General features: G+C 38.9%; 8 protein-coding genes across 11 annotated transcripts; 3 read left to right on the plus strand and 5 right to left on the minus strand.

Moving 5' to 3' along the window:
* The first annotated feature begins 24,030 nt into the window (after nucleotides 1-24,030).
* LOC122047482 (histone H4) lies at nucleotides 24,031-24,744 on the plus strand. Of its 2 annotated transcripts, none has more exons than XM_042608819.1 (2): nucleotides 24,031-24,080; nucleotides 24,184-24,744. In XM_042608819.1, exon 2 carries the CDS (start codon nucleotides 24,217-24,219, stop codon nucleotides 24,526-24,528), a length of 312 nt encoding a protein of 103 aa, XP_042464753.1. In that variant the 5' UTR covers nucleotides 24,031-24,080; nucleotides 24,184-24,216; the 3' UTR covers nucleotides 24,529-24,744. The 2 variants fall into 2 exon arrangements, with proteins under 2 accessions (XP_042464753.1, XP_042464761.1); XM_042608827.1 differs by having other exon boundaries at nucleotides 24,064-24,080; nucleotides 24,164-24,744.
* Nucleotides 24,609-25,647, minus strand: LOC122047464. Its single transcript, XM_042608794.1, has 2 exons — nucleotides 24,951-25,647; nucleotides 24,609-24,848 (listed from the first exon to the last, which is right to left on the minus strand). Exon 1 carries the CDS (start codon nucleotides 25,569-25,571, stop codon nucleotides 25,008-25,010), a length of 564 nt encoding a protein of 187 aa, XP_042464728.1. The 5' UTR covers nucleotides 25,572-25,647; the 3' UTR covers nucleotides 24,609-24,848; nucleotides 24,951-25,007.
* Nucleotides 25,648-25,764: 117 nt separating this feature from the next.
* LOC122047454 (receptor-like protein kinase HERK 1) lies at nucleotides 25,765-29,132 on the minus strand. 2 transcript variants are annotated; one of them, XM_042608782.1, is made up of 2 exons: nucleotides 28,512-29,132; nucleotides 25,765-28,385 (listed from the first exon to the last, which is right to left on the minus strand). In XM_042608782.1, exon 2 carries the CDS (start codon nucleotides 28,365-28,367, stop codon nucleotides 25,881-25,883), a length of 2,487 nt encoding a protein of 828 aa, XP_042464716.1. In that variant the 5' UTR covers nucleotides 28,368-28,385; nucleotides 28,512-29,132; the 3' UTR covers nucleotides 25,765-25,880. The 2 variants fall into 2 exon arrangements, with proteins under 2 accessions (XP_042464716.1, XP_042464708.1); XM_042608774.1 differs by having other exon boundaries at nucleotides 28,744-29,131.
* A 1,790-nt stretch (nucleotides 29,133-30,922) lies between these two features.
* Nucleotides 30,923-33,179, plus strand: LOC122047507 (probable pectate lyase 4). The gene is made up of 5 exons (XM_042608858.1): nucleotides 30,923-31,269; nucleotides 31,701-32,052; nucleotides 32,348-32,558; nucleotides 32,646-32,714; nucleotides 32,852-33,179. Exons 1-5 carry the CDS (start codon nucleotides 31,143-31,145, stop codon nucleotides 33,071-33,073), a joined length of 981 nt encoding a protein of 326 aa, XP_042464792.1. The 5' UTR covers nucleotides 30,923-31,142; the 3' UTR covers nucleotides 33,074-33,179.
* A 2,004-nt stretch (nucleotides 33,180-35,183) lies between these two features.
* On the minus strand, nucleotides 35,184-46,871 carry LOC122047493 (UDP-galactose/UDP-glucose transporter 5B-like). 2 transcript variants are annotated; one of them, XM_042608845.1, is made up of 12 exons: nucleotides 46,577-46,871; nucleotides 41,255-41,696; nucleotides 40,615-40,728; nucleotides 40,445-40,537; nucleotides 40,263-40,328; nucleotides 38,716-38,814; nucleotides 38,121-38,200; nucleotides 37,189-37,301; nucleotides 36,072-36,160; nucleotides 35,803-35,889; nucleotides 35,655-35,723; nucleotides 35,184-35,578 (listed from the first exon to the last, which is right to left on the minus strand). In XM_042608845.1, exons 2-12 carry the CDS (start codon nucleotides 41,360-41,362, stop codon nucleotides 35,486-35,488), a joined length of 1,011 nt encoding a protein of 336 aa, XP_042464779.1. In that variant the 5' UTR covers nucleotides 41,363-41,696; nucleotides 46,577-46,871; the 3' UTR covers nucleotides 35,184-35,485. The 2 variants fall into 2 exon arrangements, with proteins under 2 accessions (XP_042464779.1, XP_042464772.1); XM_042608838.1 differs by lacking the exon at nucleotides 46,577-46,871 and having other exon boundaries at nucleotides 41,255-41,750.
* Nucleotides 46,872-56,169: 9,298 nt separating this feature from the next.
* LOC122051719 lies at nucleotides 56,170-56,910 on the minus strand. Its single transcript, XM_042613323.1, has one exon. The coding sequence runs from the start codon at nucleotides 56,908-56,910 to the stop codon at nucleotides 56,170-56,172; it is 741 nt and encodes a 246-aa protein (XP_042469257.1).
* Nucleotides 56,911-60,504: 3,594 nt separating this feature from the next.
* Nucleotides 60,505-61,074, plus strand: LOC122053202 (dof zinc finger protein DOF5.3-like). The gene has a single exon (XM_042615528.1). It carries the CDS (start codon nucleotides 60,505-60,507, stop codon nucleotides 61,072-61,074), a length of 570 nt encoding a protein of 189 aa, XP_042471462.1.
* A 170-nt stretch (nucleotides 61,075-61,244) lies between these two features.
* On the minus strand, nucleotides 61,245-64,543 carry LOC122047516 (probable sugar phosphate/phosphate translocator At3g11320). Its single transcript, XM_042608869.1, has 4 exons — nucleotides 63,833-64,543; nucleotides 63,025-63,128; nucleotides 62,717-62,945; nucleotides 61,245-61,771 (listed from the first exon to the last, which is right to left on the minus strand). Exons 1-4 carry the CDS (start codon nucleotides 64,307-64,309, stop codon nucleotides 61,619-61,621), a joined length of 963 nt encoding a protein of 320 aa, XP_042464803.1. The 5' UTR covers nucleotides 64,310-64,543; the 3' UTR covers nucleotides 61,245-61,618.
* Between the last annotated feature and the right edge of the window lie 5,857 nt (nucleotides 64,544-70,400).

Here is a 70,400-nt window from a genome sequence, read left to right on the forward strand (position 1 = left end):
GCACCCAAATACTTAGAATAGAAATATGGGACTGTATTGATCAGAAACTCCATTCACAGAAACCTGCAGATCATATTGGCACACAAGAATCCACATTTGATCTTCTATGCAAATTCGTTAACTGATCAAGAACTTGCTTAATATTATGTGCTAACTACTGCTTGTGAACAACTTCAATTTCATAATCTGGAATTCAAGAAAATTTTGGATTAAATCATCAAGACTTTAAGCCAGATTTTCATTCAAGTATCAGGAACTCCTGCATAAGGAACTTATTATGAACTCATTACTTGTTTGCAGTTTTAAAACATGAACTGCTGAAACACTTCCAGTAGCAAGGTCTTATGTTTTCATTCCTTGCAGCTGCAATGTAGCTAATTACATTCCTTTAAAAATTTAATCAGCCTTCAATACTCCTCCAAAATTCAGCTCCAAGTTCAAAATTAGAGATTTCTAAGCAATTTCATTTTGAATCTTGAGAACTTAACTCAAGTAATCCTCAAAAATTTTCACAAAAGCTACTGCCACCATTGGTTTTAAATGAATTTCCATGCAGTAAAGAACCAATCCAAAGGCTCCAAATACCCCATTCAATTGATTCAAAATTCTAAACCAAAGAATTCAAACAACAAAACTCATCCAATAGAAACAAAATGATCTCAAAGCATATTTCATACTTCCCCCACACTTCAACTTTATCCATCTTGGCCAAATAATTAATCATATAACAAACAAAGTATCCACATCCAAAAGATTAAGAAATGAGAGAAGATAAAATGATATGATGATTAACAAAAAGTATAGTAAGGTATTGTGTGGAAGAATATTAAGCAAATTGATTTACCTTCACAAACATGATTCAATCCATTGAATTGTGATTTTGAAAGAATTAAAGCAAGTTCTAGAATGACACTAACACAAGTGCATCACACAAATAAGCTAAATCCTCACTAGGTATTCAAATCATATCTCAATTCATCAATCTAGAATCCATCACTAAGTAGTAACTTCATGCAATCCAAGAATCCAATCATGACAATGAAGTTCAAAACTTAACAATCAAATTTAACTAACTTTCAAAATTCTCTAAAATGATATCTAGAAATGCCAAGGGGTACATTTTATTTTCAAAAACCGAAAAGACTATTACAAAAATAGCAAGATAACACAAAATCCAACAAGATTGCTAAAGTAAACTAAGAGATTATTCATGTAACAAAGTAAAGATCTGATATCTACAATGACAAATAAAATGTGGAATGGAACAACTCCCTTGAATTTCTGGTGGGCGAATACCGTTCAGTAATAAGAGCCAACGTGGAAGTGGAATACACTTAATGGTAGTAAGCCTCTTCTTTATGTGATCAATATCGTCAAGTTCAACTCCCTCCATCATCACAGCCTCAAATGGATCCATGGCTACTGAATATATCTCCTGGTCTCAACTGAAACAATGATACAAACAAAATCACCAGACACAAGAAGCTCAAAATATCAAACACATGGATATCTAAAACAAATAAGTATCTAGGCACCAAACAAAATAGTAAAACAATCCTAAAACCACCAAACACCGCACAGTTCCCCGGTAACGACGCCAAAATTTGATGTTGAGTCTGTCACACCCGTAAATCAAATTAACAATTTATACCCAATGAACCCTTTAACTATACAATGTTGTTGTAATAACGAGTCCCGGGTTGAATCTCTTGAGGAATTAACAGTAGGATGATAATCTAGAATTGTCTGTTATTCATATTTTTGGGAATTTTGATATGTAAATGGGGGTATTGGATTTCGATTCTAAACCTAACAATTAAAATAGAAAAACAAGTAGGAAACTAAACTAAAGCTTGAATGAAATATAACTAAGTGTCAACAATTAATCTACAACACATTGTCACTCTACGCCATGGATTTCACCATCAACACAAGTAATCTATGGTATGAAATAACAAGACATAAATGAAATCTAATATAAAGCAGTGAATAAACTAAGGAATGAAATGAAACTGATCCACATTCGCAACCAACTACACAAACATCACACTCTTACCGTCACACAAGAGGTCGGAGATGAAAACTCCTGACTCCGGTCGTCGGAGAAGATGCACAAGTAGGCTCTGAACTCTGGAATCACACGAAGCGTGCAATCTTCACTGCAGAGACTTCCGGCAATGATGAATGCAATAATTGAATCGAATTTGGCAATACAAAACTGGAATCTGCCGATCTGAATTTCTGCTCAAAGGGGGGGATTTGATGGTCGGTGAAAGGGTGTCGAAATGAACTCAGCAACAAAGGGGAAACGCCTCCAATGTTCACTGCTGTGAGGCGGAGCCGTTGGAATGGGAAAACTCCTCTGAACAGGGCAAAAACAGAGCATTTAGATCAGCAGCAAATTCACCGTCGAAACCTCCCTCCGGCGAACTTCCAACTGGTCGAAAGATGGTCTAGAAGTTGCCTTGACACTCCCTCTCTAACGTCGGCACTTGAGGAGATGATCGGAGATGGAATTGGGAGCTGTGGGGAGAAAATCGTGGATGAACAATAACCTGAGCTACTGTTCATCTGCGAGAAACTGGGTTTAAATACCTAGTTTTGAACCGGACTTTGGGTCTGGTTTAATAGGGATTTAAGGGTTTTGGTGAGGAGGATTTGGCTTAGGTTGAGATCCTTGGAATGGGTTGAATCGAGTAGGATTTGAGCTTCTCCATTTGTTGTATGAAGCAAGCTTGTTGGCCTTAATCATATATCAATTGTAGTCAATATAAGTATCCTACAAAACAAGAATCAAATAGTGAGAAAATATCATGAATTAGAAGAGAAATGCACTTAACCTCAAAACAATCATCCACATATAAACATGATAATAATTGTATATTAACACATGCAATTAAATCCAATAAGCCGCTATCAATCCAAAAGAATATGCCAAATATATGAGTTATCATACATCCCTAATGATATTATCCATTTGAGACATAAGCCCTCATGGTTTTATTTTTAGGCTCTACCAAAACGGTTTTATACCAATGGAGACATCTTTTCCTTATAAATCTATGATCTTTCCCATGTATTTTCAATGTGGGACTTTGTTTACAACCTTTTTGGTCCATCAATCAGTTTCAGAGATATTTTGTTTATTTTTTGAAAAAAATGTCCATTCTGCGAAGAATCTATGGATTTGTTGTAGATTTGGTGACGAACCTATGGATTCGTCGTAGAATGGGCATTTTTTAAAAATAAAATAAAATTGTTCGAAATCAATTTATGGACGTAGAGAGCTTGGAATGACATGAAACTAGTTTTTATGTGTCTTCTAGTTCTACTGATTATATCCATATATTCAAACATCAATTTTACCTAATATATTGAAATCAATAATTTTTAAATATCAAAATAACTCTAACACGTCCAATCAATAACTTTTTTTTATGATTTTTATGAAGTTATTAGTCGTTTAAAGTCCATCTACTTGACTTTGCTATGAAAAAAATATATTGGGTCAGATTGATATTTGAAGGCAGGGATATAATCAAGAGAACTAGAGGAATACATAGAGACTGATTTCACATCATTCCAAACTATTTAGGTTGCTCAACCGATTTCAGACATATTTTTTTATTTTTAACAAATAACCGATCTACAACAAAATCCAAGGTTTCGTTGCAGATTTAGCGACAAATCCATGGATTCGTTGCATAATGTGCATTTAAAAAAAATGAAATAAAATTGTCTGAAATCGGTTGATGTATTTAGAGGGCTAATGATATGAAAGCAATTCCAATATATTTCTCTAGTTCTTCTGAATATATTCTTGTCTTCAAACATCAATTTGACCCAATATATTGAGATCAATGATTTTTTTAACATGAATTAGATTTTTTGGATATATTCGTATTCAAAAAATCATTAATCTCAATATATTGAGTCAAATTGATATTTGAAGGCATAGATATAATTAGGAGAACTAAAAAAACACATAGAAACTGGTATCATGGGATTCCGAGCTCCCTAGGTCCATTAACTGATTTTGGACATATTTTTTTTATTTTTAAAAAAATGCCCATTCTGTGACAAATCCATGGATTCGTCGTACAATCCGCGATGAATCCCGTGACAAATCCTGCTACGAATCCATAGATTTATAGCACAATATGAGACAAATTTGGCGACGAAGTTTTTTTCATTGCCAAAGAATCCTAAAATTTCTCAACCTGCTCAACTCCCCCCTTGCCTTAAGTTTTCCCTTCAGCGGCAGCGACGACAACGATGGCAATTCCTCTCTTACAACGACGATCTCCATCCGGTAGGCTCCCTCTCTCTCCCCTCATCCATGTCTTCCCTCTTTGACAAGCAGCTGGCCTTGGCCTGCTATGGGTACATGTGGGACCCTCCGGCTGGCCTTGGCTGGTCGTGACTATCCACGAGACCCTGCGGTTGGCTGGCCATGGGCGGCCACGGTGACCTTGGTTGGTCGCAGGCACAACTGGCCTTGGGTGACTGCGGATAGCTACGACTAGCCTTGCCTAGCATTGGGAAGCCGCGTCTAGGCTTTGTCAGTCACGGATGGGCTTTGCCAACCGCGCTTGGCCTTGGTCCGCCACTCTTGCCTTTGCCTAACCGTCGGAGTTTAACTAACGAGTGTATGACTGGGTTGAACTAATTTTTGAATTTTGCATCTGGTAATGTTGAGTATAAATGGATGACAATAAAATAAGATGTTTATGCAGAAAAGTTTCTAAACTGCGATAAAGTTTTAGAATACTTTTGTAGACTTAGTTTTACCTCAAATTACTATAATTGAATATGTCATGGTGAATCATTCAATGAGGATTATGGATGAAATATATGAGTCTCAGTTAGTGTAAATCGGAGTTATTATAATCAATTAAATCTATATCAGAGGATGATAATCGATGAAACTAGTTAGAATTTCATTCTCGAAACACATGGTACAAGTTCTAGTTGTCCTCCAATAGTTGAATAAACGTTTACTACTTATACATTATCGTTGGAGGAGGTAGAAGTACCAGGTGTTGATGAAACATATCTCCAATTTTAAGAAGTGTTAAGTGCTACAAAGGAATCATTATGGGTTGGTTGTGACAATCACATTAAATTATCTCTAACCATAAGACTGTTGAATGTCAAGGCAAAGCATATTATGTCTTAAAATTATTTTAATGATTTTGTTCAAGATATTAGAGAGGCATTGGTATGTGATCACATACCGTCCAATGTTTTTTACAATATGAAAAAACTTATGAAAGAATTAGGTTTTCTAGTGGAAAGAATTAATGGCGGTAAAAAGACGAATACGCTCGCCCCTAGCACCCCTGCCAATCGGTCCCAGGCCAACATGAAGGAGGTAAATCACGGACGACTACTAGCCTTTGGAATAGTGACTAGCACATAAGGGAGGCATTTACCTCATCTTTGTCAAGATTCGAACCCCAGACCTCATGGTGACAACACCTCATGTGCTAGCCACTAGACCGTCCCGAGGGGACCTAGTGGAAAGAATTAATGTTTACATAGATGGTTATATATTATATTGGGGAGATGATGAAGATGTAGATGTTATAAATTCTGTAATCAAGATAAGTACAAGACCACCATAAGGAGTTAACAGCGATGTAAATCAGATAATTAGTTGTTTTATTTACCTTTAATGCCTAGGGTGCGTTTGATTCAAATTATCATGTATAATCTTGGTTATGTGATTACCTGGTAATCATATTACCAAACTTATGGAGAATAAAACATAATCCTAATCTTATTTGGTTCAACCTAAATAATGGTATAATCTAATTTAACATTTACTATATTACCCCTTATTCAATTATCTGATTAATTTTTTAAAAATAAATTTAATTTAATTAAATTATTATTAATAATTATTATAATAATATTAATTAATAAGTTGATAATATATATAATAAATAAATATAATTGACTTATAATATTTAAAATTTAAAATCAATGTATATATATTTTAAAATATAATTAGATATGTGATTAACTGATTATATATATTTTAAATTTATATATATTTAGATATGTGATTAAATTTTTTAATTTGTTTCCCTTTTTATTGTGCTTCTCCCTCATGCTCGATTTTTTCACGCTGACATCTCCCACGTGGCAACACCTCCTCCTCTACAAGCGGCCAGCTCATCACAAGTTGGTTCTGATCGGTAATCGAAGAGCACGGAACGCTTATGAACCATCTCCGTGAAAGCGATTGGCGTCAAAGGGATCAACAACTTGTTTCTACCCCAATCTCCTCGATGACACAGTGTCACGCAACCCCATGGGGTTGGGTAGGATCTACCGCACAGAGCGCATCGTGATGTTGACCTCAATGAGCTCACGGAGGATGTATGAGGCAAAAAGGAAGATGCCCCCGGAGGCAGCAAGGAAGTAGAGGTCCTCGCCAGGGGTTCCACACTCATGACAAGGATCTTGAACCACCAGTCGAAGCGGTCATTAAATCCACACAGTACAGAATCCCTGAGGGGACACGAGAGAGGTGAGTGCCTTAGAGACGAATTGGACACAGAGAAGCTTCGAGAGGGTGATGAGGCGGAAGAAGATCTTGAGGAGGAGCTCAGAGGGGAGAAGGCAGATGCCGACGACAGTGACATCATGATCGATGTCCCTCATAATTTGCTCCAGCTCTTTTCGAAGGGTAATTTTGGAAAAAAAAAATATTGATAACCTTAGAATTGTGGAAAACCTAAGGTTTTCAAGGTTTTCTGATTCCGAGTTATATTCCCTGATTGTTGTCGTGGCGGGAATGTTGCATTATCAAGAATCACTGATTACTTAAATCAAATAAGATTGTCGATGATAACCTACTAAGGTTATAATTAAGTAATAACCCCCAACCAAACACGCCCCTAGGTTACAAAGGCTTTATACATCAAAGAAAACTTTTGAACACATGACTTAACATGCAAATCATCAAATAGAAGAGGGACCCATGTGTCATCCATCAGATGTTGAAGCGTGAAATTTTTTTGATAAAACATATCCGGAATTTATAAATAAGACTTGAAACATTAGATTATGGAGGAAGTAACAACTTTTGCACCTATTGTTAATACATATATTATGGATAAAGTAACAACTTTTGCATTATATTATATTAAGCATCACGTTTTGAGCAAAAGACAGAGAGGAAAGAAAGAAACAATGAGGGTCCTATTGATGTCAATTTGAACTCATTCTCAATTTGTAACTATCTTGATTGACCAAGTAGACCATATAAGCAGTGTAAGGAACTAGGGCACTAAACACGCAAAAGCGCAGCGGAAAACATCTAGTTCCTTTCCAATAGATCCATGCGAAAGGAAACCATATACTAAGTACTAATTATTCTACATGAGAAAATTATCTTTGTTGTGTGCCCTTCGCAATCCCGACAGCAACATTTCTTTAGATGCGGATCTTAGCACGATCAAGTGGCCGCGCCTCTATGGTATCCACACGAACAAGCCACGTTTGTCTCACAAACTCACAAAGTGGAGAATGAAACAACCAAAGGTTGTGCTAGAACCCTTTTGGAAGTTTCGGCCAAGTGGAAGAGAGGAGGAGGAAGAAGAGCAAGAGCACCAAAAACTCATCATGAAAATGAATCCAAAAACTCCTTTTTATAGATTCATGAAATTGCCTCATGCCTTAATGTCAATTGCCTTGATTGACATTAATATTTGTCTTCATCCAATGAATCTAATGCATCCTATGCATGAGCCATTCAAATAGTTCACTCTTCATCCAATGAATTCAATGCATCCAATGCATGCAATGCATGAGCAATTCAAAATGTTCACTCTTCATCCAATGCATCCAATGCATGAATAATTCAAGTTGTACACTCCTCTTTCTTCATGAATTCAAATTCATGAAATCCTATTCATGAAATCATATAATGAAATGAAATTATATAATGAGTCCAATTCATTAATTATCAATTAATTCATGAAATCATATAATGAGTCCAATTCATTAATCATCAATCCAATTGATTCAATGAGTCTAATTTAAATTGGACTCAAATCAATAGTTGGATTTAATTGAGTCTTACTCAATGAGTCCAATTTGAATTAGACTTAATCCAATGATTCATCATATGAATCCATCTCCATTGACTTGTTCTTTGTGTGTGACCCAATAGGTTCTCGTAACGTTGGCAATGTATCCAAATCAACGTTTAAATACATAAGCAATGAGTGGCATCTAGTAAGGCATCATTGCCACCCAAATGACGAGAATATCGAGATCCAACTTAACTTTTCCGTGACTATTATCTTGTATGACTCAATCCTTCTATCCTTGATATCTAGATTGATCAATGAGGCATAGACTGTATCATCCTCTTATCAATCTTTATGTTTCTTGATCTCTAAGTAGACACACTCAATTAAATAAGCTCAATATCACATATTGACTTATTTAAGCATGGTCATGCATTCTTGTGTCATACTAATCAAGGGGCCCATAGATATCACTTCCGTCATATGGAAGGGATAGAACTCATCTACATCACTCACATCCCTCCGCATAACTTATTGCATACCCAGTGATCGACTTTATGGTCCACCCTATTACGGGTGACGTTTGTCGATACCAAAGTATACAACTCCTTATGTAGGGAACCGTAGTGACTTCAGGTCTAAGGACTATTCATACTAATAGTCACATGAGAATGTTTATGACACTCATATAATGATCTATGAAACATTCTCATGGCGGGTCATTCAGTATATATTCTCTAATATATACTGATGTGTCAACCTGATATCTCATATCCATGACTTGTGAGATTAAGTCATCCGTTGACCTACATGCTAGTCTCAACGCATTAATATTGTCTTTGCATATTAATGCTTGACTAGGAATAGTTAAGAGTAGTGTTCTATGTATATCTACAATATCTCACTATCAATTCAACCAATTGATATGTTGTAGATTAGAACCTCCTACTCTAGGACATTATTATACTTATTCATTCGTCACTGAATTGAAGTAAATATAATAACCAACTTTGCCTTTATTAATAATGAAATATGATACAAAAGGAGCCCTTTACAATCATCTCATAATTGGTACTAGGGCTAATACTAACAGGCAGAGATACTTAATTGGTCAAGAATGGCAAGTAGCCCAAACATATATTTTTCTGAATTGTCCAAAAGTATCATCATATTACAAGTTAGTATATATTTTCTATAATACTATATTTCTTATGTCATAAATTGTTTATGTTATAAATTATTATTTTTTATGTTAGGATTTTTTAAAACTTATATTATGAATTATCGACACAAGAGTTTGATCGTTTATACAAAGAAGAATTTGCACCATAGTTCAAATCATATATAAATAGACAATCTAAATTTAGTTTACACATATGCAGTCTTTTAACAATTAGCATATTTAACTTTCAGTTCATGCTAATCAAGCTTACCTTGAACATGATTTGTTAATATATCTATCATTGGGTCCAAAAGTATTGGTACTCATTTGGCTAGTATATTTCATAAATAGATATAATTTTCATACTCAAGAATATGGAATGAGTAATACTACAATGAATATTGGGGTTTGTGTTCAGTCGTTCAATGATAAAAATGCAAGCAATATTTTTTATGATTTACTAGATGAAATTATAGAAGTAAAATACCCTAATCTAGAAATACGAGATCACTGGTTTGACCCTATCAAAGGAATGAAAGTGCATCCATGACATAATTAGTTGAAATGAAGCATAAGAAATTGTATAAAATATATGAATCATTTACAACAAATGATTCAAATATTCTATGTTTTATATTCTAGTCTGAAACATAACAAAATTTATTGGTAGCTAGTTTGTAAAACAAAAGCATGAAAAAAAAATTGAGAAATGTTGGGAAGACATTGCATATCAACAAAAGAAAGTTATGACTACATTTTAGACCGAGGTATATATTATTCCAACGTTACGAGATCTTAGTGGAGTAGTGATAAACATTGATGCAAATGAAATTCATGAGAATGATGATGATGAAGAGGGGGGAGGATGACAATGAAGATGGGGATGAGAAAGACAATGACAATGAAGACTTTGATTTTTGGTAATGTTATGTTTTGTTATCTTAATTTAACAAAAATTATCATATGTCATTTATGTCTTGTTCATTTATGTCTTGTTATTTCATACCATAGATTACTTGTGTTGATGGTGAAATCCATGGCGTAGAGTGACAATGTGTTGTAGATTAATTGTTGACACTTAGTTATATTTCATTCAAGCTTTAGTTTAGTTTCCTACTTGTTTTTCTATTTTAATTGTTAGGTTTAGAATCGAAATCCAATACCCCCATTTACATATCAAAATTCCCAAAAATATGAATAACAGACAATTCTAGATTATCATCCTACTGTTAATTCCTCAAGAGATTCAACCCGGGACTCGTTATTACAACAACATTGTATAGTTAAAGGGTTCATTGGGTATAAATTGTTAATTTGATTTACGGGTGTGACAGACTCAACATCAAATTTTGGCGTCGTTACCGGGGAACTGTGCGGTGTTTGGTGGTTTTAGGATTGTTTTACTATTTTGTTTGGTGCCTAGATACTTATTTGTTTTAGATATCCATGTGTTTGATATTTTGAGCTTCTTGTGTCTGGTGATTTTGTTTGTATCATTGTTTCAGTTGAGACCAGGAGATATATTCAGTAGCCATGGATCCATTTGAGGCTGTGATGATGGAGGGAGTTGAACTTGACGATATTGATCACATAAAGAAGAGGCTTACTACCATTAAGTGTATTCCACTTCCACGTTGGCTCTTATTACTGAACGGTATTCGCCCACCAGAAATTCAAGGGAGTTGTTCCATTCCACATTTTATTTGTCATTGTAGATATCAGATCTTTACTTTGTTACATGAATAATCTCTTAGTTTACTTTAGCAATCTTGTTGGATTTTGTGTTATCTTGCTATTTTTGTAATAGTCTTTTCGGTTTTTGAAAATAAAATGTACCCCTTGGCATTTCTAGATATCATTTTAGAGAATTTTGAAAGTTAGTTAAATTTGATTGTTAAGTTTTGAACTTCATTGTCATGATTGGATTCTTGGATTGCATGAAGTTACTACTTAGTGATGGATTCTAGATTGATGAATTGAGATATGATTTGAATACCTAGTGAGGATTTAGCTTATTTGTGTGATGCACTTGTGTTAGTGTCATTCTAGAACTTGCTTTAATTCTTTCAAAATCACAATTCAATGGATTGAATCATGTTTGTGAAGGTAAATCAATTTGCTTAATATTCTTCCACACAATACCTTACTATACTTTTTGTTAATCATCATATCATTTTATCTTCTCTCATTTCTTAATCTTTTGGATGTGGATACTTTGTTTGTTATATGATTAATTATTTGGCCAAGATGGATAAAGTTGAAGTGTGGGGGAAGTATGAAATATGCTTTGAGATCATTTTGTTTCTATTGGATGAGTTTTGTTGTTTGAATTCTTTGGTTTAGAATTTTGAATCAATTGAATGGGGTATTTGGAGCCTTTGGATTGGTTCTTTACTGCATGGAAATTCATTTAAAACCAATGGTGGCAGTAGCTTTTGTGAAAATTTTTGAGGATTACTTGAGTTAAGTTCTCAAGATTCAAAATGAAATTGCTTAGAAATCTCTAATTTTGAACTTGGAGCTGAATTTTGGAGGAGTATTGAAGGCTGATTAAATTTTTAAAGGAATGTAATTAGCTACATTGCAGCTGCAAGGAATGAAAACATAAGACCTTGCTACTGGAAGTGTTTCAGCAGTTCATGTTTTAAAACTGCAAACAAGTAATGAGTTCATAATAAGTTCCTTATGCAGGAGTTCCTGATACTTGAATGAAAATCTGGCTTAAAGTCTTGATGATTTAATCCAAAATTTTCTTGAATTCCAGATTATGAAATTGAAGTTGTTCACAAGCAGTAGTTAGCACATAATATTAAGCAAGTTCTTGATCAGTTAACGAATTTGCATAGAAGATCAAATGTGGATTCTTGTGTGCCAATATGATCTGCAGGTTTCTGTGAATGGAGTTTCTGATCAATACAGTCCCATATTTCTATTCTAAGTATTTGGGTGCTAAATGATGTTAATGCCTGAGATTGAATTGTCTAAAGTTATAGTTAGGAACTAGTTGCACCTGGATTTTGGAGTTGAAGTATCAATTGAAGTTTTGTACTAGTTCTTTGATACTGATTTCCAATATGATGTACTTACAAAGTGGAATTCATCTATTCATTGACAGGTGTTGAGAATGTTCAACTTTGAATTGTTGCTGATAAGCTTAAACTCTTCATTATTCAAACCTGAAATTTCTTTAAATCTGAAATTCTAAAATTGAAGCTGAGAAATGGAACAGAGTTTGGAAAATTTGCCTAATTCAGTTTGGGAAACAAATGTTGTTTAATTCCTTTCCATGTCTTCACAAATCTGTGGACAAATTTCTGAAATTATGAAACTATTAAAATGCAGAAACAATGTTGTTGATCTGCTGGAAATATGATCAGTATGGAACAAAATTTGAAATTTAATTGATAAGTACCATTTCACTCATGAAACACTTCAAGATGGTATCATAAACTCTGAAAAGTTGAAGAAAAGGGCAGTATAGTAATTCAATTTTAGGTGTTGTATCAAAAGTGTATAAATTTTTTGTCATAAGCTTTTAAAGTAAGTGAAACCTTGGTATGCACAGAAACAAGAGGTATTTTTAACTTTCAAGGACTTTTACAAACATTGACTTAGGTGACAAAAGTTTAGAGTTGCTGAAATCATAAACAAAGAGGACAAATGGTATGCTGCTAAAGTTGTTGATGGAAAAGAATGCTAATGGACTTGAAAGTTTTTGTACTTGCAGCTACTTCTTAGTGAATTGTGGCATTACCTCATTTCTAGTTAACAGCAAGCGAAAGAAACAAAGGAAGCAAAACAGACTCAATGGAAAGCTGGGAATTTTTCACTGTACAGAATTGTATCAATGTCTTAAATGATTTTTTTTTTTCTGATTGGAAAGAATTGGAGGCAAGTTGAATTTGGTTGGAAGGTAAATAAGATGAGCTATTGAGATTAAAGATTTAATATTTGGTCTAAATTCTGAGAAGATCAGAGAAAATGAAACTGAAACAAAAGAAGTTCAGCAATTCAGAATTGTGATGTGGCAAAATGAAGGAATTTAAATGCAGAAATTCCACAAAGGAAAAGGCTTGTAAAGGTCTCTCAAATTGGGATAACACCAAAGTGGATTAACTGCAACTGGAAAGTTAAGAAAGAAGTATAGCCAATGCTGCTAGAATGCAATAAAAGGGCTATGATAAGAAGAGTTTTCGAAATGAAGGAGCTGGAACTAGGCAAAATTAGCATTGATTTTAGAATTTAGTGCTTAGTAAACTGATTTGGATGGCAATATGCTGAATTCTGTGTCTCTGTTGTTGCCAACTAAGAGATCTGTGAATCAAATTTAGAAGCTACAGTTGAATTAAATTGTGTTCTCCATTGTAATGCAAGAGAAAACCAGAAAAGATGAGCTCAAAGGAAGGATTAGCTGAATGTTAGCAAATTACAAAATCAGATATCATTTTAACTGAAGTGTGCCAAGTCCTTCCTACAGATTTCTTATCAGTGAAGAGTTCAATAGAAATTCCTACCCTCTCATGGTTAATTGTTGTGCACTTCTCTTCCAACATCTGATGATTCAAAACATGAAGTCACATTGAAACTAAATTCTGAAACTGTCACAGTGCAGAATGGATAAGTTCACTATCTTCATATTAGTGTGACGGTTGAACGACTTGAAATGCACATCAAAATTTGAAGAATTTAGAAATGTAAATGTCTTAATTGAAGCAACTTTGGAATCTGTTATGTTCAGAATTTGACAGGACATATAAGTATCTGAAATTTCAGTCAAACATTGAGCTAGAGAAGAACTTACACAAGTTACATTCGATGGAAGTGCAGCTGCAAATGAGAATGGATCAAAGTATGCAAGACTTGACATCCTTTTGAGTAGAGGAATGAGAACTTCTTCTCTGCACTAGAATCTGAAACTGGTGTAGCTGATGACTTAAAGGACTATTGTTGGAATTGTCAACAGAAGTTTATACCAGTTTGGTGTCACATTTAGTTGATGCATGGTTGCTGAAAAGATGCTTATTACAACCCATTCCTGACTTCAAATCTTCTGTTGATAGTAAAAACAGTGTAGAGATTAAATCTTCTGGAAGTTCCTGTTGAATCAAATCTGTTGAGTATCTATTTGGTCCGAACTTGTATATGAATTTTCTATCCAAAGATAATTAAATCCATTAGGTTTGTATATGTGAGTCAGTGAGTGTTTGGCTGGTTCAAGAACAATAATTTTGAAGTAGAGAGAGTTGTTGGCATATTAAACCTGTTATTGTGCATATTAGGACCATATTAGCCCTGATATCAGGTCAAAGACAGAGCTCTGAAAATTGAAACTATGAAGATGGAGACGAGTGTAGATGTTTGAAATTGAGTGTCAAGATGTACCCAAATGCGGGAGAGGCACCAGGAATCAATGTGAAACTTAAGTGAATCTAAATTCTATGTACAACAGAATTGAATTTATGGAGAGGCTGAAAGAGCTGATAGGGATACTACAGAGAAGATTTAAGGCTTGCTGGACCTTGTTGAATTCTGGACATTGCCATTGTACATTAATGGAATGCTAGTGAAGATTTAAGGCTTGCTGGACCTTGTTGAATTCTGGACATTGCCATTGTACATTAATGGAATGCTAGTGAAGATTTAAGGCTTGCTGAATTTCGGATACATGGCTCAATCTGGACATTGCTACTGTACAATAATTGTAGAAGTTACAGGAATCTGAATCTGCAATTAAGGGTTGCCTGGTGAAGAACTAAATTTGATGAAGAAGAGTTAAGAATGGAGTTCAATATCAGTAATTGAAAGGAAGCTGCTCAAATCTGAACATGGTTACTATGCAGTAATGGCAGGTTAATGAAGACCACTGAATTTCGGAAACATCATTGAATTTGAACCTGTTATGTGTACCAATGCTGTGAGCAGTAATTTCAGAGGTTATTTGATCATTTGAATTGCTAGTGTCATATGTCATTAAGAGATTATGGAATGCTAATGAGATTACTGTTAGTCTACTTGAAGAACAGAAATACAGTGAAGTTTCTGCATTTTTTTAGTGACAAATGTTATCTTAATTCTTTCCTTGCCATTTTGGATTTCTTGAACAGCATTATTAAGAATCAATTAGTTTGTTTTGGATTTTAAATTCCAGAAATACACCATTCTTTTCTCATCAGACTCTTCAAGCTTTTATTGATTGATTGCTTGGAGAGAATTTATAGGGATCAAATGTACAAGCTTGATCAGAAACAGCTTATTCAGGATTGAAGTTCCAAAATCTCGAATTCCAATTTTTTTTATTGTTGCCATATTCAACATATTTTGGTTTCCAATTATGAAAATAGTGGTTTGAATTTTAAGTGCTGATCCTCAAGGCTGTATCTGACCAACAACTAATCTGAATTCACTCTTCCATCACCTCAGTGACAAATGATGTTTTCTTCCCAGCTAAATTCTGATAACGAGCCCATGACCATGTTAGGCCTGATATGCTAAATATCATGCCCATCAGCAAAAATTCTGGGAACAAAACTGGGAACAGGTTTTAGTGTTGCAATTGAGAACAAAGAGTAAAAATTCAAAGAAGGGGAGTTAAAAGGCTTTGAATAGAAGTAGTTTCATGAGTTGTAAGTTGAAAGAGACGATTGGGAAGGATTTGACAATAAGTTTGAAGCTGGAACAGTGAAGATGAAGAGATACAATATTGGTTTAATTTGAATGTACAGGTTTCATGCCAAGCTGTTATACTGATCTTTCTAAGATGAAACTAATTGAATTTAAGCTGTTGTTGATTAAGTGTTAAATGAGATGTTCTTTAGAAATTAAATGTAAAGTTGGATTAGAAATCAGTAAGATCATATTTCAGAGTTTGAATTAATGTTCAGGAAATTCAAAATGTTAGTTTCTGTGAGTTTCAAATCTGAGATGGAGTCCTTGATCTTTATTTCCAAAAATTCTAGCTGAATAAATGGAGGAGCGTATAAAGGCTTGATTCTAAAAATTTTGGGAAGAAAAACCTAATCATTAAAGTTTGAAACTAAAATAGAATGCACATTGCTGAAATTGCTAAATACTGAAAAAGGAGTTGTGATGAACTGTGTAGGCTGCTGTGATGGAATGTAAGTTGTTTGGTTTCTGAACAATGCAAATTGTGATCATTTTCCAGCTAATCAAGAGAGGGAAGTCAATTTTAAATGAAGAAAAGTAAATGGAAGATCAAGAGTTCAAGCTGAAATATGTCAATGCTGTAAATATGCAGTTTGCTGAAATCTAGAAATTCATGGGCAGAAATTAAAAAAAAAGCCAAATACTGCCCCATGCATTGAATCTGACTCCTTCAATGGATACAAGGGTTGAGTGAATGAAATGTGATGAGTGCTTTTGAATGGAAGGTATTATAGTTACAAATCAGAATGCAAAGAAGAAGACAAATTTGAAAGTGAATTTTGTGCTGAATTTTACAGAATTGTAGAAATGAGCATAGTGATCTTTTCGATTGGAAGGAATTAAAGGGCAAACAAACTATGATTAGATGATAAATAAGATAGTCTTTGAAGGTTAAAGTTCAATGTTTGGCCGGAAATTCAAAGAAGATCAGAAAAGAAAGAAATTCCAGAATTTCTACTAATGAAGCATTTTTGTGTCATTTTGGAATAGGAGTTATGACAAGCTTAAGTTGCTAAAACCTGGAAATCTTAGGAGAATGAATTGATAAGGATCTTAAGAAGCTAGATGAAAAGGAATTGAAATTTTTGGTGGCTAAATGATGACTAGTTGACACAAAGTCAGGAAGCTGTACAGAAAATTCAAACCTACACCTTATTGTGCTAATTGATGTTTAGAGACATCGGTTCACTCAAAAATTGAAATCTTGCTATTGTTATAGTATTGTTAAATGTTGACCTAGCTTTGTCAGAGTTTACAAGATTTTTAGATTGAGAATTAGATAGGAATCAGAAACACAAAGCTGGAAACTGAAAAATCCAATTCCGCAGTTTGTTTTTGGTTACTGAATTTTTGGGTTCTTGATGCGTTTGTTTGCCCAGGATGGACAAAATTAAGTGTGGGTTAGGTTTGCATATTTTGAAGATTTTGTAGAATGAAGGATGAAAGAATTGAGTGTTCTTGCTGGAAATGCAGTAATTGGAGCTAGAATTGTTCACTGATGGGGAAATCTGTTTGGTATAAAACCTATTTGATTTATAAAGTAAACCAAAGGAGATCATTTTCCAGCTAACAAAAGATTAGTGATAAGGTTGTAGCTATATGCTGACAGAAGTTGGAATCTCTACAAAACAGTGAGGTATGCAGCTTTTGAAATGTTAGTGGTTGTACCAATTTGAGCTTTCTGATCAGGAAACAATGGAATTTAAGCTTGCATTAATTGGATGCTAAATGAGATAATCTAAAGGAAGAAAAGATCAAGGCTTGATCAAAGAAAGGAAAGTTGAAAATATGAAATTATCAAGTTGCTGAAATCAAAATGAAGCCGCTGAATTCTGGTCATTGATCAAAATTCTGTGTCAATCTATAGAACTAAATTTATGAGCTGAAATAAATTGAATTCAAGCTAATTGTGATTGAGTGATTAAATGCAATAGTTTATAGAGATTTAACAGTAGATCTTGATTGAAATGTAGTAAGATTAAAGTTGAACCAGTTTGATTGGATTCAAATTCTGTTTGGTTTAAATTCTGTGAAGAAATCAAAAGTTTTATGGATTCAAATCAAAATAAAATGGGATCATTGTCAGCTTATCAAGCAAGAATACTAACTGTAGATGAAGAAAGGTATCTAAAGGTCCAAGTGTAGAAGTTGAAAGCTGTTGAAACAGAAGCAAAGGAAATTAGAACAGAACTGAAATTTGTTCAGTATGTAGGAGCTGTAGCAACCAGTTCAAATTGTTTCTAATCCGAAATGAATTGGGAGCAAGTTTCATCCAATGGAGTGCAAAATGAAACTTCTACACAGACCCAACTCTTCAAATTTTAAATCCAAACACTTTACCATTCAAAATTTCGAAACATTAAATGCAAAAATCAGCTTCACTTCTTTGAGATTTTGGGATTTATTAAACTTTTATGAACTGAAAAGAAGCTGAAATTGAGAAATAATTGTTGTACATTGGGTAGTAAGTTCAAAGAAGTAAAGAGGGAAGAATGACCGGAATTCATCTATATAGCATTCTTGTGTGTCCATGTCTTCCACTGTAACTTTGAATCTTATCTTCCTCATTTCTTTTCTTCTCTTACACATAAGCTCTCATTTAATTTAATTCACGCTTTCTTTTTCATCATGATAAGCCTTCATAATTATGAATTTTAATGCTTTGGCTAGTGGTGGAGAGTAGAAGATAAGCAAGCATATGGTAGTGCATTAAACATGAGTAGCTTGAGTGATCTCTACTATTGCTTACATTTGAGATTAGGATTGAGTCACAAAAAAAAATTCCTTGTGAGGATTAGTTTATGGATATCATTCTCAGTTTATTCATGATGGATTGAAGACATTAGTTTGTTAACTAAGGTAAGAATTGAAACCATTAATGCTAGAATTGTTGAAACTTGACAATTCTAGGTTACTTACTTTCATTATTCTCTAAACATGAATGAGAATTGTTAGGGGGTACAACCTTAGTTGCTTCTTTAGTTTTGTTCCCTTGCACGAGATGTGCAAGAATAAGTGTGGGGGATTTGATAACTCATATATTTGGCATATTCTTTTGGGTTGATAGCGGGCTTATTGGATTTAATTGCATATGTTAATATACAATTATTATCATGTTTATATGTGGATGATTGTTTTGAGGTTAAGTGCATTTCTCTTCTAATTCACAATATTTTCTCATGATTTGATTCTTGTTTTGTAGGATACTTATATTGACTCCAATTGTTATATAATTAAGGCCAACAAGCTTGGTTCATACAACAAATGGGGAAGCTCAAATCCTACTCGATTCAACCCATTCCAAGGATCTCAACCCAAGCCAAATCCTCCTCACCAAAACCCTAAAATCCCTATTAAACCAAACCCAAACCAGATCCAAAGTCCAGTTCAAAACTAGGTATTTAAACTTAGTTTCTCGCGGATGAACAGTAGCTCGGGTTATTGTTCATCCGCAATTTTTCTCCCCACAGCTCCTGATTCCATCTTCGATCATCTACTTAAGCGTCGACGTTAGAGAGGGAGTTTTAAGGCAACTTCTAGACCATCTTTTGACCAGCTGGAAGTTCGTCGGAGGGAGGTTTCGATGGCGAATTTGCTACTGATCTGAATGCTCTGTTTCTGCCCTGTTCGGAGGAGTTTTCCCGTTCCAGCGGCTCCGCCTCACAGCAGTGAACATTGGAGGTGTTTCCCCTTTGTTGCTGAGTTCATTTCAACACCCTTTCACCGACCATCAGATCCCCCCTTTAAGCAGAAATTCAGATCGGTAGATTCCAATATTGTGCTCCCAAATTTGTTTCGATTCTTGCATTCATCGTTGTGGGAGGTCTTTGCAGTGAAGATTACACTCTTCATGTGATTCCAGAGTTCAGAGCCTATTTGTGCATCTTCTCCGATGACCGGAGTTGGGAGTTTTTGTCTCCGACCTCTTGTGTGACAGCAAGAGTGTGATGTTTGTTTAGTTGGTTACGAATGTGGATCAATTTCATTTCATTCCTTAGTTTATTCACTGCTTTATATTAGATTTCATTTATGTCTTGCTATTTCATACCATAGATTACTTGTGTTGATGGTGAAGTCCATGGCGTAGAGTAACAATGCGTTGTGGATTAATCGTTGGCACTTAGTTATATTTTATTCAAGCTTTAGTTTAGTTTCCTACTTGTTTTGCTATTTTGATTGTTAGGTTTAGAATCGAAATCCAAAACCCCCATTTACATATCAAAAATTCCAAAAATATGAATAACAGACAATTTTAGATTACCATCCTACTGTTAGTTCCTCGAGAGATTCGACCCTGAGCTCGTTATTACAACAACATTGTATAGTTAAAAGATTCATTGGATATAAATTGTTAATTTGATCTACGGGTGTGACAGACTCGACATCAATGTAATCGAGCCGAGCCGAGCTAGCTTGACTCATTTATAATCGAACCGAGCTCGAGCTTCATTTAACGAATATATTCATGGCTCACAAGCTTATTCGAGCTGTTTCGAGCCTAAACGAGCTTAATAAATATAAATTATAAATTTAAATATTTATTAAAAATTAAATTATATATTTAGAGAAAATTATAATATTTTTATTAAAAATTATAATTTTATTTTAATAAATAAATTTAATATATTTGTCTATATTTTTCATAATTAGAGTGTAAAATCTATAAATTCAATATCAAAACTATTATTTTTTTATTTAAAAGTTGATTCATGAGCTAACGAGCCGAGTATTATAAAGCTTGAGCTTGGTTTGTTTATCTTAACGAGCCTCATTAAATGAGCTCAAACAAGCTTTTATCGAATCGAGCTTCAAATAGCTCACGAGCAGCTTGGTTCATTTACACCCCTAAATATCATACCATTATGGAGATATCTTAATTCTAATAATTGGTATCAGAGCCTAGACTATTAAAAGGTCTAACCACCAACTGTGCACGAGAACTATGGTCTAATTGAGCCATGTTATAGAATGTTGACCTCGAACAAAGGAAGTGGGGGCTCCCATGTCTGAATCAAGAGGACCAGACACCAGGCAGGAAGTCCTAGTTGTGGCTAAGCAAGGAAGTTCTAGTAGGTCGAGTGGACCAAGGGGCAAGAAGACCTGGTGGGTCAAGAGACGAGAATCAAACATGGGAAGCCTTTGAGGGGGATTGTTGGGTTGCATGGTTGCAAACAAAGTCCACATTGAAAATAAAATCATGAGGGCTTAGGCCCAAAGTGGATAATATCATGTCATTGTGGAGATATCTAAATTTTTTTTGGTCCTAACACTAAAGAGATCTGAATGATATGAAAATAGTTTCTATGTGTTTCTCTAATTCTCCTGATTATATCTATACCTTCAAACATCGATTTGACCTAATATATTGAGATCAATAATTTTTTTAAAAACAAATTTGATTTTCCGGACACAGTTATGTTAAGAGAATTACTAATCTCAATATATTATGTCAAATTGATGTTTGAATGCATGAATATAATCAAAAGAACTAGAAGAACACATAGGAACTGGTTTCATGTCATTCTAAACTTTCTAGGTCCTTTAATTGATTTCAGGCAGTTTTTTTTTTGAAAAAATTCCCATTTTGCAACGAATCCCTGAATTCATCGCAAATTTGGTGATGAATCCATGGATTCATCACAGAATGGGCATTTTTTTTTTAAAAAAAAAAAAGAAAATTGTCCGAAATTGGTTGATGGACCTAAAGAATTCAGAATGACATAAAACCATTTTTTTTTTGTGTTTGCCTACTTCTCTTTCAATCATCAATTTGACATAATATGTTGAGATTAGTGAATTTTGAACATGAATGTGTCTAAAAAATCTAATTCATGTTTAAAAAATTACTGATTTCAATATATTTGGTCAAATTGATATTAGAAAGCATGAATATAATTAGAAGAATTAAGCAAACATATAGAAAGTAATTTCATATCATTTCGAGCTCTCTAGGTCTATCGACTGATTTCAAATAATTTTATTTTTTTTAAAAAAATGCCCATGGATTCGTCGCAGAATGAACATTTTTTTCCAAAAATAAAATAAAATAAATATGTCTGAAACTAGTTGATAAACATATGAAACTCATAATAATATGAAAATAGTTTCTATGTGTTTCTCTAATTTTCTTGATTATATCCATACTTTCAAATATCAATTTAATCTAATATATTAAGATGATTGATTTTTTAAACATGAATATGTCTGAAAAATTTAACTCATGTTAAAAAATTCTCAATATATTAGGTTAAATTGATGTTTAAAAGCTTTGATATAATTATAAGAATTAGACAAACACATGAACTGCTTTTATATCTTCTGAGCTCTCTAAATCTATCAACCGATTTTAGAATCTTTTATTTTTTTTAAAATGCCCATTCTGGGACGAATCCATGGATTCGTTGTAGAATGAGTATTTTTTTTCAAAAAAAAAAAATTCCTAAATCGGTTGATTGCTCTAGAGAGCTTGGAATGACATGAAACTAATTTCTATTTGTTCCTCTAGTTCTCTCGATTATATTCATAATTTTAAACATCAAATTGATCTCATATAGTGAGATCATTAATTTTTTGAACATGATTGTGTCTCAAAAATCTAATTCATGTTTAAAAATTCACCAATCTCAATATATCATATTAAATTAATATTTGAAGACATGAATATATTTTAGAGAATTAGACAAACACATAGGAATTAATTTCATGTCATTCTGAGCTATCTAAGTTGACCAACTGATTTTAGATAATTTTATTTTTTAAAAATATTCATTATGTGACGAATCCATAGATTTGTCCTCAAATCTGCAATGAATTAAGAATTCATTACAAAGTTTGCAATATCAATGAAAATATAATTTGTTGTCAATTTATGATGACTTTATTTCGTTGCTAATGGGTAACGATATCTTGATTTGTTGCTAAATTTGTTGTACATTTGGGATGGAAATTTTTCATCCAATTTTATCCTTAAATCCAGATATTTTTGTACTGTGTTAGAAAATATAGAAATTAATCTTTATCATATTATAATATATTTGTCTCCCTCTGACCAACTCGCCACCTCGACAAATTTCTAAAAGTAAAATTTTTATACTATATTAATTGTGATAGTATTTCCTATTTAATGTTAAAGTAACAAGTCTATTCAAATTTAATTAACATTGTAACAAAAAACGAATATGTTCACCCTCAATGTCCCCGTCAATCTATCCCAGGGCCAGCACAGAGAAGGTAAATCACGGACAGTTATTAGCCTTTGAGATAGTGACTAGCATATAAGAGAGATATTTATCTCAACTTTGTCGAGATTCGAACTCTAGATCTCATGGTGGCAACACCTCATGTGCTAGCCACTAGACTCATCCGAGAGACATTCAAATTTAATTAACATGATGGTAAAAAAAAGGTGAATACGCTCACCTCCAGCACTCCCGTCAACTTATCTCAGGGTCAACACGGAAAAAATAAATCACGGACATTCAAATATAATTCAAAATGGAATGAAGAAATGAAGAAGGGTTCGGTAACGAACCCTTAAATAAATGAATTTAATTAATGGGTTAACGCACCCATCCAATTCACATTGGTGCAGGAAAATCAACGAAGTTACAAGCCCGCATAAAACCCATGAAAAACGTTAATGGGTCAGGAGTCCAAATTCGTCAGCCTATTAAGCTTTGGTTGTTCTAATTACAATCAAACTCGAGAATCGTTTAGTTTTTTGATCTTTTATATATAATAAAGTGATATATTTATGGAAATTATGTGTTAATTAGTTATTTTTCAAATTTCATATAAAAAAATTGGACTGAAATAAAAAGAGAATTCTGCACATCCTAAAACTCGATCTAAAATATGAAAAAGACAATTTATTATTATTATTATTATTATTTACTTCGCATCCTAATCATATTTCCATTTTTGTTACTTCTTGTTTTACCTGTGCCAATTAAAAAATAAAATAAAATTAGAAAAAGTCAATTTGATTATTATTTTTTATTTCGAGGGAAAGGCGAAATCATTAACGATCCGTGTGACTCCTATTAACGCGTCCTCTGCCGTCCGTTTCCTGTTAATCAAGGGTGTAGATTTTACACTGCTCCGCCTCACGGTTGCGCCTTGCGCGCATCGCCCTATTGCTATATAAGCCCGCTCGCACCCGACCCACCTCCATCGCTTCCTCCAAGTTTCGCAGATCTCGCAGCCTTCAGGTACGCACCAAATCCCCGATTTCTCTTCCTCAATCGACGTTTCTCATCTTTCGAGCTTCAAAATCTCGTTTGTTTGCTTTAAGTCGGCCTCGAATTTGGGCAGAAATCAGTAGATCGAGAGCTCGATTAGGCGGCGATGTCTGGAAGAGGGAAGGGCGGCAAGGGATTGGGCAAGGGCGGCGCGAAGCGCCACCGCAAAGTGCTTCGCGACAACATCCAGGGCATCACCAAGCCGGCGATCCGGCGCTTGGCAAGGAGGGGCGGCGTGAAGCGCATCAGCGGCCTGATCTACGAGGAGACGCGCGGCGTCCTAAAGATCTTCCTCGAGAACGTGATCCGTGATGCCGTGACCTACACGGAGCACGCCCGGAGGAAGACCGTTACCGCCATGGACGTCGTCTACGCCCTAAAGAGGCAGGGAAGGACTCTCTATGGCTTCGGTGGATAATTAGACATGCCTGCTTACTGGAAATAGTTCCAAAGTATAATGTCGTAGTTAGATTGTTCCTAGAATTGGTTTGTAATGTGTTTGGAATTTGATCGTGTTGTCTTGTATTACTAATCTGAGTTCTTAGATTTCCAGAATTAGTTTTAAATATAATTTAAGTGACTTTGTAATGTATTTTTAATCATCAAGAAAGTCCTTTTGTTTCTATGTTTTCAATTATCTGATCATATTCGATCGATTGGTCGGTACACATTTATTCTCTACCTGAATTTAGCATCAAAGTAAGAACTTCAAATAGTTTCGATCGGATCGAGCCCTTCCTGAATTGCCGTTTTGTTTGTAAAAAGAAAAAGGAAATGAAATTAAAAGGTAATCTTTTATAATTAATAATCCATGGAAATGCAATTAGCAATAAATTAAACCTGGCAAAACAAGCTTCGTCGTCGTGTTTCATTGCCGGCGATGACGAGGGAGTACGGCTATTTTTCCGGCCAGACGCTGATCTTCTCCTTCTCAAACTTGATGAAGAGAGTGCCCGCCGCGGCGACGGTGTAGATCTGTATGAAGATAATCGCCGGTGAGTGGTAGCGGAACAGTCCCTGCCCTGACCCCAGCTCCACCAGCAGCAGTGCCGCCAGCCCCAGCCCGGCTAGCTTCCCGTGCAGGCGCTCGCTGTAGGGAGTAAATCCTGCCTCCACCTTCACTCCTCCGGCTGCCACCGGCTCCCGCAGAGGCACCGGAGGCAGCAGCACGCTGCCCTTCTTCGTGCCCCCGCCGCCGGGGGCTTTCCGAGATTTACGTTGCTCCGCCTTCTTCCCTGAGCCGCTGCGGTACTTGACTCGGATCTGGTTCAGCCGCGTCTCAAAGGATGGATCGTCGTCGACGATTGGTGACTCCGCGGAGGCGTCGAGCTCGGCGGGGGCGTCTTCGTCGGCAGCGGCAAGTGGGGCGACCGAGATGAAGTGCGTTCTTCTGGTGACGACGGCAGCCGGCGGCGCGTTGAGGGTGGATGGGAACGGGCTGCAGATTTTGAGACCGGCCATTAGCTCTGCTCCTCGCTATCGTTTTGGACTGGCGTTAGCTTGCCGTTCTTTGTGTGCTTATGGTAGTCCACGTAAGTAGATAAGTTTTCTGTTTCCTCACAAATTCGATAGTGCTTTTTTTATATATATAAATATTATTATTTTAAATTTATAAATTATAAACTGAGTTTTAAATAAATGATTTCTTGAAAAATAAATGATTTAAAGATTCTGACAAATATTATTGCATATTTAAATAGAACAAGCCTCAACCCTGCTACACTGCGCTATTCAAACATTAATGACAACAACTTTGCCGGTCTGATCGCCCTACCTTCCCTCGGACTTGATCAACTGTGAGAAGACTTTGCTCATGGAAACGTCGGAAAGATCATTCAGCAGGGACGTTTCGGCTTCTCCCGCCGGCGGCGCGTTCTCGTAGGCGCTGAAGTTCTGAACCCGTGGCGAAAGTTCAGTTATCTGGTTGATGCTGTTGACCTCGGAGACGGTACCGGCGTCTGCGTCATGAAGCTGAAGAGCGTACTCCAAGTTCCACAGGACGTCGCCCATCGACGGGCGCTCCACGCCGGAATCCGCCAGGCATTTCTCGATGGTTTCCCCAAATTTCTTCAAGGATTCAGGCCTGATCGACCCGGCGATGCGAGAATCGACGATGCGCTCCAGCTCTCCCCTCCTCTGCCACTTCATTCCCATTTCCGCTAAGTTCACCATCTCCCTCGGTAGGGTCGGATCGATGACCGGCCTCGCACACAGCACTTCGAGCAGAACCACCCCGAACGAGTACACGTCCGATTTCTCGGTCAGCTGCTGCCTCCGGAAGTACTCGGGGTCGAGGTAGCCGAAGCTCCCTTTGACGGCGGTGCTGACATGAGTCTGATCCAGCTCCGGCCCAGTCTTCGATAGCCCGAAGTCAGCCACCTTCGCCAAGAGGTTCTCGTCGAGTAAAATGTTTGCGGACTTGACGTCGCGGTGGATGATCGCTTTAGCTTGCCCTGTATGGAGATAGTGCAATCCTCTAGCTGATCCAATGCAGATTTCCAGCCTCTGCTGCCAACTCGGAGCAGGCATGTCCGAACCATAAAGATGGCTCTTGAGGCTGCCCTTCTCCATGTATTCATAAACGAGAATCATCTCGTTCTTCTCGTCGCAGTATCCGATCAGAGAAACGAGATGGCGATGGCGCAAGCGCGACAGCAGTTCAATCTCGGTGTGGAACTCATTGATGCCCTGTTGAGACTTGGGGTTTCCCCTTTTCACTGCAACTTTCGTGTCGTCTCTCAGAGCGCCTTTGTAGACCTTCCCGAAGCCTCCGACGCCGATCACCCGATTCTCGTCGAAGTTGTTGGTCGCCTCTTGCAGGATAGCGAAAGACAGACGATAGCCAAAGTTTCCATTCAGTGTAACTGCAGTTCCATTAGAAGTTTGGCTTCCTGCGCTATGAGAGGTGAAGCCATTGATGGAGAAAGGCACCCAAGACTTGGAATACTGTTCCTTAAGCTTCCTCTTTCGAAGGACTACGCAGAGAGCAACAGCAACGATGGCCACCACAACGGCTCCAAGTACTGGAGCCAATATGATGGCAAGGTTCTTCTTCGAACCAGGCGGTGTGACCGGAGACCCGCCGCCAGACCCGATCCTCATGATCTCAAGCCCATTGAGTATGCCATCAGGCAACACACCATTAATATCTGAAGGACCAATGCTGATGTTGAGTTGAGTACCTGATGCATCACTTGCCTCCAAAACATAATCCCTATAGACAGGGGTTGCTAACTGCCTGTCTGTAAAGCTAGAAAGATCAAGATTGGGAGCTACGAGCCAGGAATTAATATAAACATTGAACAAGAGGTCTCCAGCTGCATCACTGACTATGTCACAGAAATGAAACCTAATCAAGTAGGCTGAATTAGCATCCACCGGGAACCGCCATGACATATTGAATCTAGCATTTGAAGTATTTGAGGCAAGCAATCTCGCTGCCGTCGCATACACTCTGTCTGGAGCAGTCTCCTGAGTTGCTCCTCCTCCATTATAATTGATTCTTCCTGAGAAGATAAATGGCGCAGAAAGCGAATTGTTAAACGGCGGCGACTTCTGATCAGTGTCCCAAGTTCTCCACAGAGTATCATTGTTGGGGAAAATCTGAGGGCCGCCCATGTTGACTCTGTAAATCTTCTCCAACAACTGATCTGACAGACCCTGGTAGCTGCCTGGAGGATCGACGACGGTAGCAGTATCTGCGATTAAGGTTTCAGGAACAGATACGACTTCTATGGCGTTCACGAAGGCAAGGGAATTGTTTCCCGTCGGCGCAAATGTAAGGGCGAGAGTATTGCTATTTATGTTCACCAAGAACTCCTCGACGGCTGCAGAATTCGCCTGAGGCTGGAAATGGTCGAGGTGGACGACATCTTGGGTCGACACAGTGAAGGTTGAGGAAGTGAGATCGAAGCTTCCGTAAACGGAGGGGAAGAAGTAGAGGCGAACGAAGTGTCTGCCATGGGCATTGATTTGGAAGGGGTAGGAGGAGGGCACAGTGAACACCCGGGCATTTTGATACAGGGCAGCGCCGTAGGTGGAGGCGGGCACCGAGCCGGAGGCGTTGGCTAGGTTGTTCGAGGAGGGAGTCAAGGTCGAAGAGAAGGAAACATCGGAGACGAAAATTCGATCGTAGATGGTTGTATCGGTCAAGGAACCACAATCGATCAGGTAATTGTCTGCAGGAGTAAAAGCACAATGGATGCATCTGATTGAAACAAGCATAAAGATGATGCAGCTCACTCCAGTGCCTTTCATGGCCCTTAGCAGATAAACCTGACAGAAATCGAATCTGTTGGAGGAAGAAAAAAAAAATCCTTTTTCTTCTTCAACGATGGAAATTAGAGATGCAGTTCAACTATGCGGGAGAAATCAAGACATTAAGAAAAAAGCAGGTCTGACCAAAAACAAGGAAACCCTAATGCGCCATTGATTTGCGGCTGATGCAGGGCCAGGCAAAGAAAGAAAACAAAGAAACCGATGCCAGGAGTGGAGGAGCCCTAAATCTCCGCAGCAAGCAAAGAAACGACGAAAATCCAGCCGATATTAAACCAGAAACATGGATTCAACGTCAAACAACAAGAGAGTGCCCAAAAGAGGAGATTTGACAGGGAAAAGAGAGGAAAGGTGGCACCTTTGGGGCACAGGATCACCGGGAAACCTGCAACGACGGATCCTAAGAGTGATCGCCGCCCTCCTTCGACCGCTCGGGATGGGCGTCACAGATGTCACGAGGAGAGAAAACCGGCGAAGAATCTAGGAGTTTGTTTAGAGGAGCAAGGAAAGCAAAACTGCCACCTGGTGCAATGAACAACGCAGAAGCTGGCGACGAACTAATTAATTGAAGTAAAGTGCACGACATTAGGTTTGGCGAAGTGATTAAGAAGAGGAGGAGGGGAAGAAGGAGGTGAGTTGGCAGAGTTGTTTGTCATCATCACTGTCAAGATGGCAGCTTTCAGACGCACCAATTCCTGCCATTGATTGAGCTCACGTTACAGACAACATTCTTGTTTCCGTTTCCATGCCCATTCATCAACGTGGAAACTCAGGAAGGAGAAATTCTTACTCAATCTCGAGGAATTAAATAAAATATTGAGGATAAAACAAAAGCAAAACGGCGTTTTTAAAATTTTCTAAAATGGCATTCCTTTATTTATGAGACAATTAAGATTAACAAACTCTAATATTAGCTGTAGTCCTATCTAATTTATATATGGAGTGCACGATTCGATAACACCATGTTACTCCCCCATGCAAGTTGAAATAAATTTTAAAAAAATGAGAAATCAACTCACACAATTTTTATTCAAATGATGAAAATGAGCCTTGAATAATTGGATTTTTCTTCAAGATTCCGCATTACTAGACTGCCCTTTATAAAATAGTCTGAGTTAATGGCGTTTGAACATACGTCCTTTCCACATCATAGGAGCTTTCACAATGGTGTTCTGCATATGCTCGAAATTAATTTTAAAAAGATGATCACTTGTGAATATAAACGACTAAGAGTTTGGTTCCACTTAATTTATCTTGGGTGGGATATTTTTCATAGAAATATAGCCTCGGAAATATAATAAAAAAATAAAATAAAATTTAAAAGTGTCACAATACTATTACTGTGTAATATAATATATTGAAATCACATTGACCATTTATAATGAAATTATATTAATTAAAATATTTTAACATTAAAATATTAAAATAGAGTTATTAGAGTAAATTATTTGACTTTTGAAAATCCGAATTCCGAATTGTTTATCCCAACAACAAACTACTATAACGAATTTTCCTATGGAAAAAATTAATTTAATTTAATATTATATTTATCTTAGTAATAAAACTAATAAAAGTATATTTTTTAACATTATCGGCCTAAAATATTTATAGAAGTTTCTTTGATCATAGTGTTGTCAATTCTAAGATGTGGGACTAAACAGAAATATATTTTTTTATATAAAATAATCAGAGAAAATTAATGATGAGAAAAATTCATAATAATATACCGTAGCTGAGTCTCAAACTCTAGATTACTGATTGTTTTGCTTATAGAATTATTAATAAATCTTGTAATTATTTTTAGTGTGAATAGAAAAAAAAATATTAACGTAAATTTATTTTAAATTTAATCAAAATTAATTGATAAAAGGAAAAGATTTTTAATAAAATAATAAAGTTATTAATCTAGGTACGCTTTACTTATTTTTATATTATTTAAAGGAGGTCTTATAATCGATGACAGTTAGAGGATGCCGAAAACAGGCTGTCTGTTGAAACCGCGTGAAGGATTATTTATTCATTTATTTTATTCGAGGACAAAAAGAATAAGTATTTTTTAAACAAATAAATAAATAGATAAATAAAAATATTTTATTATATCCAGCGCAATTTGCGGCGTCGTGGCGGAATGATCATGCCCTACCCATGACACGTCAGCTATCGCTATGTTCGCATGGATTCTACGCTAACGCGATTTGTCATTTTGGGCGTTAGGTTAATTCTATACCGCGTTTATTGAAATAATAATAATACTATAATTGTCAACAGATAGTTTAATTAGGATATTTTCGGGTTGGATAATCCATAGAGGTTTAGACGGGTCACGATCCAAAGTCCAATTGGGTTGGCCTGCCCGAGTAGACTAATTAGGACCAGTTAAGCCAGCTGAGCTAGTTGGGCTAGTCGGAGAAGAAGGCCGTGGCACTGGCGGAGAAGCGGCGGCGGCGGGCTTCTACCTAACTGTTAGGAAAAAGAACATCGGGCTTGAAATTAAATGGAGATTATGAAATAATGGAGGATCAAATTGAAAAATTATAATTTTCTCATTAAATTATAGGATAATTTCTCACCCATGGCTTCTTCGTCTGTATCGAATATATAAGGCGAATTTGGGCGGCGATCGGTCGGTGGGAGGCTGTCGGTGGCTCGGCTGATTATCGATCCAGGCGCCCTTACAATCGCTCCGCGTTCCTTCCGCATCCCATTCCTCAGGGGTCTCCTCCCTTCGCTTGGAGTGCTGCGGCTTCCACCGCCTCGATGGGCGCCTTGCCTTACGCTCACGTCGACACGAGCTTGCGTGCCCTCGCCGGACAAGCAGAGGGCTTCGGCCGATTCGCTATCGGAGGCCTCCATGGACCGGCCTACTATGTCACCTCCTTGGCAGGTTCCTTCTCCCCTTCACATTTCGTTGCTTGCTAGGGTATCGTGTCAATTTAATTATGCTCTATCTCATCATCTATTGTTATCGATTGCGTCAATCTTGTCCTTGAAAGCTCTTCTCTTTTGGTGAATAATGCGCGAAAGTTTCTGCTTTTGTAACTAAGATCGTCCCTTTTCTCTCTGTGTAATGCATGATTTTGCTATTATGTGTTTTTTTTCCTTTCTAACCACATAAAATGACAAACATGAATTGAATCTACTTGAGATAAAGATCTAGTTCGTCAGTTGGATTGAGTTTGTCTCATTCTATACAATGTAGAGTATCAAAAGTGTTTTGTATTATTGTGACTTTGTGGGATCAATTACGGCTAAAGTGCATTTTTATAATGTTCCTTCTTATATTCCATTTTGAATTGATCCTGTTGTCAATCGTAGATGATGGTCCTGGTTCACTTCGTGAGGCATGCCGCATTAGAGAGCCACTCTGGATTGTTTTTGAAGTTTCAGGAACCATTCACCTTTCTTCATACCTGAGGGTATCATCATATAAGACTATTGATGGTCGAGGACAGAGGATAAAATTGACTGGCAAAGGTTTACAACTGAAAGAATGTGAACATGTAATCGTTTGCAATCTGGAATTTGAAGGTGGCAGAGGGCATGATGTTGATGGTATTCAGATAAAGCCCAAGTCGAGGCATATTTGGATAGACCGCTGCAGCTTACAAGATTATGATGATGGACTGATCGATATCACTCGCGAAAGTACTGATATCACTGTTTCAAGGTGATGTAATATACTAATTTTTCTCTGTGATTATAGATTAATTGTCCTTGTAGAAGTCTCTGTTTCTTTTGGTGTATATTCTGATGCTCTTGCAGTTGCTTTCCTTCTTTTACTAGCCATCATCACAACATAATGCAGCAATCTTTTCTGAAATTTCTTTTGCAAAATCTGCAACCTTATCAAGAAATCTTGTCAATATGGTTTGTTCTTGCAATAGATTAGCATAAAAAAGTTACTTAGTGGTGATCACTGCAAGAATTGCTGTATGCTTCTCATTCCCAATATGTTTGAACAGATGCCGCTTCGCCAATCATGACAAGACGATGCTTATTGGAGCAGACAAGAGTCATGTTACTGATAGATGTATTCGCGTTACCATTCACCATTGCTTCTTCGATGGAACAAGACAGAGACAACCTCGACTTAGATTTGGCAAAGTTCACCTTTACAACAATTACACAAGAAACTGGAGCATATATGCTGTCTCTGCCAGTGTAGAAGCACAGGTCCTTTCTAATTTAAACTATATAAGCAGCGCATGTTTGTCTGTGTTCTACTCAAAATACCTGACTGATCTTTTTCTCTGGCTCCAGATATTGTCTCAATGCAATATTTATGAAGCAGGACAAAAGAAGTTGGTATTTAGGTACATGCCTGAGAAGGTAATTCTTGTTAGATTACAACATGAATCATGCCTGAGAAGTTGGTATTTCATTCTAAATGAGCTTATGGACATTTCATGTTGAATTTATTAAGAATCTAGTGAGCCTTGGTAATTAGATGCATGTTGTTGGCGCAGGCAGCCGATCGGGAACAGGTGAAGGCGGGTTGGATAAGGTCCGAAGGCGACATGTTTTTGAATGGCACCCAGCTTGGGTTGTTAGATGCTGGTGCTCAAAGTGTTTTCGATCCCTCAGAACACTATCCACCATGGACTGTGGAACCTGCATCACTGGCTCTTAAAGAAGTCCTCCAATTATGCACTGGATGGCAAGCTATCCCAAGGTCAAATGATTGTTGAAGCAATCATGTCTGTTGAACTATGTGATTTCGATGTTTGCAATCTAGGGGTTTTTTTGAAGTAGGTTGTAGATGAATCATAATTCGTGAAGGTCAGTATTCGATTTGATAAGATTTCGTTTATATTCATTCAATAAAAATATAAAGAAATTTGAATACTAGTGACTTTGGATTAGTTGACATTTATTTATATTTTGTTTGAATATAAATAATATAAGAGTTTATAAAGTTATAAAATTTTAAGTTATTTGTAATATAGTAAAACAAAAAGAATACGAGTTATATATATTAAATTAATATATTGTTAAAATAGTTAATTGAATTTGATAAAAAAAAAAGTTTAGTTCCAAAGTTTAAATAAGCTCGATAAGAAAATGACTTCTAAAGTTCTATGTTCCACCGTTGAGGGTACGTCGCAACCCTCTAGGAAGTGGCTAGCCGGTAAGTTAGTTTTCCAACAGAATTTAACAAATTCCAAGATTTTAATTCTATTTGTACTGAAACCTTAAAGATACGAGTGGCAAAGTGGACTTTTCAACGAGTTGGCGGTTAAAGTCCAGATCCGTTGGATTGTAAATGAAATTACTAATTAATTAATAATTCAGATTAATTTGTATTTAATCGCTTAGATATGAAAATATTTGAAAAAGATATTTATTAAATCTCAAATCTCCACTATTGAAAAAGAGGATGGAGATTGAGATAAAAGAAATCATGGAAAAAAATTTTGCAGATAGATCTCAGAGTGAGATATTTGATAAATATATTATATAAATATTTAATTGATGATGTAAATATGAGATCATGAATACTCGAGAGAAATATTTATTGTGCTCTTTGATACAAAAGAAGGTATTCATAAAAAGAAAAGATAATTCCATTTTCTTAATGCCCCCTTATTCGATAGTTACTTCAAAACATGGATGAGGAAGAGAAAAGAATCTATAGTAGAAAATTATTTTTAGGGGAAGAGAAGAGAAAATGTGAAAAACATTTTCTTTACATACTTGTTTATCTTGTTAGAGAAAGATGGATATATGCAATGTAATTTTATAAATAAAAAAGGTATATGCGTCATTTTTATAGATACATGATGTAATTTTATAAGTTAAAAAGGATACATGCATCATTTTTTTTTTTATATATGATGTAATTTTATAAATGAAAAAAAATGTACATACATCATTTTTTTTTCATCCGCTTCTTTCCCTTCAATTTTGAGATAATCAATTTTGATTTGAAAATCATTCGTTGATGAATTATATATTCTTTTTATCTGAAAATTTTAATGAAATAAATGACGAAAATTTTTCACTATAACAATTTTTTTTTAATTTTGATTTTCACTCTCTCAAGTAAACTGACCATTAGTATCCGTTTCATTGATAGGGAAAATAATAAATGCAGATATATAAATGTTAAGCGTACGGTGGAATAAAGCATTAAGAAGGCCTTCAAAGGTAGATCCGCTATCTTAGCGGCCCTCCTAGTACCGACCCCACGAATATGGAGACATTAAGAAGGCCTTCAAGTCTGTATAAAAGTTTGCTATGAATTATTTTAATTAAAAAAAATTATATAAAAGGTCCTTTCGAAAGTTTGCTACGAAGACCTCTTTAAGAGCCGAAATTTGTTTGGACTTAGGAAGATCTTCTTCAATTTTTATTTATTTATATATATATATATATATATATATATATAAAATTGAACGATCGCATGGAAAATATAAAGATCTTTAAAAAATTAGATCAAAAGGTTGATAAATTTAAACCATAAAATAAGACTGGCCCTCATGCCGTTGGGCTGTCCCTGCCTACGTCACACGTCAAGACAGTGACGACCCTGCCTAAGTTTCTATCAATAAATTAATAACTAGATATGTAAAGAAAAAAAAAATCATGGAATAAACAAAAGTAAATAAATTAAAATAATAAAATAACGTGAAATAAAACAAAAAGATGTAAAACTCATGAATCTTTTAGAAGTGTCGATTATTCAATTCAGATGAAAAAATTGAGATGCTTTCGTATTTGAGACAACGCGATAATGAATTTTTAAATTATACGAATAGGAACGAATTTATTTTATACATTGACTAAATATATTTAAAATTATGACTATAGGTCAATAATCTTAAATTTATTATTTTCTAAATAAATGTATACATTGAGCCTGTCCCCGCCGACTCCTATAAAATTATTTTATAAACAGTTTGTAATTTTAATTCACTTTTTCTATTTTTTGGTTGGTTATTTTTTTATTAAAAAAAATATATATCCGTGCAAAAGCGCGGGTATTACACTACCTAGTCAGACTAAAACACCATCCACCAGTTCTCACATGAATTAAGCAGATCTAAAAACCTGGCTTTCTTTCAAAATGGAAGGGAGAAATGCGTGCCTGAAACTATGTATCAGGCATTGCTACTCGATGAACTTGTGTGCTGTGGCCTCTGTGTCTGGCTCCTCAAGAAGCTCTTGGTGTATATCGATCCAAAAACAATTCCCTGAACAATAAGTTGTATTAGTCGAAGTACAGAAAGAAATATCAAAATCCAGAAAGAACGAGTAGAAAGTGTTTACAGCTCCAATCAGTTGTTCCCAACTAAGCGGATGAGCGAACCAAATGCAAGAAAGTAAGATGCTGACCAGCTAAAAAGATGTCCAAACATATGATTAGTACAGAAGTTGGAGAAGATTCGCAGATATTTTATTTTCATAAACAACTCACCTGTCTGGTGGTCATGATGGTAGCAAATGTAAGAGCCCCGAAATTGCGAATTGTGTAAGAAATAAAAAACTGGCTAACAGTTGCTACCTGTGAACATTTGGTATGCCAAAAGAAAAAACATCGGGAGTATCTGTCAGAAACCTTCACGTTTAGATCAAGCGTGTCATATCTAAAGACGCAAGACCTCGGAGTCTCAGTGCTAACTAATGTCAAAGCAACCATGAAAGCAGAAAGGGAAGGCAAAGGGAACTTGGGAAAAACATGCTTACAGTGGATAGAAGTGCTACATCATAGAAGCAATCTTGGTGCTTGAACATGAAATTTATTGCTGAAAGAAGATGACCCTGTAGAATGAGTCCTGTAGAGAAAACCAACTGGTTAAATAAAATTCTAATGCAACTGCAGAGGCAAGAAAATGTAGCCCCTCAGTAATGTAAAAGGGAAACCAAGAGAATTGGTACTTCCAGATGGAAAAAATGAGAAAAATGTTTTCATTTTATCAACATCAACGAGAATGCCAATAACAGTCAAGGTGATGCTTGCTACAACACCCAATGGTCATTTAGATAGATTAGCATATAGCAAACAGTTCATATAAAAGGGAGAGCATATGGGTTGCACATATAACTGGGAAGAAAACAAGTCAGCTAGAGATGATTGCAAGGAAAGCTACTCTAAATTGAGATTAGACTGTAAACCAAGCCCTCAGAAGGCCCCTTTCAGCTCAGGACTTCAGTATCATTTGTGTTATTAAATTATATCATTACTAAGCCTAGTAGTTTGATCTAGTACACCATTGTGGTTGAGGCATTATGCTTAAATTAAAATAATAAAAGGGGGAGTGTGAAGAGTATGGATATAAGTCGGTCTATTTCCTATGCTTGAGCTTTTGGAATGAGAAGTCAGCCAACTTTAAATAGTCATATCCATGACAAGAAGCATCTATAGACGGAAGCAAGAAAAAGATGATGAGCATGCTAGTTTTGCACTTTCAGATAGGTAGTATTCTCCTAATCATATGCTAAACTTTCCATATGTTGATAGTCCCACAGCAACAAGATAAAAACTGAATTCATTTAGCAATATAATGGAAAAGCATTTTCAAACCTATATTAAAATCACATGCCTAATCATTTGTTCTTAGACATCAATACAATTTAGAAAATGAGATTCCAGAACTCTGCTTTTGCATCTGCAAAGAATCATGTAATTAGTCAAATCAGAGGGCACTCACTCAACAAAGGTTACACATGATTGATTTGCATAAAACAAATGATTTTCTGTTTTCAAAAAAAGAAACTATTACAAAAAGGTACATAAGACAGTTCACCAGTGGTATGATTTTAAGCAATTCATTTTGAAGTGCAAGAATATAATGAATTTTACCGGTTAAACTGAGGAGACATGAACAAACTGTTGTGTAGAATATCTGATTATGTATTTCCATGTCATAACCTCTAAAAAGTTTGTCTTGAAATGTACTGGTGAAACCATCAAACCTGGAAAACATAAATGAAGAATGAGAAACTGGAATGTGACAATATGAACAATATTAATCACAGAATACTGGCAAATGTGACAATATGACCTATATTAATAAAAAAAAATGCTGGCAACGAAACTAGCATATATCCATCACCAAATGAACTTCTAGTATTTATCAGAATAGTATTCTATAACATAGTACACTTATGTAAGGAGGGGTTGAAGACAGCTAGTAGTCCCTCAAGAGCTTAGACAGTGAACATATTTCAAATAAAAGCTAATCTAGCTAATCTGGCTTGAATCCTAAAATTATCAGAAACTTGTCTATCAAAAGGGTATGCTACTTTGAGCATTCAAAATCATAGAATTCCTAGCGATAGAAAAAAAATATGGAAATATAATGTGCCAACTAAAACATTAATTCTATTTAAAATAGTGATGTAAGTTAAACAAGGACATACAACATAAAGTGGCATGATAAGAAGATACGTCAACCCAAAGAACAGTGTTCCAAGAAACTACTAATGATTGTTAAAAGTCTTCAGAGCAATAATATCCAGATAAATAATTTGTTACTAATGATTGGTGTATTAAAACCAATGTTAATACTACTAGGAATTATAAGTCATGTAGGTTTAGACCCATATTAGATGTTTTAGGACCAGGGTCCAAGTTGAGTCCTATATTTAACTTGTCATGGTTATTTCATACAACAAACAGTACAGTATCTCTTTTATCCAAATTTAACAACCAGAGTACAAAAGAAATCAGATTCCTTCTATTATAGACACAAACATAATGAAACTAGAAACTAGAAACTAGTAAGGGTATACCCAAGATAACCAAGCATAAGACTAATTCCCCAGATAGTGCTTTCTCTTCCAGTATTATACGGGGTAATATCAGTTGATGCCTACAATGGAGAAGTTACATCAGACTTATTTAGAGAATCTTCAAAAAAAAAAAGTCAACTCCAGGCATTTGATCCTTGCATCTATAGATAAGATTGATATTATGAAGATCATGTATTAAACACAAATAACAACTTATTTATATAGTGACATGGAAGGTACATCTTAGCATACCCATAAGAAGAACTTGTAAGATGCAACAGAAAGATGCCTGATAGAATTGCAAAAGGTAGCAATCTAGCATAGAACTATAGGATCTTCTTAACACAGCATGCTTATGACAATAAGTCCCAAAAATATGAAAAGTATCGCTCCTACTTAGGTAGAAACATGCACATATGAGAACTGGTACTCGAGATGCATTATTCAAGTACAGGGATTTTTGGAAGTCAATTAATAAAGAAGTATATAAAAACTAACAGAAAAATAAGACATCTGAGAAACAAGTATCAAATAAATGACCAGATCTATCCAGAAAAATCTAGGAAAGAATTCAAAATCTAAGATTTATGCTTACTGGATATAGAATAAATACAGCACATCCAATTGTCACAAGCAGAGCAAATAGATAGTCTTTCCCATTATATTTCTTCTGCATTATAAGTGTTCCCCAAACCTGATACACAAGAAATACTGATCACAGATGCACAAACAAAGAAAACTTCCTAAGAAAATATTGCAAGGCGTGATAACACTGTTCAAAATATAATTTACTAAAACTGAAGGACAAATATGAAACTCAACCATGACTCCGAAACTAAAAGCGTGATGAAACTATCAGGATATCTAAACACTGTTAAGTGTCAATACTTGAGTTCAACAAGGAATTCATATGGCCAGATCAATGCAAAGATTATATAACTATAGTGGGATGTGATTGACATTAAGTTACTAAAAAAGTGTCAATTAACAAACATTTCCTTCTAATGGATGGTAAATGTAGTGAAACCTTCCATATCTCTGCGTAAAGTGAGGCCATCCTTTCCATGATAAATTTACAGAAACAGTAGGCACCAGAAATGTTCCAAGTAACAAGAAACATACATCAGAAAGGAGAAAAAAAAGATTCATGCTCAAAACTAGGAACAAGAATCTCAGAATTTTAACCCATCATAGACCACAAAATTGGAGTGACATCTAATTCAAAATATTTTACACATACCTAGACATGACAAGGTAATGGGTCAAAAAATTTAATACAGACAGGCTCAAAAAATACATAATTGTGAACTTTGCTGCTTTATCCATACAACTAGACATGGCATCTATTCTGATAAAAACTCTGTATAAATAAAAGAAGAAGCGTCAATTTTGCTAATTAAAAGCATGTTGATGTTTGATCTTAGAGACCCACATCAGCCAATGCTGCGAGACAGTATCACAAGGCTCATTAATTTTCTCACTGACTTCAGGTACAGATTGAAATGGTTGCGTTGCAATCAGCTATTGAACCAGTTTGGTGATACACTATCAGAATATGAAACCACATTGAACAGTATCCATGTAAGAAATAATTGAAAAGAATACAAGACCAACATGAGAAAAATTTCTCAGTGTAAAATTTTACCACACTGATGGTCAATATAGTAACAATCTACAGTCGACACAAATTCACAAACTAGAAATGTTCTTTGATGCATCTTCCACTAGACTTGATTAGAAGAACAGTGTATTTGGTATTCTTCAAGAAAGCTAGGAGTAACAAATATTTAAATACCACTTCCATATAATTAATAAATCCAAACAGGAAATATTGTGCAATCACTGATGGACTAACCAAGCTAAAATGAAATAGAACAAGGTTTTCATGCCAATGAAAACAACAAACACATTAATGTTTATCCTTAATATCCCAAATCCTCCAGTTCAACACATATCAATTTTATGTTGACTGCTGAACAATTTAAAAGCCAACAAAAAGAATGGCACAGAAGGAAAAGGTAAATCGTTAGACAAAGAAAAATCGGAATCATATCAAATGCCATTTGGACAGAAAACCAGATATGTTTTAAGATGAAGCAGAGATTATGTTTAAAGATAGACATAATCTTGATGGAGATTTACCATGACAGGTATCATTTTTGCGCATTTTGCAAGGGTCTGCACTGGAAAACTAACATATTTCAGGGCCTGAAACAACCAAGAATAATTTTACTTGTACTGGAGACACAAAGACAAAGGCAGCAGAAAGGCTTCTGATTAAGTCCAAAAGATGATGATAAAGTCACTGAACAAAAGTTAGTTACCTCATATTGGCAGGTTGTGGTTAGTATGTTAGATATAGATACCGCACAATACTTGTACATGGGTGCTACTGGATCCAGTGACTTTTTACTTGCCTATGGAACAACATGCATGGAATGGTTTTCTTTAAATCAGGCTAGCTAAACATGAAATAGAGACATATAAAACTCACCAGCAAAACTCCTGCAGATACTGCAGATGTCATAATGCGATTGCAGAAAACAAGAAACAGTGAATATCTAAAATATTCTTTGTTTATCCCATATGGAATTCTCATTATCTTCTCCTGAAAACAAAAGCAATCTAGTGAGCAAGATAAAAAGTAGAAATCCAAGATTCTCCAGGGTACCACATGATACTGCTTGGTTGGAATAACCCGTGCAGATCTTTAGTGAGATTTAGGAGTATACATAAAAATAATTTCATAAACTTAAATGTTTATATAGTTTCAATTGAATTGAAGAGTGCAGAATGGAGGTGAAATAGCACCCTACACTGAATGGATAAACTAGCGTAGTAGCAACCGATTACACCAAACTTTTGTCCAGTGAATTATGAAAATGATGAAAAGTGCAATTTTGAATTTTCCACCCATATGCACTATTCATTACACCACTAAGATTATTGAACTTCCCTACTTAAACGAGAAGAGTTACTCCAGGTTTTGAGTAGAATAATTACCCATTTCAAATTTTTGTTTATTTATTGAGAATAAAAGGACAAACGAAAATCGTTCCGTTAACACAATCAGAAATATTGTAAGAAATATACATAACTAGGGTTTGCCGAAATGGATGAGTATGCTGATCTACCTGTAGGATGCCATAGATAAGCAGGCTGCTCATGATCCCAAGCACCGCGAAAGCGCACTTGAACACCCTGTTCTCCTTCACTTGTGCCGCACCAAGGAGTTCAGCCATTGTGTTATGCTCGCACGCGACGTGTCCACGAGCGGCGACGCGCTGCAGTCACGAAACCGTAGAGGAATCGTCGAGATTTCTGTTTCCCCTATTTAGAACCAGAGGGGATTTGGTCGGGTTGGGTAAGAGAGAAGCTGAGGCGGTCGCGTCGCCGCAGGAGCAGCTGGATAGAATCCGGGAGTGCGATGCGTGTAGCTCGGTCGACCACTGCTTGGGTTGGCACAGGAAGCGGATCGCGACCTCGAGTCACCACTGCAGGTAGCAGCGGCGATACGCGCCAAGGGTTGGATGTCCCGGTGCTAGAGATCGGCGGAGGACGACGGCTGGCGGTGATCTGAGATGGCCAAGGGAAGTTAGTCGAATCTGTGGGTCAGCTGAAGAATCAGACGGCATTATAAAATTAATAAATTATGGAAGGAGAAAATCCAATTTTTTTTATGTCCCATGATATTATGATTTACCTTAAAAATAGATGATAATATGCATGATAGAAAGGGAAAAAATAATAAAAATTATTATTGTTATTATTGTACGATGAAGGTAAAATATATTGATTTTTTTTTTATTGATTTAAGGGGAGGTAGTTAGAAATCTAAATACATGCACATGTGCCTTCCTAAACAATCTCTTAAGATTGTGTATCTATCCTTCATATTGGTGGCAATATCTATCTTTCATATTATCATATTCCAAGTGTTTTCTATTCCTAATTTGTCAAATCAAATAAAGCATACAAGCAAAATGTCGAGCTTTGTTGAATGTCGTCTGATCATGTCCGAAAGCTGAGTCAGACGGATCGTCGGATGAGGTGGATGGAATGTGGACGAAGTCGCGATGTCCGGGAGGGGGGTGTGCTGAGATGGCTCCCGTGTTGACCAAGTCTTCGAAAGTCCTCTGGTCAACGCTACCTGCAGCCAGCGACCGGGTTAACCCGGCCCCCGGTACCCCGATGCTCGAGGCAGATCCAACGAATATATGAGTACAAAACTAAGTCACAAAATAATAAAAATGCATATGAAATATGAACCAGGAACGTACCCTGGCCCAGGGGGGCGCCCTCGGATGGGACGCGGCTCGAGTTGTCGCGACCCGGAAGAGTAGCTGACTCTGATCAGGCTGTAGAGCTGGATCTGATGACGCGAAGCAGGACTTGACCCGGGGCCGGAAGACAAGTTGCAGGTCGGGGTAAGGCACCGGCACGCATCCCGGGAGATATTAGCGGCACGTAGGCCGAGACATGAGGTCGGCACGCAGGCCGAGACACTAGGTCGGCACGTAGGCCGGGAAACTAGATCGGCACACAGGCCGGGACATGAGGTCGGCACGCAGGCCGAGACACTAGGTCGGCACGTAGGCCGGGAAACTAGATCGGCACGCATGTCGGGACACTAGGTCGGCACGCAGGCCGAGACACTAGGTCGGCACGTAGGTCGAGAAACTAGATCGACACGCAGACTGGGACACGACACCGGCACGCGAGCCGAGACACGATACCGACACGTAGGCCGGGAAACGAGATCAGCACACAGGCCGGGAAATGAGATCGGCACGCAGGCCGGGAAATGAGATCGGCACGTAGGCCGGGACATGACTTCGACTCGTAGGCCTAGAAATGAAACACCGACATGCAGCCCGAGAAGACAATAGGTCGCGCGCTAAAATACAACAACACATAAAGCTGGAATAGGGCAACGACATGAAGGCCGGATCACAATACGCAAGTCAGATCAACTCGAAGGTTAGAACATAGCGAGTGAGAGCGGCGAGGGAGATGGTAATATTAAACAGAAACCCGCGAGAGAGAGGTGTCGGCCACATAGGAAGCCGGAGACGGAGGGAGCGAGGGAAGTCCAGCAGCCTTGGCGTGAGATGCAGCGATGGAGGTGGCAGCCGGCCCCGGAAGGTAGCAATGAGGGCTTGGTGACGGTCATCGGATGCGGGACAGCGAGAGAACAGAGGGGTTGGGCCGCAGCGTGCTGCCTGGTGGCGGCGACGTTGACCAGTGAGGCTATGTGCGATGCAGAGGAGAAGAGTAGAGCGCCGGCGATGAGGAGGGAGAGGAGAAGAGTGGCGGCGAATCTGTCTGGTGGCGTCGTCACGTGGAGAAGGAAGAGTGGAACAGCCTGTTGGAGGAAAAAAGGGGAGGAGCGACCGGCGTACAGCATCCTCGTCGGCGAGAGCTGCGAAAAGGAAGAAGACAGCTTCCTCCTTGGCGGCAGACCGAAAGCACGGACAAGAGGGAGAGCAGAGAGGAGGCAGAAGCCGATGGCTACCGGCGTCGACGCCGGCAAGGCGAGGAGTGTGGGAGGGAGAAAGAAGGTGTTGGCGGCGGTTTCTCTGCCCGAAGCGAAGCCCCTCTGTTCCTCTTGCAGGCGACGACTCAAAAACGGGGAAGAGGGGGAGAAGAGAGGAGGTGGTCGGCGGTGAGGAGAAGGAGAGGAGTGGAGAAAAGGCGGCCGGCAACCTCGGCTCTGGCAAGAAGAGTCCCTCTCTCCACACGAACCTCCTCCTCCCTTAATGCCCTAACAGTGGAATGACCCTCTTGCCCCTCTCCTTCCCTCAAACTCCCTTTCTGCCCCTCAGCCCTATCCGTATCACAAGCCTCCCCCTCAAGTCTAGTCGAAGGAGGCGCAAGTCCGACTGACTAGACCCATCCAACCAAAACAAAGAATCGCCACTGAACGCAGAGTCATATCGCGGGTCTATCATATAACGTCGAAAGAGTAGCTGTGTACGAGTACCCCGCAGAGCGACGAAAAGAGTAAACACCGACTGGGCGATAAAAAGCATATCGAGCGAGTGTCGAAGGAGCGATCTGGTGAATGTCGAGCAATATCGAGCAGACGGTCGAGAGATGCCAAGTAAAACGGTCGAGCGACAACCAGTATCAAGCGACCGAAAAAATGTCAACCGAGTGACAGTAAATCGCGACCGGGACGAGCAAATCCGTAAGCGCGACTGGGAGAATGCTAACCGAGCGACCGTAAATCGCGACCTGGCAATAAAGAACGTGACCGAGCGAGTGTCGATCGAGCGATAATAAATTGCGACCTGGCAATAAAGAACATGACCGGGCGAGTGTCGATCGAGCGACAGTAAATTGCGACCTGGCAATAAAGAACATGATGGACTTGCAAAGTCGTGAGCGTGACCTAGCGAGTGCAGACCGAGCCGCAATAAGTCACGACCTAGCGAAAAAATATCGACCGGGCGATAAGGTGTCTGCCGAGCAGGTTGAAAGACGATGGGCAAGCGATGTAGAGTGCACAGCCGAGAAAGTCTTTAAGCGATAGGTCGATTAACGTAAACCGAGTAGCCGAGCGATACCAGTGAGTAGTCGAGCCAACGGCCAAACAACAGCGATGAGCTAGACGTGAATTGAAAAGTGCAGAGCAGAGCGACGAGTGAATCACGTGGGATGGGTGTCGGGCAGAATGGCGAGTGAGCGGTGAGTGCTGACCGAGCTACAACGGTAAGCGAAGCGTTAAGGATGAGTCCCGAGCATAGCGGCGAAGCGTGCATGATGAGTGCCGAGCAGGGCGGCGAAGTGTGCATGATGAGTGCCAAACAGGGTGGCGAAGTGTGTACAATAAGTGCCGAGCAGAGCGATGAGTGAAGCGATGAATGCCGACTGAGCAACAGCGATGAGCGGAACGTGGGAGCCGAGTGTCGTGCAGAGCAGCGAGCAGAGTGAGTATAATGGGTGCCGAGCAGAGCGGCAAGTGAGCAGAGCGAGTGCCGTGAGTGTCAGGCAGAGCTGCGAGCAGAGCGATGAGTGCCGACCGAAAGGTCGTTGGGCGTGAGAGCAGAACTCACTTATAACTCGCACTGGGGCGAGAGTCTGGAGGCGTGAGAGCATAATTCACTTATAACTCGCACCGGGGCGAGAGTCAGGGACCCCGATCGGGAGGTGCTCTGGAGGCCTGACCAATACTCGATCTGGAGACTTGACCCAGAAACAATCTGAGGGCCTGACAAAGAAGCAGTTTGGAAGCCTGACCAGGAATTGATCTGAAGGTCTGACCAGGACTTGGTCTAGAAGCCCGACCAGGAATTTATCTGATAGCCCGATCGGGAATTTGTCTGGAAGACTGACTGGGAATTGGTCTGACCGCCTGACTGAGAGATCGTTAATGATACTCGGATCCGAGACCGGCGGTAATACTCTGGTCCGAGATCGGTGGTAATAGCTCAACCCCGAACGGGTGAGGATAAACCTTGAAGCCCCTAGAAACGAAACCTGTAGCAATATAAGGGGACAGAACCTTTATCATACCTGATCACAAAGTGATGTCAACCGACTGAGGATCCGTCTCGGTCCCTCAACTCCCAAATACCCGGGGAGCAAGTGAGGCGAGAGTCTGGGGCTACCGACCTGAAAGGTCGTTGGGCGTGAGAACAGAGCTCACTTTTAATTCTCGCATGGGAGCCGACCTGAAAGGTCGTTGGGCGTGAGAGCAGAGCTCACTTATAACTCGCACTGAGGCGAGAGTCTGGGGCTACCGACCTGAAAGGTCGTTGGGCGTGAGAACAGAGCTCACTTTTAATTCTCGCATGGGAGCCGACCTGAAAGGTCGTTGGGCGTGAGAGCAGAGCTCACTTATAACTTTCACTGGGGCGAGAGTCTGGGGCTACCGACCTAAAAGGTCGTTGGGCGTGAGCACGAGGCTCACTTTTAATTCTCGCATGCGCTAATGATTGTCGCAGGGGAGCTCACTTTTAATTCTCGCATGGGAGCCGACCTGAAAGGTCGTTGGGCGTGAGAACAGAGCTCACTTTTAATTCTCGCATGGGAGCCGACCTGAAAGGTCGTTGGGCATGAGAGCAGAGCTCACTTATAACTCGCACTGAGGCGAGAGTCTGGGATACTCCGGTCCAAGACCAGTGGCGATGGCGCTGGTCCGAGACCAGTAATGATACTCCGGTCCGAGACCGGTGGCGATGACTCGACCCCGAACGAGAGAGATAAGAAATCCAATAAGCTGGTCTATGATCAGTGACTATCGCTCAACCTCGAACGGGGGAGATATGAAATCCAATAAGCTGGTCTGGGACCAGTGACAATCGCTCAACCCCGAACTGGGGAAATATGAAATCCAATAAGCTGGTCTGAGACCAGTGAAAACCACTCAACCCCAAACGGGGAAGGATAAGTTTTGAAGCTAGTAAAAGCAAAGCATGTAGCAGCATGAGGAAATAAAGCTTATGTCATACCTGACAGCGGTGTGGTGCCAACCGACTGCGGATCTGTCTCGATCCCTGAACTCCCGAATACCCCGTGGAGCGAGGGGAGAAGATGATAATATGAGCCCCGACCGTCAAAGAGAATGAAACACATGGTAATATAGGGGAGCAGATTTCATAAAAGTAGAGGTAAGCAGAGCACCGTGGTTGAAGGAAGCAGAGCCTGATCGGGAAGCTGAATCTCTGGTCCCTGATTGGAGAGTAAGTCCCCTAGCCTGTAATCAAAGAGCGAGACCCCTAGATCCTGATCGGGAAGTGGTACCGCGAGTCAATAATCGGGGAGCTGTGTCCCTAGTGTATGAGCGGGGAGCTGTGCCCCTAGAGTATGAGCGGGGAGCCGGGCCCCTAGTGTCCGATCAGAAATTGAAGGCTCTAGTCTTTGGTCAAGGAACTAGGCTCTTACTCTTTTATCAGGGAAATATAGTAATTCCTATAATCGTAAAAAGAGAGCAAAGCTTGTAGTGTACCTGATCGGGAAATCGTGCCAACCGGCTAAGGGTTTGTCTCGGTCCCTTAACTCCCGAATACCCGTGGAGTCAGGGAAAAAACATAATAGAAAAACTAACTTGTCAGCTAGCTGAAGCTCCACTCGATCCCTCGACTCCCGAATACCGGTGGAGTGAGGATAAAAGATAATATATGCGTCGAGATCCGCCGGGATTGTGAAAATAGCAGAGAACCTCCCGACGTCGTCCATCTTCACGTTTCAGAACAGGTTGTTGTGTTCCCACAGACGGCGCCAAATTGATCCTGTCCGAAAGCTGAGTCAGACGGACCGTCGGGTGAGGTGGATGGAATGTTGACGAAGTCGCGATGTCCCGGAGGGGGGTGTGCTGAGATGGCTCCCGTGTTGACCAAGTCTTCGAAAGTCCTCTGGTCAACGCTACCTGCAGCCAGCGACCGGGTTAACCCGGCCCCCGATACCCCGATGCTCGAGGCAGATCCAACGAATATATGAGTACAAGACTAAGCCACAAAATAATAAAAATGCATATGAAATATGAACCAGGAACGTACCCTGACCCAGGGGGGCGTCCTCGGATGGGACGCGGCTCGAGTTGTCGCGACCCGGAAGAGTACTGACTCTGATCAGGCTGTAGAGCTGGATCTGACGACGCGAAGCAGGACTTGACCCGGGGCCGGAAGACAAGTTGCAGGTCGGGGTAAGGCACCGGCACGCAGCCCGGGAGATATTAGCGGCACGCAGGCCGAGACATGAGGTCGGCACGCAGGCCGAGACACTAGGTCGGCACGTAGGCCGGGAAACTAGATCGACACGCAGGCCGAGACATGAGGTCGGCACGCAAGCCGAGACACTAGGTCTGCACGTAGACCGGGAAACTAGATCGGCACGCATGCCGGGACATGAGGTCGGCACGCAGGCCGAGACACTAGGTCGGCACGTAGGCCGGGAAACTAGATTGGCACGCAGACCGGGACACGACACCGGCACGCGGGCCGAGACACGATACCGACACGTAGGTCGGGAAACGAGATCAGCACGCAGGCCGGGAAATGAGATCGGCACACCGGCTGGGAAATGAGATCGGCATGCAGGCCGGGACATGACTTCGACTCGCAGGCCGAGAAATGAAACACCGACACGCAGCCCGAGAAGACAATAGGTCGCGCACTAAAATACAACAACACATAAAGCTGGAACAGGGCAACGACATGAAGGCCGGATCACAACACGCAAGTCAGATCAACTCGAAGGTTAGAACATAGCGGAGACGAAACGTGGTCAGATCGGCGGTAATAGGACCCACGACAACAGTAACAAGCGAGAAACCCGCGAGAGAAGAGGGTGTCGGCACTATGAGGCAGAAGTCGGCATGGCGTGCTGGGTGAGACCGGCGGCTCAAGTCCAGCAGCCTTGGCGTGAGATGCAGCGATGGAGGTGGCAGCCGGCCCCGGAAGGTAGCAATGAGGGCTTGGTGACGGTCATCGGATGCGGGACAGCGAGAGAACAGAGGGGTTGGGCCGCGGCGTGCTGCCTGGTGGCGGCGACGTTGACCAGTGAGGCTATGCGAGATGCGGAGGAGAAGAGTAGAGCGCCGGCGACGAGGAGGAAGGAGAGGAGAAGAGTGGCGGCGAATCTGTCTGGTGGCGTCGTCACGTGGAGAAGGAAGAGTGGAACAACCTGTTGGAGGAAAAAAGGGGAGGAGTGACCGGCGTACAACATCCTCGTCGGCGAGAGCTGCGGAAAGGAAGAAGACAGCTTCCTCCTTGGCGGCAGACCGAAAGCACGGACAAGAGGGAGAGCAGAGAGGAGGCAGAAGCCGATGGCCATTGGCGTCGACGCCAGCGAGGCGAGGAGTGTGGGAGGGAGAAAGAAGGTGTTGGCGGCGGTTTCTCTGCCCGAAGCGAAGCCCCTCTGTTCCTCTTGCAGGCGACGACTCAAAAACGGGGAAGAGGGGGAGAAGAGAGGAGGTGGTCGGCGGTGAGGAGAAGGAGAGGAGTGGAGAAAAGGCGGCCGGCAACCTCGGCTCTGGCAAGAAGAGTACCCCCGGGATCTTCCAACCACTGTGACGACCCCCTAAAAAGGACCTCTCTCCACACGAACCTCCTCCTCCCTTAATGCCCTAACAATTGAATGACCCTCTTGCCCCTATCCTTCCCTCAAACTCCCTTTCTGCCCCTCAACCCTGTCCGTATCACGGTCCAAGATGTTCCTCGACTCTTTCACCGTACTAGATGTGCTATTCATACATAGCCATAAAAGCTCAATCACTTGACAATCATTCAGGATGTGAGCTGATGTTTCCTCCGCTTGTGGGCACAATGGACACATCTTGCATGGGACGGCCTTAGACTTTGTTAAATAAATAAATAGGTCATTTGTATTCAAATAAGAAAACTTTATCTAAATTGAAGAGACTAAACGCATGTATACTGTATAGTGTTGGTGGGTGACAGCATGACGATGTGATGGTGGTGGCACTGGACACTTCGACAGTGGCTGTCTTTGTGGGCGAAAAGTTTGAGGGACGGATGAGTAAAAGTGAATTCCAAAAAATAAAAATAGGACTAAGTCGGTGAAGGAGGAAAAAAAAGGCGAGGGAGAAAAGGTATGCTCCAATGCATATTTTTCTTTTTTATTTTAGAATTTATAATTATTCATTAATAATATTCATGAATAATATTCATAAATAATATTTGTAAACAACGTTCGTAAATAATGTTCATGATGAATATTCACGAATCATATTCATTATTAAAACTTTTATCAATATACTAAATAAATAATAAAATAAATAAATAAATAAATTTGAATTATCAAGTTCAATAATTAATCAAACAACTAAAATTTTCAAACAATCAAACATACTTGAATTGAGAGCTCGATAATATCTAAACGTGCCAAGCTTGAACTAAGCTCAAGCCAAGTTTAAATTGAGAGTTCGATAATATCTAAACAAACCAAACTCAAGTAAAATTTTAAACAAACTCAAATTTATAAAAAATAAATCGAGCTAAGTTTGAACAATCATTTCAAATATTTGATTCATTTTAAGTTTGATTCAGTTTGATACGATTATCTTATAAAAAAATTTAAATATCTTAAAGTTCAGCTTGACCCAGCTCCTTGTTTACCGCCCTAGACATGCTCAAATGAAAGAACTAAGTCAATCAGTACCAACTTTCTATTGGCAACAGCATCCTCATCTCAAGGAACCAATGAATCGTACTAGTAATCCTCGTTAGGGGTGAGCAGTCAATCCGTCAAATCGATCAACCCGTTTATACTGACCCGAAACGAATCGAAAAAAAAATCCGCCGGATATAGGGTCGGATGTAGGGTCCTGATATTACATTATCTGATCTAGTAGGGCCGAATAATTTTTTATCTCAATAACCGAACCAACCCTATTCACGATCACCCCTACTTGTAGCAATTACTGTTAATAAATTGTTATACGTTGTAGTAGCTACTGTCGATAAGCTGCTACATATTATAGTAGCTATTTTCGATTAACTGCTACACGATATAATGAGTAATGTTTATTATCATTTTAAAATATTTTATTTTTTTTTGTTATACTTATATTTATATTTTATATTTCATTATATATAGAGTGAATATTCAAATAACTGACAATCCATTGGATATTTGGTACATAAGAACCATCGGATATAGAGCCAGATGTAGATCCTGATATTACATTATCTGATCTAATAGGATCGAATAATTTTTTACTCCAACAATCGAATCAATTTGATTCATGATCACTCCTAATCCTCGTATAACGATTCACTGAAAGAGTAACCTCCTCCGCATCAATCTCACTCCATCTTGATAAATTGAGAGAGCGTGAGTAAAATCCAAAAGAGAAAGGATGGGATTCAAAATTTGGAAAGTTTTCAAAACCATGAGCTTTAATCATGACATTGCCTCGTAATTTGAATATGGCGTAAAAATTAAAAGGACATTCATCGTTTACGTTTTTATCATATGAGCATTCCTTTAAAATTAAATGAGCATCCTCTGCGTCTCTTTTAAAATAATTTATTCAAAATATCTTTATATTATTTTATTAGATAATAGGTTGTCGAAGATATTAAGAAATTAATCGAATTTAAATATATCAAATTAAATTTAACTTATTTGTTGAGAGATGACCTGAATTGATAATCTCAAGCTGCTAGTGAGACTGGTTCTGCCAAACTTTCGGTGGTCTGAGTCACGGAGTCGATACGGTGCGTAGCAGAATCGGGAGTCGATTGTAGAGTCGGAAAGAGAATTCACCGAGTAAGATACTGAGGCGTGCGCTCAACGCAGTTTCCTAACAACAAATTCGTCCCACCTCCGGCTGTGTTTCGAGGTTTTTGTTGAGTAAGTGTGAATGAAGAAGAGGAGGAAGAGAAGAAGCTCTATTGTGCATGAGATTTTAGTCCCACATTGGGAGTTTCTTGACATCTTTGTTGGTTTATATTGATTCACATACATTAAGGATGTGAACAAATGCATGGGGAGAGACTCTCTCTCTTGCTCGCCAGAGCGTCCATGGTAGCATTCGGGTGCCACTCAGTTCGCCGTGACCACCAGTGCCTGCTGGTCCGCCCTCTCTGCTCTTCCTCTCACTTTCTCTTATCGTCCGCTCTACTCTTTGCTCAAGATCCAGCTTCCTTATATAGAGTCCCCTAATGTGGGACTCTATATTATTTTAGTTTTATTTATTTTGAGTGATAATTTGATTAAAATAATATTTTAAAGAGTAAAATAAACTATTAGGACTCCATGATATTTATTACGTTTTAAATAAATATTGTTTGATTATGATCGATTATGTAAAAGTTAACATTTAACTTTTATAATGTATAATAGTTAGCTCCTAACTTCATAACATAACATGTAGAAACTAGTTGTTAATTTTTTATAATGATGACTTTATATTATTTTAATTTTATTTTTCTAAATGAACTTAATTAAAATAATATTTTAACAAGTAAATCTAACAACAAGAATTTCATCATTCATTACAAATAAATATAATTCAATCATAATCAAATATATAGAACTAGCATGTAACTTTTAGGATGTATAGTAGCTACCTGTTAGCTTTTGTAGAAGACAATTGATAGTTTTTACTGTTAGCTTTTGTAGAAGACAATTGATAGTTTTTACAATAATGCTATATCTAAAAATATTTCAGATAAAATCACGAGAGACTGACTCATTTGCCCTTTTTTTTTCAAGGACGCTAATATGATATTTCCGTTAATAATTGCCCATTTTAATTTATGAAAAAATATAAAAAAATCACGTAGTAAATAAGGTTAAAGATAATTGTTTATTTTTTCCATGTAGTCAAACTACAATTAATTTCCAGTTAGTTTTAAAAACATAGCCTTATATCAATAAGCTAATTTAACTGGATTACCATCATAATCAATACAAATTCTCTTTGTGACGCTGCGACAGCAGGGTGACTGAGGCGGCAAGTACACCTACTCCGTCGACACAGGTGACTCTGTCTCCGTACGGAAGTACCACTCCGCTCAGTTGCAGTCCGCCGCCGGCGAAACAACAACAACGGCAGCCTCACCAGTCATCGACAACTTTCCATTCTAGCATTTTGCTCGCGTGACATTTCTCTTTGCGTAATCCGAGGACGGATTGGGAGGGACAGATTTTTCTATAATTTCGACCGTGACATTGGGCCAGTCGAGAAGCCGGCTCTACCTCTTCCTCCAAGTTGCATGTCACTGTGGCAAGCAGCCTGGCGAATTCAGAAAAAAAGAACGGCCAGGATCGATCGGGACCACGGTCCAAGGGTTGGTGTGGGTGATTAACATGTCAGATCCTCTAGTCTAGACAATTTTGGATCAGAAAGACCCTGTTCATTCATTTGGTTGGATGAATTAGACCCTATCTGTTAATAGATAGGATTTAATTCATCCAATCAATAAATAAATAAAGGATCAGGAGTGACCTAGGGATCTTGGACCAAAGGATCTCTCTTTGATAATTAAGGGCATTCACATTGCTCCCGTTAATAGGGTATTATAATACCCTCTTATATTAAAAAAAATTAGATCTGTTAATATAATGACCCTTCTAATGCTGACCTCACGGAGATGATGTCATACGTTCATCATTTGTGCTACGTCTTAGGAGCATACCCTCTTATATTTGAGTCCGGATCCTTTGGACTGCTTTTTACGATCCAGGGGATAATCCCTAAGCATCCATTGATGGAATACATGGTTCTCAATTATAAAATAGATGGGGACATTCATCCTCATCAATAGATACTTAGATATCATCCCCTGGACCACAAAAAGTGGTCCAGAGGATCTGCCCTCCTATATTGAAGATGGTGTGGATGGGTTAGCTTTGGCCCACCTCACGAGTGTATTTTTTTTTAAAATTTAATTATTCAAAAAATTATAAATTTTAAAATTAAAAATTGAATAAAATAGGTAAATAAAAAATATGGGTATATTTTTTAATAATAATATTATTTATTTTTTAAACAGTAATAATCTATTTTTTTTTACTTTTATTTTATTTAATAAATATAAGTGAAAAAATTTAATATATTTTTAAAAAATAATAAAATTATTTTTCTAAAAGTAATACTATTATTAAAAATAATAATAATAATTTTAATATTTTAAAATATATTCATTTAATATAATATAATTTTAAATTGATTATGAATTAATATTAAAAGAAGGGTAAGTAAATGATATATATACTTATACTGAGTGATCATGTGGATGTGGTAGTGAAAATGGACGGCGGCTGACGTGTCGCTGGCCGCGTAGAAATCTTCCAGTTGTAAGTAATCTGTCTGCCTCTTATCATTTTTTCTTCTCCTTCTGCATCTTCTGTAGGAGTCTGGGAGTGTGGGTTTCTCTAAAGTTTGCTTGGTGCGGGAATGACGATCTTGCATGTTTGGAGATCACACACACCTCGCAAAGCTTGTTCGTCTGGGGCAATAGTGGCACACCAACCGCCAATTTCTTCTCCCCCAACAGCTTCAAGTCATGAAAGTTTACATGTCCGAGCCTGGCATGCCATAACCAGGTGGAGTCTTCTAGACTTGCTTGGAGGCAGGCTTGCTTGAATGTCTTCAAGGTTATCTTGTACAAGCGATTTTGCGTTCGCTTTACCAGCATCAAGAGCTTCCCGCTCCTATCAATCACCTTCATGGTATCTCCTTCCATGTGCACCTCGTTCCCAGCTTCTGTCAACTGACCAAGGCTTATGATATTACTACAAAGTTTCGGAATGTAGTATATCTCGTGGAGGGTCTTCTGATCGCCGTTCTTGCATTCGAACACAGCCGTCCCCTTGCCCATGATCTCAATGGTTGATCCATCGCCAAACCTCACCCTCCCGGTGATAGTTTCATCTAGTTCTTGAAACTTCTCGCGATGTCCAGTCATGTGATTGCTGGCACCATTGTCAAGGTACCAAACGTCTTTGTCTTCACCTTACTTGACGCCCCGGTACACCTCCGGTAGCAACCTCTCTTCACTGAGTAGAATGGTATCCTGCCGTTGAGATTCTTCGTGGAACATGGTCATCATTAGTGCTGGCTCTTCATCGGTGGCGCAAGTGAGGTGAGCCTTGTTGGTGCAATATCCCTCAGGTCAAGGGTGACCTGGTTAACCAAGCTGAGTCTTGGTTAGAGTTTAGATGTTTGACAATAAGATATTGATTGAAGAAGAGTCAAGTAGGTCAAGGTTGACTGGATACTTGACTGGGAAGTCCTAACTGGCAAGCTAGGCAGAAGGAAATCCTGGTGAGTGAAGCCAGGTGAAAGTCCTAGTGAGTGAAGCTAGGCAGAAGGAAATCCTGGTGAGTGAAGCCAGGTGAAAGTCCTAGTGAGTGAAGCTAGGCAGAAGGAAATCCTGGTGAGTGAAGCCAGGTGAAAGTCCTAGTGAGTGAAGCTAGGCAGATGGAAAACCCTAGTGAGTGAAGCTAGGTGAAAGTCCCGTGAGTGAAGCCGGCAAGGAAGGAAATCCAGATGGATCGAGGATGATCGGACATCCGGTGTTGGGAAGTCAAGTAGGTCAAAGGATTGATTGGATACTTGGCAAGGAAGGAAGTCCAGATGGGCAAGGTTGGCGGACATGGGGGAAGTCAAGTAGGTCAATGGGTGACCGGATACTTGGCACGACGAGTAAAAGTCAAGTGGGTCAAAGGATTGACCGGACACTGGTGGGGAGTCTGGCGGTCAAGGGAGTGACGGATACGAGGCATGATGTACCAGGTCAAGGTTGACGGATGTTGGTTAGGAGGTTTAGGACTTGGTTTGGGCAAAAACCAAGTCTTGGATCGATCCGTGGATCGATCCAGCCGTGATCGAATCAGTGTGGATCGATCGGTGGATCGATCCATTCTTCCCAATCAGAAACTCGGATCGATCCGTGGATCGATCGAGGTCCCGATCGATCGGCCGATCGATCGGGACGATGTTGCTCGCGATAAGCGCCGGATCGATCCGTGGATCGATCCAGCGGGTTTCAGCGCTCAATCGATCCGTGGATCGATCCAGTCCCCGATCGATTCGGAACATTCGATCGATCGGGATCCGACCGATGCGTCGGTTTAAAGCCGCAGGCGAGCGTGGTCTTCGGCATCTCTTCACGAGCTCTTCTCAGATTCATTCCAGCTCCTCCACAGCTCTCTACAAGCACGTGATCGCCAGTTCTTGAAGGTTCTTGGAGGCTCTCCAAGTCAAGAGGCGGATCTATTGCAAGAGGAAGAAGTTAGGGTTAGGGTTTTTACTGCACATCTTGTAAGCTTTTGCTTAACTTGTATTTCCCTTTCTTCTTCTTGTATTGAGAGTGTTGTAGGGCTTCTCCGCCTTTGGTAGTTACCATAAAGGAGTGTTATTCATAGTGGAGGGTGTGTGCGTTGGTGTGGATCCTTGGATTAGTCACCTCTTGTGAGGTGGATACCAAGTAAAATCCTAGTGTTAGCGTTTTGTGTTTGTTTCTGTATTTTCCGCTGCACATCCAAGAAGAAACAAGCAACGACAAGCAACGAAGCGCACCGAGCGAACGCGACAAGCTATTCACCCCCCCTCTAGCTACTTTTGGTCCTAACAAGCCTCATCTCCACGACGCTTGCTGTAGCATTCAGACGCATAATGCCCCATTTTCTCACAATTGAAGCATTTTATGTGTCTCTTGTCACGAGTGTCACTGTTGTTGCCGCTAGTGCCTCCTGCACTATCTTGGCGCTGTGTACCACGACCACGACCGCGCCCTCGCCCTTTGCCACGATTAGAGCTGTTGGACCCACGTTCCTTGCCTCCTGACGAAGTGTCCACGCTACTCCCCTTTTGTCGCATTTGCCATTCGGCATGAGTAAGTAGGAGCTCTCCTTCAGTGCCGTTGGTGTTGCTGCGTAATCGAAGCGTTCGTTCCTCGTACGCCTTCAGTCGCCCTATAGTCTCCTCAAATGGTATAGACTCAAGGTCGTAGAACTGCTCAATGCCGGCAACAATAGGGAAGAATTTATCAGGGACAGAATCGAGCAATTTTTTTACCAACGAGGAATCTTCAAGTGTGGCTCCAAGGGTGGAGAATTTGCTGCTTAGGGCGCTGAGTTTGCCAGCAAACTCATCAATCGTTTCGGCCTCTTTCATCCGGAGAGCGTCAAACTCGCTCTTCAAAGTTTGTACACGTGCCTTCTTCACCCGATCACTACCAAGGTACCTCGTCTTGAGGCTGTCCCAGACTTCCTTCGCCGTCTTCTTTGTTGCGATCTGGAGAAGGATGTCTTCGGGGACACACTGCAGGATGTATGCACGTGCCTTTTTGTCCCCTTTTTCCTGCATCCTTTGCTATTCATTGATTCTGTGCCAACACTTGGTATCAGAGCGTTGGTAGTATAAGACATCCAAGAATCTACGATTCCATAAAATGTCGAGCATCCCAGTAAAGGAGAACGGCGGAGTGCCATTTCCCTATCCGATGCTAAGTTCTCACAATTATACTGTGTGGGCAATAAAGACAGAGGCGATCCTTGATGCCCAGGGAGTCTGGGAGGCGGTGGAGCCAGCGGAAGGAGCCCAGGTGGCACTAAAAAAACGATAGCCGCCGTCTCCGACGATAGTAAAATGTGTTGGCACAGAATCGATGAATAGCAAAGGATGCAGGAAAAAGGGGAAAAAAAACACACGTAGCACTAAAAAAAACACAGTAGTAAGGGGAGAAAAATTGCACAGGTGGAAAGCAATGCACAAATAACTGAAAAAAGAAACTGGAGAAATTTTAATTCTGAGATCTGATTTGTTTCACAGCTTCGACCCCTTTAAATACAACTCAAGTGATAGGATTTAACCATAAGAATAGGATGACTCATCCCACTAAAATAGGAAAGATTAATATCACAGAAAAATTAAATAAATCATGAACGAGAATAAAACGTGGCCATGTTGTCCGAATTATTTTCCTACATTTACTCCCCCTAATTCTGACATGGCTCTAAATCACGAACGCCGAGTAGTTGTCGCATGACAGCTAACTTCACTCCTGGCAGTGTTTTAGTCAATACATCAGCTCGCTGTTCTCCAGTATTAATGAACTCAACCACAATCTGTCCATTCTCAACACATTCTCTGATAAAATGAAATCTTGTATCTATATGCTTGCTTCGACCATGGAATACTGGATTCTTCATGAGTGCTATAGCAGATTTGTTGTCAACAAACAAAGTCACCGGTTTTGGCTCTTCACCGGTTAATTCACTGACAAGGCTTCTTAACCACAAAGCTTGACAGGCTGCAGTTGTGGCTGCCATGAATTCTGCCTCACAAGATGAAAGCGCCACTGTCTTCTGCTTCTGTGAGTTCCAGGACACCAGACTTTCATTAAAATAGAAAGTCATTCCACTTGTGCTTTTCCTCCCATCGAGATCGCCGGCTAAATCACTGTCCGAGTAGCCGAATATACTAATTTCCTAGGGTCCCTTTATGTAAGTAAGTCCAAAATAGATTGTACCTTTCAAATACCTGAGGATCTGTTTGACCACCTTATGATGCATGCTTGTAGGCTTTTCCATGTATCTGCTCGCCATGCCGACAGAATATGATAGGTCTGGCCGTGTGTGTAACAGATATCTTAGACAGCCAATGACGCGCCTGTACTCCGTGGCATCAATTGGAGTCCCTTCCAGGTCTTTATGCAGTTGTGTCTTGGGTTCCATCGGCTGCTTTGTGGCATTACAGTCTGACATCTGGAATTGAGATAGAATTTTCTTAGCATAGGCTGATTGTCTAATTAAAATTCGGCTCTTCTGTTGTTCCACTTCAATTCCTAAGTAGTAGGAGAGAAGACCCAAATCACTCATATCAAATTCTGTCATCATTTGTTGTTTGAACTTGTTTATTCCTTCTGTGCTCCTTCCTGTCACGATGAGATCGTCAACATACACTCCAACAAGTATACTAGCTTCTCTTTTACCTCTTGTATATACTGCATGTTCTTGATTGCATTTTTTGAAGCCGAGCTCTTTCAGACTCCTGTTCAGCCGCATGTTCCAAGCTCGTGGAGCCTGCCGCAGTCCATAGAGGGCCTTGGATAACCTGTACACCTTGTGTTTCTGATTTTGTATTTCAAACCCTTCTGGTTGAGTGACATATATTTCTTCTTCCAGCTCTCCGTTCAGAAATGCCGACTTCACGTCTAGATGGTGTACCTCTCAGCCTTGATTTGCTGCAAGTGCAAGAATGACTCGAATAGTATCAAGTCTAGCGACTGGTGCGAATACCTCTTCAAAGTCGATGCCTTGTTTTTGCACATAGCCTTTAGCAACTAATCTTGCTTTATGCTTGACCACTTTTCCAGCTGAATCTTTCTTCAGTTTGAACACCCATTTTAGGCCGATAGGTTTGTGGCCGAATGGGAGCTCAGTTAGGGTCTAGGTCTTGTTCATCTCAATAGTCTTCAGTTCTTCCTCCATTGCTTCGTACCAGCAAGCCTCGGTTGCAGCTTCTTGGTAACAGGTCGGCTCTTCTGACATCATCAGCATTATCTCATTCTCCTCTTCATCAATACCAATTATTTCCTCAGTGTTGGCATAGATATCGGCAATGGACCTATAACGGAATGGCCCTTCATGAGACTCGGGTGAGGTAGTTGCTTGGGTGCTCGATGATGGTGTAGACGGACTTGATGCTCTTGTCGAAGATGGGGTAGCTAGACTTGATGATGGTGTGACATCTTCCGCCGCTGCCTCAATGTCTGCAGTAACAATCACCTCGTCGGTGTTGAATGCATTCACCACCACAAACTCAGGTAAGTCTTCTTTATCAGCACCTGCGTTCCATGTCCATTCACTATTTTCTTGAAATATTACATCTCTACTTACTTGTAGCTTGTTATGCCTTGGATCAAATAAACGATGAGCTTTGCAGCCTTCTTCGACTCCTAAGTATACCATAGGTGAGCTTCTGTCGTCAAGTTTCTTAAGGTGAGGGGTTGTATTTTTTGCATAGGCAATACAACCAAACACCTTCAAGTGGGCAAGATGTGACTTTCTCCCCATCCAAGCTTCAAATGGAGTACGTTCTCCTAGCGCTTTAGTTGGGAGACGGTTTAGCAGATAGACAGCATGCCTAACCGCCTCTCCCCAGAACCTTGTCGGCATATGTGTACCCTTGAGGAGAGATCTTGCCATAGCCATCACTGTGCGGTTACGACGCTCCACAACGCCATTCTGTTGGGGTGTGTAGGGAGCCGAAAGGTGCCTCTCAATTCCTTCATTTTCACAGAATCGAGTGAACTCCGTGGATAGAAACTCACCGCCACGGTCTGTCCGAAGTGTCTTGATCTTGTACTCAGTTGTGTTCTCCGTCACGGACTTGAACTTCTTGAATGCTTGGAATGCATCTTTCTTTGCTGTCAAGACAAATACCCACATCCACCTTGTGCAATCATCAACAATCAAAAAGAAATACTTGTTACCAGCAAGTGTACTTGGTGAAATTGGCCCGCAGATATCAGCATGGAGAAGTTCCAACGGCTTCGTCGCTCTAAAGTTTGCTTGGTGCGGGAATGACGATCTTGCATGTTTGGAGATCACACACACCTCGCAAAGCTTGTTCGTCTGGGGCAATAGTGGCACACCAACCGCCAATTTCTTCTCCCCCAACAGCTTCAAGTCATGAAAGTTTACATGTCCGAGCCTTGCATGCCATAACCAGGTGGAGTCTTCTAGACTTGCTTGGAGGCAGGCTTGCTTGAATGTCTTCAAGGTTATCTTGTACAAGCGATTTTGGTCCAACATCTTCATCTATTTATTGTGTTATGCAGGAAGGGTGAGGATCGAGTTCATGCGTGAAGATTTGTCTCCTATCACTATTTCATAGGTTGCTATGGGTCCCAATGATCTTCCCTTAGGAGGAGTTTAGTCGCAAGGGAGGGTGATAATGAGACTATCACCGCCGGAGCAATGCCACAAAAGCACCCGGTGCGAGTCCGCCAACACCAAATTCTGCTACTACAACAGCTTCAGCCTCTCCCAGCCCAGGTACTTCTGCAAGGTCTGCAGGAGGTACTGGACCAAGGAGGCTCCCTCAGGATTCAGGAACGTCCCTGTGGGAGGTGGCTGCAGAAAGATCAAGAAACACCACCTCTTCTCTTCTTCTTCTTCTTCTTCTTCCAACAAGAGACCACCACGAGATCAATCAAACAAAACTAAGTCACCGGTGTCTGCTACTTACGATCAGAATGAACTCTCCTTCGCTTTTGCAGATTTCCAGGAAGAAATCCAGTCAATGGTTTCGCCCTTCCCAGATTTCAATGAAGAAACTACAAGAACGGTTCTGAAAGGTACTACTTATCCGGTGAACGGTAGCCGTGTCTCTGGCAAGTGCAGCTGGGAGGAGGCTGAGATGCCGACGCAGCTCCAATGGCAGATTGACGGTGAGGATCTGACGTTAGAGAGTGTCGGAGATCAATGCTGGAACGAGTTTGGTTCCGTAGCTTGGCTTATCTGAAGAATGAACTGGTATAAACAGGTAGCTAGGCAGTACTAAACACTGTTTCCGACCTCTTGTAACTCTAGTTCCCTTATCTTTTTGTTTGCTGAATCGTAAATTTCGATATTGCATGCTAGGACACGAAGGAATAACTTCATTATGAAAGACAAAATAGTCAGCGTTGGAAGTGACATGAAAAATTAAAGCTGGGGTATTCAATATGATCGACATTGGAGAACAAATTTAGTTTACATCGAAGGTACGATCGCATTGGAATTTATAATAGACTGAGGAATACTCTTACAAAGAATTTAGACTGTATAATTGTTGGTGTATAACAAGATAATGAAGGCCCAGATGCTTACCGACTCAATGTAAGGTGTAAACGGTGCATCTGACAAACAAATTCTCTTCCTCTGAGCACACTATTTGGCTAACTAATGGTACAGAGAGACTTCAATTATATTAATTCCCTAAGTTGATAGGGCGGTTTATGAGGCCATTGGTACCCAGTACGTAATGGGGCATAAGTACTGGTGACTTAGGCTAGTAGCTTCTGGGATTAACTTCCCTTGTTACGCTTCTTCGACTCGCTGTAGAGAATTACACCAATTACAGTCAACGAGTAACCAGCCATTCCTGTAACAGAGACTGGGTTCCTGAATATTAAGATTGAGATGACCACGGCGACAGCTCCCTTTGCGTTACCGAGAACCTTTACAGAAAAAAAAAAAAACAACATTATTATGCAACTCTGAAACCTGTTGAAATTATAGTTGTGACGATGCATCACGGTTATTCAATCTATGCTGATTACATTTCAGCCTAATCAGACAAATACATAATTTGTGGTGGTTGTAATAAAACTAAATGCATCATTAAGACAAATACAATATAATCACTCTTATTGCCTCGCAATACATTGGATTTCTGTGACATTGATACTACCTCAAAACTTGTCTCCTATCTCAGCTAAATGTGTATTGTTAGATTTCAGGTGATTACTCAATTCTTTAGCTTGCAGGTTTGGCTCATTAGCTCAGAATCAATTATAACTAATAAAATAATCAATCTGAATTTTTGAAGTCTCCAAAGAAATAGCTTAAACATTAATATTATCTTGTTTTAGTGGGTAAATCAATAAAATTTGCCACATTAACTTCTCTTGACTGATCCAATTGGTAGGTATTTGAATTAATTTACTTTGATTACTTATATTGGCACTATTCTAACAAAAAAATTTTTGTAAACAATAACAGAAAAAGCATCATAAATATGATTTACTAAAGTAGCAACTATAAAAATTGATTGAAAGTCACCCGTCTCAAAATTTGAGATGATTTACATATATCATCATCAATATCATAACCCTAGAGTTGTCCCAAATATTTGGACTCCGTTACATAAATTGTCTCCACTTTCAGATTATACAAGGCTATATCAAATCCCTATAACATACTAATTTGTTGAAACCGATCAAATCAACTTTAATTGCATTGACTAACTTTAGTCTCCCCTATACCCCATAGGCCCTTGCACATTCCACTCTAATCAAACAAAATTTTCTAGCAATACAATACATTATATGAATAAATAATTTAATTTTCATGAACTAAGAGTATGAAATACAGTAGCACCAAAATACTCAAACAAAGCGTACCTGAAGGGTCAAAGCACTTGTATGTTTGGTGACCAAGAAATTGGTCAAGTTCACAAAGTAGGCCAAAGAAGAGTTGAACAAGAGATACCATATAATCTTGAAGTCTTGTCTAGCAAGTGCCAATGTTATACCAATCACATTTTCCTCCATTATAATTGTTGCAGGAAGTAGAAAAACAACAGCGATTGGAGCCATATATAGAAGAAGATTCATAGAGTTTAACTTCTCCCTGAACAAGTGAAGAAGCAAATGGTTAAGGACATATCCCTTTTTTTTGTTCTAAATTTTCAAGGGAATCGATCACTCACCCTTCAGAGGACATCAAAATTCCCTGCAATACCGACTTAAGTGCTCTAGCAGCAGTAGCTCCAATACACATAATAAAACCAAACAAATGAAAGCTTGGCTCCCCCTACAACGTTGAAAATATAAGTGTCAGCATTGACATCCACTCACATGTTTAAGATAACTGTTGCGCCTAAAAGTCCTATTAGAATACAGAATAAAATTCAAAGCGTAACAAAGCACCTTCCAATCACAGAGACAGTCAACTTTGAACAGCCAAACGTAAGCAACCAAATAATACATGGTCATGCAACGACAAAATAGTAGGTCCAGAACAAACAATTCTAACAATATGTGCAAGTCTACTAGTCAACCATGTGAGAAATAGTCAGATGACAACAGTGTAACAACTATTTTATCAGAGGAAGCCAAATCAAGGAACTAAAAGAAGAGAATATGAACTAAAAGGCAAAGAAACGATCAACCATGAACCATTAGCTTATCAAGTGCCTATAGGTCATTCGAAATTGAAACTGAATCACTCTAACAAGGAGGTGACCTATGCATCAAATTCAAAATCTAAATTATAACTGAGACACATGCCAGATTTGTGCATAATTGATATGAGCAATGATTTGTAAGATCTTAAGCATCTGCTAGCAGACATGTTATCTACAAAAAAAGCATGAATCAATAATACCTGGAGGCTGTGGGCATTTCTCAGATGAATTACAATTATCATCATGTATATGCAAAATATCTTGTGTGCATCTTTATGCGTATAGATTTGCTTAAAAAATTGAACTGATAGCAAGGAAACAAAAAAATCACCCCGCTTGCGATAATGACACCAGTAACCACGGGCACGAGGGTAATGTAGGTTAACCACGACTCCCGCCGGAGGGTCATAAGGTAAGCGAAGATGGCGGTGAAGAAAGGCGTGGTGGCGCCGACGGCCTGGTTGAACGAGACGGGAAGGTACCGGAGCGACACGTTCCCGCTGACCACCGAGCCGCAGAAGACAAGGCTGAGGGCGGCGATCTTGAGGAACTGGACGCGCGACCGTATGGTCTGCATCGGCACGATCTTGAGCCACGCGATGGCGACGTAACTGAGGAGGGAGCAGGCCGTCATGTGGCACATGGTGAGGAAGATCGGGTACTTGAAGCCATAGTTGCTGAGCAGGTACTTGTTGAGGAGGAGCACTCCGATGTTGGAGGAGTACCACGCGGTGACGAGCCCGACGGTGAAGAACCGTCCGTTCGCCAGCGCCGGCGACATCGCCGCCGCCGCCGCCTTACCGCTCATCGCCTCCGGATCTACGCGGGGATGCGCAGATCGAGGGAGCGGGGACCGAAGTTCTCCGATCGGATCGCTCGCCGCTCGATCCCAGCCTATGAGATCGGTTCCTGGAGCGAGAAAACCCGGCGATCTGATCGGATCTGGGACGGAGAAGGATGGGAAAAAAAAAAGTGAAGGAATGGATATCGGAGAATAGAGAAGAACACGAGGCGGAGAGGGGAATGCCTTGTAGCTCCCGATTTTAGCTCCCAATTTTATTACAGAAGGGGAAGGGTCAAAAGACAAAAGTACTACTTCTTTACCAACTTTACAAATTCAACCTAAAAAATTGTTGTTATTAACACTGTAACTCTATTGCTCATTGAAAAAACTATTGAATCAAATAATATCTATATAAATCAGGAAGTATTGCGACGGATGATTTTGAAACTCAACATCTCGTAATTGTATATTTCATTTGAAGAAAAAATTCTTATAAATACATTATAGTTAGATATCAAACTGTGAGTATCCAGGACAACTCTATTGCTCATCGAGCCAACAAATTAAATAATGGTGAAGAATTTTATCGCCTGGATACAGTAGCATGGTAAACCAAGTGGGGCTCATTCTCATGGAGTTGAAGATTCAAATTTTAGACATTTTCGAATGCCTACTGAATTCGAACTATTGGTGAAGTTGGATCCCTTCGTGACCATCTGTATTTTCTAAATTTATTCACCTTCAAAATTAGTAAGAAATGAATAATGGATTAAAAAATTAAAAGAATTTTATCATACTTACTCTTAATTGCCACCTCGACAATTTAACAACAATTAGTGCGTTACATGTGATATTAGATTAATTAAATAGATTATATTTATTCCAATTATAAATTAATATAAATCCTTGTGAAGCAAATCATTGACTGATTCATGTGCGAATTAGGAAGAAGCTCCGTTGGAAAGTGGACTTCTATTTTATTCAAGCCGACGTCTCACTGACTTCTTCCCTAACGCGTTGCAGTGTTTCAGATATCGAATATATATATATATATATAATCTTAATTTTGTAAAATAAAAACCATAAATCATTTTATTGAACAAGTGATAATTCAATAACAATTTAGATTTAGAATAATTTGATGATTTAAAAAAACTTGGAGAGCCTTTGAATTTTTTTTGTGGCTTAAGTCAAGTGGCTACCTAACAACTTGGCGTGTGTTGTCAATCATAGTTCACACGTTGTAGTCGTTTAAGTGCAACAAAGTAGGCTGCTTCCACGAAGGCAAGTGGGGAAGAGTCTTTAACTTGACAACTACACTCGTCATCGAGCAAGCTGGCAAATTTGTTTTCAACGCCGCCGGGCTATATTCTATTTATTATTTATTTTCTAGTTTTTCATGTGCCTTTGCGATCCCACTAATTTTGAAGGGACGACCCGACTTTTCCCCAGGCAAATCTGTCAATGCGTGGCTCCTTGCTTAGGTTCTAAATTTTTTTAAGAATCTTTTATATTTATTTTTTAATTGATATGTATTAATTAAAATTATATGTAATAATAAAATACTTTATATTCAAATTCTCACCGATCAAATTTTGACCATTAAAATTTATCTAAATTTTTATTAAAAAAATATACTATAATGTACCGTAATTAAGATTTAAATTATAAGGACTTAGTAACCCGCTAAGCACTTTGCCACTATCCCATTGCCGGATTGCTATTTTCTATTTATCAATGAATAAATGGGTTTAATTGAGATAACTCCATCTATTTTAATTTTATAAATGGTACATATAAGTTTTTGAATTGACTAAAAAATATATATTATTTTGATATTTATCAAAAGATATACTCAATTACGTACTCTTTCCATTTTACCCTTCCTAACAAATTAATTTTTTCTTTTTCTCTTTTCTTTACTTTTTTTTTTCTCTTCTCTTATCTCTCTTCCGTACATGTAACCTCTCTTTTCTTTTCTTTTCTTTTTTTACGTATATAACATGGCCTAATATGCAAATTATATCAGACCATAACGTTTAAGATTTAGTTGAATTTTTTTTATTAATATTTTAACACTTTCAAAGAAACTGAAATAAGTAATAGAAAGCACTGTTAGACTCCGTACAATATCATAAATTCATAGGACTTAAAATAGTTACAATATGAGGTCTCTAAGTCCATTAGTGAATTTTGATCGAAACTCACTAATGGAACTAGAGACCTCATATTGTAACCATTTCAGGTCTTGTGAATTTTTAAGGTTGTAAGTGTCAAGACACTCCGAGGAGCTAGAGGGGGAGGGTGATTAGCTCCACTCGCTACTTAATGATGATTTACAGTGGATAATCAAAGCGAAGACTCCATAATACTAACGCCCTTGATTTTTCTTGGTATCCACCTTCTTGAGATGATTAATCCAAGGGTCCACTCTCCTCACTATCTCATCCACTATTATTTTACTCATTATTGGAAATAATCCGGAGACGGAGAAGCCTCGTACACTTGTTCTCACAAGAACACACAAATACAACAAGAAATGAAAGTAAATACAATGAATACACAATGTTACTCGAATCTTTCTTTTTGTGCTTTCTTATTGCTTAGAATTGCCTCTTGTAGACTCAGAAATACAGCAACACTTCGTCTTGAATCTTCCAAGAACAGACAAAGAGTGTAAAGAAGAACAACTTGTGTTTGAATCTTTACAAACGCCTTATACCTCTCAATCTAGGGTTCCCAATCAATTGGCCTTACCCTCAATTGATTGTCATGTCAAATCCGAGCGCATCTAGCCATCCACACTTCGCAATGGATTTTTTTTTTCCTTTCTCCCAATCGATCACCTGATGGATATATTACATGCTTTTGGATTGATCACTCAATCTATCCAGATTACCTCTATGCTCTCACAAGGAAGCTATTGTGTTTTGCGAAAAACTCCTCTTGGTAGATGAACCAATTGATCAAGAAGCTCCTATTTGTCACGATTTTCTCCTCCCAATCGATCAAATGATCGATTGGCACGTCCCAATCCATCAATGATCGATTGGCACGTCCCAATCCATCAATGATCGATTGGGAACCCCTTCTGTTTACTCGCGACAATCTCCCAATTGATAATCGATTACTCGATTGATTCACCGCTCCTCTTTACGATGACACTTCCAATTGATCCATTGATGATCAATTGATCGATTGACACTTGTGCCAATCAATTATCCAATCAATTACTCTAACCCTAAGTCACTCAATTGAGTCTAGAGTTCCCTTGCCTAACTTCTGATCAATTATGACTTATTAGGACTTCTCCATCAAATATCCGGTCAATCTTTTGAGTCACTTGAACTTTTCTCCTTGTGCTAAGTGTCTGGTCCTCCATGATCCACTTGGACTTCCAAACAGCAGATATCCAGTCAATCTTTGACTTACCTAGATTTTTCAATATATGACTTCACTCATCAAGACTTTTCCCACCTACCTTTATTCACCAGGGTTTCCTTACTGCCTAGTTTTACTCAGTAGGATTTTCCAACTGTCTAGCTTCAACTGTCTGACTTCACTCACCAAAGCTTTCCTCACTGTTTGACTTCACTCACCGGAACTTTTCATACCAAGTGTCTGGCAAATTTGTTTTCAACGCCGTCGGGCTATATTCTATTTATTATTTATTATTTAGTTTTTCATGTGCCTTTGCGATCCCACTAATTTTGAAGGGACGACCTGACTTTTCCCCAGGCAAATCTGTCAATGCGTGGCTCCTTGCTTAGGTTCTAAATTTTTTTAAGAATCTTTTATGCTTATTTTTTAATTGACATGGATTAATTAAGATTATATGTAATAATACTTTATATTCAAATTCTGATCAATCAAATTTTGATCATTAAAATTTATCCAATTTTTTATTCAAGAAAAATACACTATAATGTACCGTAATTAAGATTTAAACTACCAGGACTTAGCAATCCGCTAAGCACTTTGCCACTGTCCCATTGCCGGGTTGCTATTTTCTATTTATCAATGAATAAATGGGTTTAATTGAGATAATTCAATCTATTTTGTTTTTATAAATGGTACATGTAAGTTTTTGAATTGACTAAAAGATACATATTATTTTGATATTTATCAAAAGATATACTCAATTATGTACTGTTTCCGTTTTACCCTTCCTAAAAAATTAACTTTATCTTTTCCTCTTATTTTTACTTATTTTTTTCCTCTTTTCTTATCTCTCTTCCGTACATGTAACCTTTTTTTTTTTTTTTTTTTTTTTTTTTTTTTACATATATATAACATGGCCTAATATATAAATTATATCAGACCCACAACATTTAGAATCTAGTTGATTTTTTTTAATATTTTAGCACTTTCAGAGAAACTGAAATAAGTAATAGAAGATACTACTAGACTCCATACAATATCAGAAATTCACAAGACTTAAAATAGTTACAATAAGAGGTCTTTAAGTCCATTAGTGAATTTTGATCGAAACTCACTAATGAACCTAGATACCTCATATTGCAACCATTTAAGGTCCTGTGAATTTCTAAGGATATAAGTGTCAGGATACTCCGGGGAGCTAGAGAGGGAGGGTGATTAGCTCCACTCGCTACTTAATGATGATTTACAGCGGATAATCAAAGCGAAGACTCCACAATGCTAACACCCTTGATTTTACTTGGTATCCACCTCCTTGAGGTGATTAATCCAAGGGTTCACTCTCCTCACTATCTCATCCACTATTATTTCACTCATTCTCGGAAATAATCCAGAGACGGAGAAGCCTTGTACACTTGTTCTCACAAGAACATAAAATTACAACAAGAAATAAAAGTAAATACAATGAATACACAATGTTACTTGAATTTTTCTTTTTGCGCTTTCTTGTTGCTTAGAATTGCCTCTTGTAGACTCGAAAATGCAACAACATTTCGTCTTGAATCTTCCAAGAACCGGCAAAGAGTGTAAAGAAGAACAACTTATGTTTGAATCTTTACAAACGTCTTTATACCTCCCGATCTAGGGTTCCCAATCAATTGGTCTTATCCCCAATTGATTGTCACGTCAGATTCGAGGGCATCTAGCCATCCAAACTTCACAATAACTCTTTTTTTTCCTTTCTCCCAATCAATCACCTGATGGATATATTATGTGCTTTTGGATCGATCACCCAATCTATCCAGATCGTCTTTATGCTCTCACAAGAAAGCTACTGTGCTTTGCGAAAAACTCTTCTTGATAGATTAACCAATTGATCAAGAAGCTCCTATTTGTCACGATTTTCTCCTCCCAATAGATCAAATGATCGATTGACACAACCCAATCCATCACTGATTGATTGGGAACCCCTTTTGTTTGCTCGCGACAATCTCCTAATTGATAATCGATTACTCGATTGATTCACCGCCCCTCTTCGCGATGGCACTTCCAATTGATCCATTGATGATCAATTGATCGATTAACACTTGTGCCAATCAATTACCCAATCGATTACTCTAACCCTAACTCACTCAATTGAGTCTAGGGTTCCCTTGCTTAACTTTTGATCAACTATGACCTATTGGGACTTCTCCATCAAGTGTCTGATAAATCCTTTGACTCACTTAAACTTTTCTCCTTGTGACAAATATCTGGTCCTCCATGACCCACTTGGACTTCCAAACACCAGGTGTCCAGTCAACCTTTGACCCACCTGGATTTTCCAATGTATGACTTCACTCATCAAGACTTTTCCCACCCGGCTTTATGTTGGTGCAACCTTAGGTCAAGGTTGACCTGACTCGAGTTGACCTGACTCGAGTTGTATTTTGATGTTTGACTTAGGAAGATTGTTGGTGCAACCTTAGGTCAAGGTTGACCTAGTTGAGTTGTATTTTGATGTTTGACACTCGTGGAAGAGTTGTATTCTTGATATGGGACAAGAATAGATGTTTGGGAGATTATTGGTGCAACCGTAGGTCAAGGTTGACCTGGTTGACCTGATTCGGGAAAAAGTCCAAGTATGGAGACTTGGCAACGGAAAAGTCCAAGCAGGGAGCTTGGCACTGGAAAAGTCCAAGTATGGAGACTTGGCACTGGAAAAGTCCAAGCAGGGAGCTTGGCACGCGAAAAGTCC

The sequence above is a fragment of the Zingiber officinale genome, chromosome 1B, assembly GCF_018446385.1.
Source record: "Zingiber officinale cultivar Zhangliang chromosome 1B, Zo_v1.1, whole genome shotgun sequence".
Classification (NCBI taxonomy): Eukaryota; Viridiplantae; Streptophyta; class Magnoliopsida; order Zingiberales; family Zingiberaceae; genus Zingiber; species Zingiber officinale.

What these genes read in the sequence shown, in the direction of transcription:
- LOC122047464 (XM_042608794.1), bottom strand. Translation starts at nt 25,571, where the DNA reads ATGGCCGGTCTCAAAATCTGCAGCCCGTTCCCATCCACCCTCAACGCG.
- LOC122047507 (XM_042608858.1), top strand. Translation starts at nt 31,143, where the DNA reads ATGGGCGCCTTGCCTTACGCTCACGTCGACACGAGCTTGCGTGCCCTC. An exon ending in CTATGTCACCTCCTTGGCAG is followed by an intron (nt 31,270 to 31,700) that starts GTTCCTTCTCCC and finishes TGTCAATCGTAG; the next exon opens with ATGATGGTCCTGGTTCACTT. An exon ending in TTAGGTACATGCCTGAGAAG is followed by an intron (nt 32,715 to 32,851) that starts GTAATTCTTGTT and finishes TTGTTGGCGCAG; the next exon opens with GCAGCCGATCGGGAACAGGT.
- LOC122047516 (XM_042608869.1), bottom strand. Translation starts at nt 64,309, where the DNA reads ATGAGCGGTAAGGCGGCGGCGGCGGCGATGTCGCCGGCGCTGGCGAAC. An exon ending in GTGTCATTATCGCAAGCGGG is followed by an intron (nt 63,129 to 63,832) that starts GTGATTTTTTTG and finishes TCAACGTTGTAG; the next exon opens with GGGGAGCCAAGCTTTCATTT. An exon ending in CAAGTGCTTTGACCCTTCAG is followed by an intron (nt 61,772 to 62,716) that starts GTACGCTTTGTT and finishes TTTTCTGTAAAG; the next exon opens with GTTCTCGGTAACGCAAAGGG.
- LOC122047482 (XM_042608819.1), top strand. Translation starts at nt 24,217, where the DNA reads ATGTCTGGAAGAGGGAAGGGCGGCAAGGGATTGGGCAAGGGCGGCGCG.
- LOC122053202 (XM_042615528.1), top strand. Translation starts at nt 60,505, where the DNA reads ATGAGACTATCACCGCCGGAGCAATGCCACAAAAGCACCCGGTGCGAG.
- LOC122047493 (XM_042608845.1), bottom strand. Translation starts at nt 41,362, where the DNA reads ATGGCTGAACTCCTTGGTGCGGCACAAGTGAAGGAGAACAGGGTGTTC. An exon ending in CCACAACCTGCCAATATGAG is followed by an intron (nt 40,329 to 40,444) that starts GTAACTAACTTT and finishes TGGTTGTTTCAG; the next exon opens with GCCCTGAAATATGTTAGTTT. An exon ending in CCATCATGACCACCAGACAG is followed by an intron (nt 35,724 to 35,802) that starts GTGAGTTGTTTA and finishes ACATCTTTTTAG; the next exon opens with CTGGTCAGCATCTTACTTTC.
- LOC122051719 (XM_042613323.1), bottom strand. Translation starts at nt 56,910, where the DNA reads ATGCAGGAAAAAGGGGACAAAAAGGCACGTGCATACATCCTGCAGTGT.
- LOC122047454 (XM_042608782.1), bottom strand. Translation starts at nt 28,367, where the DNA reads ATGAAAGGCACTGGAGTGAGCTGCATCATCTTTATGCTTGTTTCAATC.